The 55,222-nt window shown below is 41.2% G+C and overlaps 2 protein-coding genes across 4 annotated transcripts; both read right to left on the bottom strand.

Annotated features, from left to right (window-relative positions):
- Positions 1-6,819: 6,819 nt before the first annotated feature.
- On the bottom strand, positions 6,820-32,330 carry ccdc71 (coiled-coil domain containing 71). 2 transcript variants are annotated; one of them, XM_041954380.1, is made up of 2 exons: positions 32,243-32,330; positions 6,820-10,448 (listed from the first exon to the last, which is right to left on the bottom strand). In XM_041954380.1, the coding sequence occupies exon 2, from the start codon at positions 10,436-10,438 to the stop codon at positions 9,362-9,364; it is 1,077 nt and encodes a 358-aa protein (XP_041810314.1). In that variant the 5' UTR covers positions 10,439-10,448; positions 32,243-32,330; the 3' UTR covers positions 6,820-9,361. The 2 variants fall into 2 exon arrangements, with proteins under 2 accessions (XP_041810314.1, XP_041810322.1); XM_041954388.1 differs by lacking the exon at positions 32,243-32,330 and adding an exon at positions 21,174-21,186.
- A 4,722-nt stretch (positions 32,331-37,052) lies between these two features.
- kctd6a (potassium channel tetramerization domain containing 6a) lies at positions 37,053-52,331 on the bottom strand. 2 transcript variants are annotated; one of them, XM_041956339.1, is made up of 6 exons: positions 52,206-52,331; positions 50,434-50,538; positions 48,721-48,890; positions 42,944-43,196; positions 38,749-38,907; positions 37,053-37,868 (listed from the first exon to the last, which is right to left on the bottom strand). In XM_041956339.1, the coding sequence occupies exons 2-6, from the start codon at positions 50,458-50,460 to the stop codon at positions 37,758-37,760; spliced, it is 720 nt and encodes a 239-aa protein (XP_041812273.1). In that variant the 5' UTR covers positions 50,461-50,538; positions 52,206-52,331; the 3' UTR covers positions 37,053-37,757. The 2 variants fall into 2 exon arrangements, with proteins under 2 accessions (XP_041812273.1, XP_041812281.1); XM_041956347.1 differs by lacking the exons at positions 48,721-48,890; positions 50,434-50,538; positions 52,206-52,331 and adding an exon at positions 43,663-43,789.
- Between the last annotated feature and the right edge of the window lie 2,891 nt (positions 52,332-55,222).

Genomic DNA, 55,222 nt, shown 5'->3' with positions numbered 1-55,222 from the left:
TACCCAACATTTTGGCTGTGAAGGCCTGATGTTGTAATGGACAGTCGCTCAGTTTCTCCAGTAGCAGGCAGAAGTCTTTTTCAAGACGTAATCGCTAGCTTTCCTTCGCAGAATGGCAAAATATCCAACATGAATAATAATTACCTGTACAGAAGCTGCCACGTTGTCTTCATCCTCATCCCAGTTTTCCAGACAATGGCCCTTTCCATTCTTCCTACCCTCCTAGTTCCACTTCCTCGCAATGACCAAACCCATCTTTGAACTCTGCCTTCACTTTGACCTCAACTACACACTACAGCGTGACAATATGGCTTTGACAAAATCTGCTCTCAAACACCTGGCAAGCTGCCCCTCAATTAAATATACAAACATAACCAGAGCACAGACAAGACAGTGGTGGAAGAAGTATTAAGATCCTGCATTTATGTGAAAGCATGAAAACTACACTGTAAATATATTCCATTATAAATTAATCTCCTGCTTATTCCCTTGAGTAAACAATTCAATTCATTGTGTGGATCGTAAAATTTCATTTTAGTAAATGAAAATTATTTGAACAATTGCAGGGAAAGGTTGAAAATCCTCACATTTGAGAAGCTGGAACCATGAAATGCTTTTGCATTTTAAATGAAACACATTAAAACATTACCAAAATAGTTGCAGTAATTCAGTAACCAACCATGAGTTTCAGCTGTACTTGTATATATTCTTAGGTACAGTAGTAGTTACTTAGTTTTGAATGGAAAAATCCCAATTTGTGAAGTAATGAGTAACTAAAGCTGTTAGACAAATGTAGTGGAGTAAAAAGCAAATTTGCCACTGAAAAGTTGTGGAGTTTATGTAGAAACTAACAATTTGTAAATAAAATTTGTAATTAAGTAGAGTATTACTCCACTAAATATACTTAGTTACATTCCAGCAAAGACATAAAGCATAACTTACATCATAAAGATGATCCTTCTCTTCCTTCATGCAGGTGAAGTGGTCCACTTCTGTCGAACGAGAACCGAACCTGCGTTGCTGCTAGCTTAACTGATTTACAAAGGCACCATTACTGGAAAAACTAGCTAACTTTTAGCTCTCGGTCGTTTGATTTCAATTGCTTTAACTTCGTGTAACTTGTAGTTGTGTTAATGGCGTGACTGTCGTTTACGCCAAAGATTTGCAGTGGCATGACGGCGACCACGTAACTAATTTTAGTCACCTTCACCTGACTTCAGTATTAACATGTCGGAAGACGCAGACCAGAGCCGTTGAATAAAACTGTTGCACACACAGCTTGATGGCGCCATGACGCAGTCACGTGGTGCACGCAGCCTCAATAATTCCTAACCAATGAGCGCTGTCAACCTGTCTGAACGGTTTCAAACGGGACAATCAGCAGCGACTGTATCTGCAGTAATTCTCGGCAAATATTAAAGCATGATATTAGTTTAGTTTTTCTGTGTTTAAGTTTGGGGGGGGCGCTCCCATAAAGTACAACACCATCACAACTGGGCCGGAGGGTAACTGTCTACATTTACTCAAGTGCTGTTCTTAAGTACAATTTCAAAGTACTTGTACTTTACTCGAGTAATTCCACTTTCTGCCACTTTCTACTTCTACACTACTACATTTCAGGGGCATATATTTCACTTTATATTCCCCTACATTTATTTGATAACTTGGCTTGCACATTCTGATTAATAATCAACAAATAAACTATACTGCAACATTATTTATAGGATGATGAAAAGGGTGAAATTTACAAGCTACTCAGCAGTATACATTGTTTAAAAAAGGCTCCACTTTACTAGCTTCAACATTGAAGTAATCTATTTATCAATGTATTAATAATTGTAATTCAATAAAATAATATTATTTTTTTTGACATGGGTAATTTTACTTTTCGTAGTGTAAATATATTTTTATGCTCATACTTTTGTATTTTTACTTTAAAATTTAAAATGCAGGCCTTTGTACTTTGTACTTGACTTGTTGCAGAGTATTTCTACACTGGAGTATTGTTACGCTTACTTAAGTAAAAGATCTAACAACCTCTTCCACTATTAGTTTACAGTATCTATGCATTCATATCTTTCTCATGCTTCTGCAATCACAATTACTTACATCTTAATGTTTTTTCATGTCAAGAAATACACACATGAACGACAAGTGAACATCAATGAATGCCAGCAACTGCTCAGTTCCAGCCAAGAAAGAAAATAAATGAGGAGACAACTTTTTTCATTGAGAGATGGTCTTCAAAGAAACTCATTCAACTTCTTACAGAGAGAGAAAGAATGGAGAAAGCAGTCCAGGAAATACAAGTGTTCAAAATAACAACTGCATTCTTCTTCTATTCTTCAACAGTAGGAAGGAAAAGAGAACACCTGAATAATCTCCACTGGATGATCACTGCTCCAAACATCTCCAGACACACACAGAAGAATCACGGAGCCAAACGCTTATCAAGAAAACATTAAAATTTCACACCACAAGGAATGCTACAGTTATTTGGATGTTTTGGCGAGAGCATTCCACTGTCAGATGCAAACATTGTCATAGCTCCTGAGTCAAGTCGAGTCTGTCGCTGCTGGAGAGGACTGGGACAGATAAAGAAAGATGAAGCAGTGTTAAGGTTCATATGCTGAAGGACATAAATACACATCAACAGCTTGTGCCTCCCAAACATTTTCATGAGGTTGAGATTACAGAAGTGAGAGTACACGCCTACAGTCCATGCATATTTAGACATTTGCATGATTTCTATCATTTTGGTTCTGTACTCCAGTACAGAATCTGAAATTAAAGAATGACTATGGACCTTAAGTTCATCTTGAATTTGTGGGTATTTTCCAGATGTTACAAGTGAACCATGAAGTAATTACAGCCATTTGACAGACTGCCAATTTCAGAGGACCACAAGTAATTGGACAGGTTCCTATAAACCTAAATAAAATGGTCAGATTTAGTTCTTGGTTACAGATTCTTTTGAATTTGATGATCAAATGATAAATACCCTCATACTAAAGCTGAATATAATGACCTGCACTTTAAACTCCTAATCATTGTTTCATTTCAAATGTAGTGTGCTGAAGGACAGATGCAGTATAATAAAACTCATCTGTATAAATCCCAAACCAACCTTAACTTCTACTTCCTGTAATACAAGGGTTTGGACATTGTGGACATGTGGTGTGTTCCTCACCATCGGGAATCAGAGGTTAATCCCTGGCAACATTTCAGCATTTCCCTCTATGCTTCATCACCTATAGGCAACACCAGGTCTGATGACCAGTAATCTTCCTAATAACTATGAAAACAACATAGAAACAGTCCATTCTGCATCTTGTGGGTCCATCACTTTTGAGATTTGTTGTAATTTTTGTGGCAGCCCAATGCTTTGACACACACATCCCAGAAGCATACAGGGGAACCATTGATTTGAGTCTACTGGCATGTACACTCAATGACCACTTTATTAGGTACACAGTCTAATCTATTCCAACACACCAGCTCAGCCAAAAATTCTGCCCTAGCGTCGCCTCTAATGTTGGGTGTTTTTTTTTTGTTTTTTTTTTACAATGTCATAGAGGTGTTAATTCAGTGATATGTTTTAGCATTGAGGTTGTAGATGGTGGTGGTGGTGTTGTGATGACCTGCATTATATTCAGAGGTGTTTCTAATAGCCTGGCTCCCTCATGTATGCAAATAGTTCACACATTTACACATTTATACCTGTCAACAAAAATTTAACATTATGAACTTCAGAGAAGTAGAACCTATGACAGAACAGTTGTAGTGAATTGAATTAGATTGCACAGGTGTGCCAAATAAAGTGGCCACTGAGTGCATACAACCTCCTTGAAATGAGGATGTCTCAATCTCCTGGCTCTGTAATGAACTGGCCCAGTGTAACAGAAGTCCAGGAAGAGACAAAAGGGAGAGATGGAGGTGTAAGGACACGGGACTACAGTATTGGAGGTGCAATGAGAGGGGAGGAATGAGATTATTGATTATTTCGAAGGATACAGGGAGCTGCTTCTGACAGTTAAATGCCTTGTTGCTTTTTGGGTCCTTTGTAGATATCTTGCTTGTGAGGTTATGAAAGTCAGTCTCCCATGTACACTCCCCTGAGATGTGTGGTTTAGAGTGTCACATGTCCGGTCTTCAACAGAAAAAAGAGATAATTAACTATCTAACTATCTCTGATATATTTTTCTCCTAGGCCAACTGTGATCATCCACATTTATGCTGCTGATCTCACTGTTACACTTTCTAACAAACGATGCGTGCAATGACTGAATTAACCAAGCTTGCTAGATACAAGCTAGCCATGTTATCTAGTTGAGCTGGCTACCATTAATTGTAACCAGGTGTGCTGATATGGTTGCAACTAAGTGTTGGTAACTTTACAATTAATCTAATAACAAAAGCTCAAGTTTGTATGTCAGCCAAACACACAATAACTGCAATTAAATGTATTGGTAAATGTAGGCCAACTGACAGCTGGTTAGTTATCTTAGATGAAAAAAAACATCATCAATTTACTAGTGAGCCTGTTTGGGAAACACTAAAAGGGAACGCTGGAACTATTTAGTGTTTGGAAGCCTTGGCCGCCAACACACATTTCACTAGAAATCTGAAAACTGTCGCAGTCCTTCTTATCCGTCCTGTGTCTTGCAGGTTAACTGAAGAAATGCTTCAAACCCAAATTTCCACAACTGCATGCAAAGATGATTTTAATGTCCATGTGTTTAATCCCTCAACATTCTCTTTGATTTGCATATTTAGGGCAAACGAAGATGACATTCACAGTCTCCATTTGATTGCAGGCACCGCAGTTTCTGCCTGGATGCTTTCAGGTAACGTGAGAGAGATGAAGTTTGTTATGTCCCAGTCTAACCCTACTCAGACACTCTTCTATTCTACTTTCCCACTCCTTTTGGATCTGAAATACCTTAATCTACATCCCATTACCTCTGCCACTGCATCTTAGTTTTCAGTTTCTGCCTTACTTATTGGTTTTGCCGGATCTACTTGATTTGCTTTTGACCCTTTCTTTGGAAGTCAAAAGCGCAACCTTGAGGGCACTTTATCACATTTTCTCCACCAGGCCACTGGAGGTCATCATGGAGGGCACTTCTACCACAGAGGCTCCAAGAGGATTTTTTTTAATATATATATTTTGCAGGGGTTTGATTTCCTATATCCAGAGAGCAGAGCAGAGCATATACATTTTTTTTAGCAATTTATTTATTTAAAGGAAGTTTGTCTCGTCCCTTCTGTTGTTGGGATATGATTGACGCTTTTTTAAATGACAGTAATTTCATATAACCCTGCCAATGTACCCAAGGCTAATAACAGAACTAACCTTACCTAACATGGCTATTATTAGCCTATCCACCTTAGCCAGTCTGACTCATCCATGACAGTAATTTGGAGCTAACTAACCAAAAAAAATTTGGATTATTTTTTCCAAGTTTTAATTTTGAACATGATTGCAGATCACAACATATAAAACTCCTCATTGCAGAACATAAACCCGACATATGTATGACATTATTTTGTTACTCACCATAAATACTTTGAATGAGTAACTGATTGCCGTCATTGTTGCATAAGCCATTTTCTACCAGCGTACATGTGATAGGCATAGACTGGGTCTTTTCTCACTATGATCTTCTCAGTCTGAAATGACAGTGTGTATGTGTTGTATATAACCTGTATCTTAGGTCAATTCTCCCATCAGCACCCTCGACCAAGGCGCTGGCTTAGAGCTGTAGTTGGTCCAGTTGGTTGTATTAAGTATGATCGTATGAGTCAGTAAAGGAATCTTCTATTGATTACACCTGATATTGTTTTAGTATAAATTCCAACACTGGCGGGAGCCCATTTTCATCTGTCGTTTAAACTCATGTATCTGTACATTTAACGGTGGTTCTGGAAATGCTGTGCCTACAAGTGTGGGGGCTCTGCAAGGTCATGTTTCTCCCAGATGGGGCTACTCGCATTAATGCGACCATTAAAAATTTAAAAAGCACACTCTCAAAAAATGGTCACATATGCAGCCATTCTGGTTTGGAGACCTGCAGACGATTAACACAAACATAAAAGAGTGTGGTAGCATTAAAGGTTTTTTTTTTAACAAGACAAAGCTTTAAGAAGTGATTTAAAAGATATCACTGATACTGCAGCCTCAGATTCTTTCTATCTTTAATCAATATGAGCAAATTTCTTCACTGACTTTCTTCCTCGTAAAAACAGATTTTTCTAGACAATTTAGATCCCCCTTTCAGAGCCCAGTTTTTAACTTCAAAGATGGCTTCCTATTGTAAAACAAATATGAAAAAATCTGGATCCATCCTTTAATTCCAAAAATGTCACAATAGGATCAAATGCCTGTCACAATTTCCTCGAAATTGCTTCTTTTGTCTGTCAAACAGTCCCGAACCCAAAGATATTCAGTTTACTAGAACAAGAGAATAAGAAAGGCAGCAAATCCCTACAACAGAGAAGCGAAGAATCAATTGTTTCACATTTTTGCTAGAAAAAATGACAATGACTCGATTATAAAAATAGTTTGTCTACTGATTAATCCCTTAATGGTTTCAACTCTGTCAACAAAAGCCTTCTCACTCTCTGAAACAAAAGGAATAAGTGCACATCCCACTTTCCAACAGCCCAATGACAAACTTTTGGCTTGGTGAGTCAGGGGTCAAAGAACATAATCTGATAACATGGTAATGAAATTTAACTTGAGAGATTGTACTGTACATGCTGAAGTGAGTTCCACGTTATGAGAAATGTTGTAGCTGAGAAAAAAAATATTTTTCAGATCAGATTTTATTGAACAAAAGAACTTTTCAAAGGTCATGTAGGAAATACAATATTATACAAGTGTTTGCACAAACGAGACTAACAGAAAGAAGATCTAGAAAAGGGAGTTGTCGGTAGTGAACTTGACTATACAGACAGATCGGAGAGGGGCATGAAGAAACTGAGAGACTCTTCCAAAACATAAAATTCACCAGAACAGAGACGTGGAAATCTGCAGGGCCGACCAACAAACACTGATGTGGTCTCAGTTTAAACAGGGGAACAGACTGCTAATTCAAAGTGTGTGGATCTCAAGTCAGAAAGCGCATATTTCCACTGTAAATCTGATTAATTATTCCTTCCAAGTGGCCTGTAACAGATTCCACAGCATTTAAACAAGAAACACATGTTGGAAATTCAGATTTATTTTTTGGTGCAAAATGTCCTTATTTACTGAGCCAGGGGTGGTTTAGTTCTGTTTTACCTAGACCCTAAGATATGCTGATTTAAGTATTAAGTAGTCAATATTTCTGATGCTTGTTATTTTTTCTTCATTGCACATCGGCTTTTTCAGAGCTTTCATCCACAATTGTCTTGAGATCAGTAAAAGCTCTGAAAAACGCAAGTAAGTAGACTATGAGTTAAGACTTTCTGTTAATGCACTGTTTCCAAGTTCAAAAATAAACGTTTGCAGTGCTCAGTAACAATGCAGTTGTCTTTAAGAATGTAATTTTGTCCAGACATTTCAAAAATTTTCAGTGGAATACAAAGGGGTTTCTCAAAGATGATGACATGAAATGGTGTCAGGTGGTTCCTCACAGAAACTCTTTGGAAAGCACACAAGGCGGTTTGGCATGCTCATCCCAACCTGCAGGGGGCAGCAGTGCAATCAGTCCTTCAGAGAGTAAATTAGAGGAAGTCACTGCTCCTAAATGCTCCATTCTTAACTAGAAGAACATTCTTGTGCCAATTGCGTAATTCAGCACCAACGATGTTAGCACCTGTGGCAAAAACAGTGTGATTAAAAGAAAGCCCAATCAAATTTCAGACATTTCAAATATTTTCTATACGTCACAGGAAATAATATTAATGACTTTAATGACAGTTTGATAAAAAAAAAGGGTGAATGTAAAATTTGTTAGGTGACCAACTCAACAGAGCAAAGCACAGATCTGATGGGAGATTAAACTTTTTAAAGCTGCAGTTTCAAATTTAATTTTAACAAGCATTTTAAAATGCCAGCAAATGTCAGTTCTCCAACTAACAGTTGCTTGCCTGTGTAGTACAGAAATTTACTGGACTAAAGTAATTCTTGAGCAGCATTAGACCAGTAGCTAATGGTCATTTCCAAGTCCGAATGTACATCTTGGTATTTTTGTATCTGGTGTAAAACGTCTTTAACTTATGGAAGTGGACCAGGGCCGTGTCATGGTATGGAAAAATTCTGAGTGATTAAGATGTAACTCTAAGAATACATCTGTAAAAAGAAATAGGATTCAAATGTAATTTTCAATAAGGAGAAAATGTGAGAAACTTTAGAATCTAAACTTATTATCCTTATATCTAAGGATTTTACCACAATAAAGATTTTATGGTTAATGTCAGAAGTCAAAATGTTTCCACATGGTTCAAGTCCTCTTCCATATGCTCCCTTTTGTGCAGTTGCTTCAGTTGATTCGTGTTTTGTCACTGCAAGACATCAAATGTTCCCAACAGTCAAAAGTACTCTAGAAGTCTTTTGTCTCCATATGTGGATAAACTAAACCAAAGGAACACTTCGTGAAGAACTGTAGTTCAAACAAATCACCCAGGTCTCAATCTATCTCTGTATGGGCCGCGGGTTTGATTCCCTGCTGTACTCGCTCCCAGAGCCTTCCTGATTTCCAGTGGAAACACAACAAAAATACAAAAAAGGAAGACAAACTAAACACGTTTCTCTTTTTCTCTCCTTCTGTTTAGTTTATTTGTTTTGCTGGAACAAACCAACCATTCTGCTCATTTGAAGACTTTGAAAACTTTCCCCTGCTCATTCACAGGTTCACCCAGGTGTCCCAAGTAAGAATTACTTTTTAACAAATCAGCACTATACTTCAAATGAGTTATACCCTTTGAACAACTAAGAGTCTCACCCAGTGGCCTTGTTGGGCAGAAAATTCACCTTTGACCTAACAGTCACAGTGGATGCTGCATCCCAAAATCATCAGCAACATTGGCTAGCAGCCATTCAACTCAAAGCAGAATGATAGTTGGTAGAAGTATCGAGTATCGCGAACTAAGGTAGACAATGAACATGTACCAAAATTCAGCCAACAGTCATTTCCCAGCCTGCTGGGAAAAGCATCACCTAACTTCAAATGCCTTTCAATCCCAAGTGCCTCTGTCAGGAAGCAGAACTTCCAGAGACAGACTGATTTCTTTACCTCCAACAATCAGCAGAGATGACAAAAGCCCATGGTAAGACATTTGCTATGAACACTGGGGCTCAGCCAGGTAGATGCTAATGGATGTAAAACACTAACATCTGCTAAACAAACAACGTTTGGTAGTTTGGGGAAAATTGTCACTTATTCTGGTGTCTGAAGTCTCTCAAAACATGGTTGAGAGGTTGGATCTGAATCACCGGAGACAGATTGACTTGTAGAATCTTCTGCGCTTTCCTGCGGGCCTCAGCCACAGAGCGAGAGTCATCCACCTTTATCACTTTCCATCTAAAACTGTTCTTGTCCTTCCAGCCATTTCTCTGCCGGGTCGGATTGTTCAGTTCCTTGGGGCTCTGTCCATCCCGGTGGAGGCCGTTGCTCCTCCAGCCATTGCTGGTGAGCTCTGTGTGAGTCTCTGGGAATGGCCGGCCATTAGCGTAAAAGACCGGAGCAGAATCTCCGATGAGGGCAGCATCCAATCGGAGGGGACAGGACAGGCTCTTCTGGCTGAACAAGGCCACAGCATTGGTGGGTGCTCCACCACCGTTCTGAGAAGGCTGCAAAGGTATTCCTGAAAGCGTTGGAGGGTGCTGTTGCTGTGAAAAGGCAACAGATGGTGCCTCCGAGGATGAGTCCCAGGAAGTGTGGATCTGGAGTCTGGCCGTGTGGAAACCAGACAGGCCTTTAATGTTGGTCAGTCTGAGGCACGGCCGCACCTGTAGTGCCTGCGACATCTCTACAGTCCGACTGGGTGTCCTGCTGCAGATGATGACACGATGGTCCACCAGCAGCTCTGGGGGGCGGACCCCTTGAATTCTGGGGCTGCTCTTGTCAGAGGTGTTCCAGGAAGGGTGCACCTCTCTTTTCTTGACCAAGGGCCTCTTTCCCCTCCTTTTGGCGGTGGGTCTGACGTTCCTGTTGGGTGGCTTCAGCATGTCTTCAGTCAGAGGTTGATTTGTGCACGAGCGATAGCCATACACGTCTTTGCTACGCAGCACAGTGGGCTTGTGGCCCTCTTCGCTCAGGTCGTGCAGGAAGGTGACCAGGTCCTCGCTGCTTGAGAGGTCATGGGACATTGGGCTGAGGATCTTCAGAGCATCCAGGAGGACATTGTGCCCCGCTGACGAAATCCGGGACCAGGAGTGAACTGCCCTCCGCTCCTCATTGGCGAATGCCAATGGCCGGCCAACCACGGTACCTCGTGCCGCGTCAGCCATGTTTGTAGTCCTGCCAGGAAAATAAAGAAAGCATTCAGTTCTACAGAATCACAGAGGAAAACTCAAGAACTAATATAAATGAAACAGACAGATCATTTTCACAATTCGATCCTTTTTATTCATTTTTGGTATTTTGCAACCTTATATTATAACTCTTTCAGTCCTCATTTACTATGTTCCTATTTATTTTAGTTTACCAGTTTCATCACTGATGTCACGTTCAGCCATGTTCATGAGCTTTGCAATATCGTCATTACTGTCATAAATGTTTAAGCATATTTAAAATAAGGTGCTTTACTGTGGCTAATAAAATGTTAATAATGATAAAATGAATGATAAAATGCAAGTAGAGGGCTACGCACATACTCACAGAACTTGCTATAACATTGACTCTGGTAACAAAAGATGTGGAAGGCAACATTATGAGAAACGCACATCAGCTTCTCTGTTGTTGGCTGGCAAGAACCAACACAAAAGTCTTCATCTACCCATAGACCCAGTGGATTACCTGTTAGGCTAGTGTTATATGTGTGCATTAATCATTTTGCTTTGGACTGCTTTGGGGGTCAATACAAAGCAGGTTTCGCTTCAGAACTAAAGCTCAAGCATGGATTGATACAGTCTTCAAACTAAGAACCTGTAAGGTTTGCCCATTTTTATGTTGCCTTGCTTTATTTTGCAGGTTAGCCTGTTGAATTTGGTGCTACCACTTTCCATGGCTAATGTGGCTTGGGAAGTATTTAGTATTTAATATTGAGGGGCAGTCAAGAGAAACTGTGTTAACGTTTATAACGCCAATAACCAGACAAGTAGCTTGGATGTGGGTAACTGTTCACATAGCCAGGCCTGATATTATTTCCACACTTAAAACTGCAGGCTCAGCTGGTTGCGTTGTTACATGAAAGTCAATAAACAAGCAGTTTTTTAAATATTTTTCCTTTTAAATATATGTTCGCTTACATTGCTAAGTTGAGTATCCCTTTTATTTCTGCAATATCGTGATATAATAACGTCACAGAAAAAAAAAACAAAATAAAAGTACAGTGATATAAATGTTGACATATGACATATTTCCCACCCCTAGCATACTCATTGTGAAAACTTTTCCCAAAGAATCAGACAACAGGAAAACGTATCTTACAACAAAAGACATCAACTGTTGAAATACATTCTTAAATTAACAGTTTATTTAAATTGAATAAATGCTTCATTTTTCCTTCCTCCTGTGCAGTGCTGGGCAGTTAAGCTTGTCTTTTTGGTGAGGACTTGTGTGTATGGGATCACATTTTTATTCCAGAAACTACATGATTATAATACATTTTAGCTAGTGGGTTTTTGGCTCTCTTGTATGAAGTTTGATGGTAGATCTATATAAATTTTATGTTGTTACAGAATGCATTAGTTTGATATCACGACTGGGGTAGTGAGAATTCCACCAAAAGAGGTGGAATTTACTTTCTGGGAACTCCAAAGTTTATTTACCGTGAACCTCCCACCCTTCGCCTTCCCACTGAAGCTTATCATTGGCAGATGAAAGGGAGCAGCTGATGACACAAACTAAAGTGAAATGAGATGAATAAAGTTGGTCTGACAAGTCTTTCATAAAACGTTAGAAAGCCACATGGGCCATATTGCATCATTTCTCCTAAAAAAACAAAAACAAAAACATTGTTTGGGCATTTTATTCCTGCAATAGACTGTGACAATGGAGGCATGAGAAAATGAAGAGGAGAGATATGCGTAATGACACACAACAGAAATCCTCGGACCACGCCTCAACCCCTAGGCCACCAGGGCATCTCAGGAGCATAGGAGACACTGCTACTGTGAGTTCTAATCATTCCTGCAGTTTATTTACTGCAATTATATATGCTGTCAATTTTAAATTTGACCTTGTTGCAACTCTTACAAGAAGGGAAATTTTGTCAACCGGGCAACAAAAAACAATTACAAAACCAGATGTGGTTTCACATCTGTTCAGATTCCATTATCTGTTCATATCCAAAAAACCTATTTAAATTCTGTTTTATCTAGCCAGCTGGAGAGTGTTTTGGAAAAGTGGAAGCACTGTGCGTATGAAAAAAACACAACAAGAGATACATTTTTAAAAAATTTATCCACATTAGTGCAGACGTGTCCTAGGTTTCACTCTTGTATTTCAACATCTCTGAACTATCGTCATCATTTCTGCTGGCTCTGGGTGCTGTGAGCTTTTCCTGCAGCTGGTCTCACTGCAAGATGTTACAGATAAGAGTCGTCTGAACATAAAATGTTAATATGAACATGCACTGCTGCAGCTGAGAACACACAGGCTGGAGATTTTTAATTGGTAGATTAATGCTCGGGGGAGAAGCCAGTTTACTATCAGCACCAGTGTAATCAGACACCTCACATCGTCAGATCAGCAGACAGTGACACAGTGATTATAAAGAAACAGTGAAGCTCCACATCCGCTGAGAGAACGACCCCAGCTGGCTCGTTACTCAGAGCTGACTAACAGGAACCACTGTGACCTTCCCTCAGTTCAGCATCGGTTCTGTACCATTATACCCTTCATCTAAACAAGCCTCGTTAGCTACCATGGCAAACAGGGCCTTAGGGACAGGAGAAACAACCCTGTGGGAACATCTTTGAACAGAAAAAAAAAACAAAAAACACCTGATAGTTCAAGTTCCTAGGAGGGGAAACTCCCAATTATTACATTTATCAATTTTTTTTTGCAACACCAACAACAAAATAGATTGGAATTAATCAAAAACAAAGCATGAAATAAAATGTAGAGATCAAATTCATCTTTCAGTTATTCATTAATAGTTCTTCTCCTTCAAATAAACATTGTAGTTTTTATTGTCCTTGCGTGCCAAGGGGCCAAACAAGGTTGCAATAAAAAACAAGTGCAATGTCACAGTCCAAGTAGTTTATTGACCTTTCTTTGCCAGAGTTGTTCAATGTCTATGAACATTGTTCAAATTTAAGTCTGCATATCAATGGTGCAGATTTACTGTTGTTAGCTTCCCAATCTAAAGAAGTTCAGAGAAATCAATGCTAGTCAAGGCTAGCAGCAGACTAATGCTGAAAAGAAGAGGCAACTTTGTTATTACTAGATATATTATTAGTGGGGCAAAAATTGAAGGTTTGCCATGGGGTCGGTGCCATAGTAAACAATTAGCCATTATTTGATTAGCTGACCTACAGACAAATAAATAATCATAACCATTTGATTAAGTCATTTATCACACAAAAATGCCAAACATCATTCTCTCTTCACTGCTTTTCCCTGTTTTACATAGATAGATAGATAGATAGATAGATACTTTATACATCATAGTAAACAGAATCCCTTTGGGTTTGGGGCAGACATTTCAAGATATCATGCTGGGTTTTAGGAAACTGTAGCCATTTTTGGACCTCTCAGACTGGTTTTAACTCTTTAAGTTTAGCTCTTACCCGTCAGGTTTGGTCTAAAGGCTGGACTGAAGGAAATCATTACCGGCCCTGTGACGCAAGTGCTACACCTGACACTGCTTGCTACCTGATACTACATGCTTGATATTTCCTGGTTAAATACAGGATAGCTGCAACAGATCCTGTTTCAGTGCAGCAAGTCTGACCAAGCATTCAGCTGCACTTCATCAGGATAATCACAATCACAGGCTAAAGTCATCCATTGATTTGAACATCCATCCAATTGCTTCAGCTGTACTAGTTTAGCCATCCTTTGGGTTAGAATGCTAGTGTCAGAATGTTAACATCCTTGCAGTTTGCATGCAAACATTTAAGGTTGAACTAAGATTTATTTATTTTCTTGATTTATCACTTTGTCAATAAAATGTCAGAATATCATAAAATGAAATGATGTCTTCAGATTGCTTGTTTTTTGTAACCAACAGTGAAAAAGCCAAAGATGCTCAAATAACTGTCAATAAGACAAATACATGTGGCAAATCCTTGCAACTAAAAAGCCAAAAACAGAGAATGGTTAGCATTTTTGATTGAAAACTAGTTTTTTTCAAGCAACAGGGTGACAAATTCATTCATTACCATGAATGCAGGCACTATCGTTGATTTTGACTCAAATCCCACACTTCTGCTGCCTCACATGCCAACTAGAGCACCAAATGTGTACTACTACTAATCTACTGCTGAAAATAGTTCACAAGAAATGCACAATTTCCTCCTGGTTGAGCAATGTTTGAGAAAATTAATCATAATTTTTATAAATGAAAAAATATTTGTGAGCTGTTTTTCCAAATATTTATATCTTCAATAGGAACCAATGGGCTTGGGGCTGAGTGGCACAGACACAAAAGGGAAAATTAGTCTATGCCTATTTGTCAGGGAACTTGTACAACAAACATTAATCTCAAACAAAGAGATATATTGTGCCATATTTAGTTAATAGGTAATTTCAATCTGCAATCCCTGGGCAAGTCAGTTATTTTGTGTGTCATCTTACAAGTTGCAAAAAATACAAATGCATTGTAGGAATTCAAAACTGTGAGGATGAGGCATAGCCTACATTTTCCTCAGATGACATTAGGCCCATTTCTTTGACAACACTGCCCGCACTTGCAATGTGTCTTTGAGATGGCTCTGCTGTAAAGAGCACAATGAAAATAAAGATAATTCATTAATGTGTTCATGCGTTGAGCCAACAAACTTCAGTCTGCCTTGCATGGAAAATGCAGTGCTTTCAGTGGACTATTTCAAGATTACTGCTCAATTGCCAAGTTGCTGTCATCAGTGTTTTCCCAGTGTTTTCTGAAGGAGCCCATCTAAAAGGATGCCCCCTATCTGTGTAATCAATGCAATTCTTCTTGCGTTTCATTATCAATTATTTTTTGCCAACATTTGTCAAACCATGTAGACAACTCTTGCACTCTCGACCTTTTTGAATCAACAAACAAATCAGAGGCGGGCAATGATTTAAAGTACTAGCACAAGGCTGGTGCTAATGAAGAAAATCTGGATTCATCATCTGGAGACCATGAACCTCCGCACCAAATGTTCTGTTCAGGCAGACATCACCATTATCATCTCTCAAATTCAAGGATCTGCCCCCTGGAATCATAACCCAGTCAAACTAGGGTTAAAACTGCTGCTCACATTTTTACAGGGACAATTTGTTGAAGTAAGAATGAGAGAATCTTCGGACATTTACTCCAAAGAATCAACGGGGGGTCAAGGAAACCAATCACTTCTCATGTCATAAAGACTGGAAAGCTATGAACAGTGCTGCAAAACAGTAGAGCAAGACAACAAGGAAAACCTATAATCTGGGTAAAATCTGGTCCCATAAGAACACCCCAGAACCCAGAGATGCTAATTAGATGCTTGGTAAAAACAAAAGTCCACAGCTACATGATTGAAGCATCAGTCTGTTGGCTGTTTTCCATCTCATGATACATATTACAGGCAGTATCATGTCGACCTTTCAAGGAATTAGATGGTACCTCTATCAGGTAAGAACTGCTCTGCGTAAACCCCCCCAAAATAGGAGTAATTAATCTATTCATTTTGCGACAAAATAGCTGGGATGAACCACAGGAAGGCCCAGGGTGCAAACATTTATTTTTTGGTTGCCATCTGTAGAAATGAGTTAGCTACTAATGCTGGCTATCAACGATCTAAATCTTCCTCTGGATGTTCGCTGAGGGAATTTTACTGGTTTAGTGTTATGTGATATTTGAGCTGCTCCTCTCAATCGAAAACAAACCAGTGAACAGTATTTTGGTGAACAGTGAGTTAGGGCTGCCTAACCATGCCTATATACAATGATATATGCATATATGGTGACGATAGAAAAATGTCTGTAGTTTCATTTTATGCTCTATTTTTTATTTTAACACTCTTTAAAACAACATTTTGTTAGTTGGATTGCACTTTGCATTCTTTCGCCCTGCACAGATGCATGCAAGAAATCTATATGAAGGTAACACAAACTAACATGGAGGAGAGCGAACGTGAGGCCAAATGGGATAATTCCGAACAAGAGTAGGACACCAACCAGCCAAGACAAAATGAGGTGCTCATACCTTGAAGAGGGCTAATTCTCTCACATAGGTGACATCTGCATATGAAAAGACTGACACGAACTAGAAAACTGTACTTGTATGCTACATGCCACTTCCCGCAACAGACTGAACCAGTAACCTCTTTGACCACCTATGCAAGGTGGTCAAGGGAAAGGTGGTGAAAATGTGCACAAATGTTCTAATTAAAAGGAGAAAAATAATCAAATATGAGTAATGTAGGATATTCCTCCCGATACTAATGTACCATGTCCAAAAACCACCCCCCTCCAGACACCAAAGAAGGTACTTCCTGTCTTCCAGCTATAAAAGGCCATGTGGCCAGCTCTAACAAGATACCAAAACATTGACTAGTATTTACATTTAAGATCAAAGCTCTCCTGGAGGACACAAGACAGGACTGATTACTTGTTGTGTAACTGTTTGTGGCCCTGTTTGAAGTTAAACATGACTCCCTGACGGCAGGACAACTGGTCTTGGAGCCTAATAACCAAGAGTTTGTTTTTAAACCTTACTTACTAATAAAGAACAATGGACAAATTCTTCGAATAAGATCAAAAGGAAAAATAATCCTACAGCACTGCTGAATTATAACTGTTTATTCACGGACTTCACAGAAAATGTGCTATATAATGGTATGCACCATTATCTGGATATGAAATTACCTATATCCGGATATAGGATTTTGGTCCTATCACACAGATTGACTGAGGTAGACACACTGGATCCATTGGCAGATGTCCAGTAGACATATCAGTTTTCTGTTGAGCACAGGAGACCCAGCCATGTGGGGCATGATGAATACAGCAAGGCGAGTTGAGACCAGTTGTTGTATCTGAATTTGCATAATCAGGTCCTCAACCTTGTGCAAATGAGTGCTTCCAGTGCAACTTGTGGAAAGCAGATCAAACTTTCAAACAAGGAAGTGCTGATCAAATATCAGTCAACATTATGTTACTGCATTGCCTATTTCTTGCCTAAAATGTTATCAGAACGATATTTAAGTTTACTCTTTAGGGGTAAAGTGGAACAGCTGTGACCCAGACACCATGTTGGAAAACAGACTAACCAAAATCAAGCATTGCCTAACTCACACTATGGCACCCTCCTGCTGAATGTTAGGTGAGCAGAACCAACGGTGAACATGCAGCACCGTTCATATCAGTTGTCTTACTGCAAAATAGAGATGGGCTTTTCAGGCAAAAATAGTATTCAACATTCACTGGGAACTATTCAACCATTCTTCAACATGTGATATGCTACAGCTAGCTTTACCCGTCTTACCATAGTTGGGAGTGCACTGGGTTTTTAAAACTAATTTAGCCTGGCTGTAAGAAGTAACTACCCAGAGCAGAGCAGGGAGAAGTTAGTAACTCACGGAGCATAGCGGTCTGATGAGGGATGGGAGCAAGACGTGGTGGTGTTCGTTAACTGGAATTTGTTTTTCCTCTGCAGCAGGGAATACACCGCCCTCTACCACTATTAGGCTACAACCTTACCTACCTGCCTCGACATCAAACAATCATAAGCCTACCCTGTCAACCCTCCTCACTTACCCCCCCATCTGCACACGGGACCTGTGAACAGGATGTGTGCCAGCTCTTCTGGAGACAGAAGATCAAGAAAGCAGCAAGGCCCAGATGGCATGTCCGAAGGTCTGTGCTGAGCAGCTGGTCCCCATCTTTACAAAGATCTTCAACAGATCACTGGACCTGTGTGAAGATTCCTGCAGCTTCAATTGCTCCACAAACATCCCATCACCACACTTAGCAACATATGTCTGCTGTGGAAACCTTTTGGTTTCTGGGATCCACAATCTCCCAGGACCTACAGTGGGCGTCCTACATAAAACATCATCATCAGAAAGGCCAAGCAGAGGATGTATTTCTGGCGCTAGCTAAGGAAGTTTAACCTGCCTCATGAGCTGCTGATCCAGTTCTACACTACAATCATCCACACAATTTGCTGCCTGTTCATCCATCACTGCCTGGTTTGGATCCACCACCAAACAGGACAGGGATAGACTACAACAAGCAGTCAGCACAGCAGATAAAATAACTGGTGTCAACCAGCCCTCCATTCAGGACCTATAAAAAACTAGAATGAGGAAACAAGCAGGAAATATCACTGCAGTGTAGACCCATCATTCCCTGTACATGACCTGTTCCAACTTCTTCCTTCGGTAAGCGCTACAGAAAACTTGATGCTAAAACAACCAGACTCAAGAACAGTCTCTTCCCACAGGCTTAAATTAACCCTTTGACAACAAAACATCTACTTACTTCCACTATAGAGCATATTTTTACGGATTGTTTTCAGTGTGAAATGCAGTTTTTAACATGTACAGCACACATCATCATGAATTGTCAATATAAATATTACATACTTTACAAGTATAAAGATTTGTATACATGGACATACATAATCATCCAGCCACTTTTCACCTTTAGCAGCTCTGTATTTGTTGTCCTTGTCCATTCCTATGCTAGTGCAATGACAGCAATGAAAAACCAGATTCAAATTCCTTTTTTGTGTACACATACTTAGTCAATAAAGTCTTGAGCAACCACATTTTCTGTAGCCTTGCTAACAATGCTGACATTATTCATACAAGAAAAGGCAGTGGAGAAGCTTGGTAGCACCAGCTAGCTTGACTACCCCCATCACAGGCAACTTGAATAGAAAGGAAGAGGTGGAGTTGGGTGAATGTTTTCATCAAGAATGTCACCCAACAAGCGTAAAGGTCATTTGATGGGAAAAAAACACAACTGTCAGTACAGTAAAGTGAAAGATGTAACATATCCGATTTTTTAACTCTTTAGCATCTAACCCTCTTGTTCAGAGGGGGTGTGTGTGTGTGTGTGTGTGTGTGTGTGTGTGTGTGTGTGTGTGTGGGGGGGGGGGGGGGGGGGGGGGGATGGGGGGTGATATGGACAAAATGAGTATTGTGATTCTTATAAATGTCTTATAAAGGTCACATGAATAATTTTCTCAAATTTATGATTTCTTTCCTCTTTATTTTCTCAGATTCATACTTCAGACTTCACATTCAAACTCATGTGACCCTGAACCTCTTGAGGTTGAGAGAAGATGAAGAAAAAAAAGTATATGGAGGACAGAAAGAGAAGATGAGAGAGGAGACAGACATGGAGGAGAACAGAAGGATAGATTAAAAGGATACAAAAGAAAGAAGAGGAGTAATGAAAAACAGAGGTACAATCCAGACAAAGATCCATGGTATGACTGCAAACAAGCAGACTTCCCATGATTCACCATGACTGTATGACGCTCAGAGGGACTCTCTACATTTGCAGTTTCCTCACTTGGCAAGCAGTAATAGAGGGATGAATGAAGGGGGATGGGTTGGAGGATGAAGGCTGGTGTGTGTGGTGGGATTCCTGATTAACAGCATCATGATAAACTTCCTGGATTAATCATCATTGATGTTAAACATTGTCTATGTCTTCAATGCGATTTTATCCATGTTAATCTTTCCAGATATACTTTCCTGTCAAACATCGCCTTGTCACACAATACTGGCCTGGGTGAAGACCTCTGAATCTGAATCACCACCCACATACGATTTTCTATAATTCAAACAAGTTTTAGGTTGTTGACGACTGTTTTCCTGGTGAAAAACAGCTAGGCCAATCAGAGCCTTGTAGGCGGGATTAAGAATGAGAACATCACCTTCCCACATCCATGAAAAAATGGCAAAAGAATAATAGCAACAAGTATTAAGATAGTGTGATTAAAATTACTATGACGTTAAAGGATCTTCTGTATGGTCGGCAGGAATGTTTCTAATGTTAATCCTGTGCTTCTGCATGTGACTACCAGTAACTAACCAGTTAACTTTTAAGAAAAAACTGCCACAATGTTTTTGCCATTGCTACAGACGCAGGCAAATTATAGGCTGCTACCTCCACCGCACTAGTCAGCTTCTTGGTGAGGTTGTTGGCCATGTACCAGATGAAGAGGCTGTAAGTGGGAAGCACATTGCATCTACCAGTTAGCACTGATGAAGTGACAGGTAGCATATTGGTCTCAATCATTTAGCACACCAACTGGGTGATGGCCTCAGACTGAGGCGCATCGCACTTTCCTGTGTGTCTGTATCCAAATTAACCTGTAGACTGATGAGGTAAGCTGAGGTAATTGTATGGAGTAGCAGCTGAAGAGTTGGGAAAGTGGGAAAGGGACTGATCAGTGTGGGGGGTTTAAGTCATAATGTATGAAAGATGTGGAACATTATTAGGTTTGAATGGAGTTCCTGGCTTAAAGTATGAATGAGCAGATAAAAGTTGAAGGAGTATGAGTACTTGGAAAGATGGGAAAGGGATGAAGGATGCAAAATACATAATTTGGGAGATTAATAGCATTGCCTCACTAATGGCTAGGAGCTAAACTGCATAGATAGTGTATGAAAAAGCATCTGAAGGAATATAAGGAGTTGGAAAAGTTGTAATTAGTACAGTACCCATAATTTATGAGAAATGTAGAACATTGTAAGGTTTGAATGGAGTTAGAAAGGAAGGAAATATGAATTGATAACTATGAGTACATAATAGTTGAAAAATGCATGAAAAGGTGAAGAACAGATAGTTGGGAAAGTGGGAATGGGCTGAAAGTGCAGTGTAAGTTAGGAGTTGAATGGTAGTACTTGACAAATGGATGGGAGGTAAACTGCATTGCTAGCTTACCTTTGTATGCTGAAGCATCTGAAGGCGTATGAATAATGGCTGGGAGCTAAACTGCATTGCTGCCTTAACTCTGCATGAAGAAGCAGCTGAAGAAGTATGAAAAGTTGGAAAAGTGGGAAAAGGTGTAATTAGTACGAATGGGACAGAAAAGTTGAATAAATCTCATGTCTGCAAACTGTAGAACATTTTAAGGTGAAACCATTGAAAGCCATATCTAAATTGTACCTATATGTAGGTAAACCCTAGATATGATTTGTGTTTCCACTACAGACAGCACTCCACTGGGGCTTTGGGGGCGAATCCCCTTCACTTTTCCAACAATTGGGAAACAACCAACAAGACTTTTGTTCGTCCTGCCTGAGAAGCTACAGCGTTTATTAACTGACACACTGTAACCTACACTGGACATTTACTACCAGACTGAAAACATACTGCTAACCTCTGCTCCATATCCATTAACTTTCACTGGTAGAGGGAAGAGTGGATTCAGCTCAATACCCAAAAACTGTGGAAGCAAACATCACAAACTCTATAAAATAGATCAAAATAAAAAGAGGAATGCTTCTACAACAGGATAATGTTCCAAAACACACCTCAAAATCCACAATGTACTACGTCAACAGGCACAAGCTGAAGGTTTTGCCATGGCCCTAACAGTCCTCCAACCCAATCATCATCGAAAAGCTGTGGATGGACCTTGTAAGAGCAGTGTATGCAAGATGGCCCAAGAAACTCACAGAACTAGAAGCCTTTTGCGAGGAAACATTCGCATATTTTTAACCTTATTACTGCTGGTCAGTGAGTTTTATTAGTGGCACGAGGCAACGCAAGAGCCACTCGCCTCTATAGCTCGAAGAGCTATAGAAAACGAGTGTCTCGAGCATAGCTCGTTATCCCATGCGTTTTTTCTGATTATTTTTCATATTCCGCCAGAATTTCGGCGCGTAACTAGTCCCACAGCTTTGAGAAAACCCTTGCAAACTATATATCAAAACGTGAGTCTCGATCATGAGAGAGATATGGGGGGGGCGAGGTTGTGGATAGCCTTAAATGTATACAGTAGGATTTTGAAAGTGATTCTGTATTTAACTGGGAGCCAATGGAGCTGCTGAAGGACAGGAGTAATATGGTGAGAGGAGGGGGTCTTGGTGATGATGCGGGCTGCAGAGTTTTGAACCAGTTGAAGTTTATGGAGGAACTTGTGAGGGACCAAAAAGGAGTGAATTACAGTAATCAAGACGGGAAGTGACAAGGCTGTGGACCAGGATAGCAGTGGTGTGAGGGGTGAGAGAGAGACGGAGATGATTGATACAAATACATACATCTGACCACAGTGTAATTGGTTTTTTGATAGCAGCTACCGTTTTGTCACAATCAAGTTGTTCGGAAGAAACCGACAGCAAAAAAGCACCTGTTCAAGGGCAGAATTGTCAACAGGTGCAACTGTCATTTACAAACACATACCGGTATGTGTCAATAACCCACACACACACACATCTCCATGACAACCAGCCTGAGAATGACTAAATCCATTAAGATCAAAGTTGTCCTCTTAAGGAGCACAGTCAAAACAAGGGCATTGTTTGAAAACAATCTCCACCCAACAAGCAGCTAAACTCAGCTTCAGAAAGCACTTTCGCAAAAAGGTTGAGACAGTAGTCACACACATGCACACACAAACAGGGCTAACCAACAGCTAAAAAGTGATTAAAAACAAGCACATCAAAACTGAACAGGAACAGGTAAAAAGTGGGAGAGGTAGAAAGGTAATTATCAGCAGGTGGGGCAGAACTTACACACGCACACACATACACATTCAGACACACATATACCAGACACATCTCCAGGAACTGGTTGGGCTGCTTGTTCAAAATACTTGGGACTATTTGATAAATGTGTAGTTCAAGCACACACACAAACAGACAAAGACACACACATACGCAGTCACACACAACGACAGATACATACAAACAGACACACAAAATGCTCAGAATTTCTCCCCCTAGAGTGGATGACATCATCAGTTAGAGTGAAAGAGCCAGTGAGAAATCACCTGATTTTTTTTTCTAAAATTGCCGTAAAATCCAAACGGTGAATAGGAGACACATAATTTTTGGATCTTCTTGTAGAGAAACCTTTCTTCTCTCGTCAAAGTTCAATTTTAAAGGGTTAGCCCCCGCCAAATTTAAATAAAGAGGGATCTTGCACCGGCTGCCCTGCTCTGTTGCTCCATGTAAGCCAATACTCCATGCTCCATGTAAGGTGTGCTCCAACACACCTGATTCAAATGCTCAGCTCGTTACTGGGCTCTGTTGAGGTCTGATAACAAGGCATTCATTTGAATCAGGTGTGCTGGAGCAGGGATACATCTAAAACATGTAGGGCAGTGGTACTCCAGGACCAGGCTTGAGAAACAGTGGTATAGATAACACCAGCAGCCCCCTCGTGCCACTGTCAAAATTTTGGCGGTGCCAGTATTGTCTACTTTTTTTATTATTATTATTATATTATTATGATGATCATTACTATCAGGTGTTTGATAAATTGATAGTACTGTCAGTCTTTTGTTGCTCTTATAGATATAAGCACTGTTGTAGTTGAGTCCAGTGAAATATATCCTACAGTCTGTTTTATTCCTTCTGCTGTGGGCTATGCTGTGAAGTTACACTGCTGTCCACTGTCTGTATGAGGAGCTCAGCCCTGCTCTTGTGCAAACAGGCAGCGACAAAGAGCAGAGAGGCAAAAGTCACTTTTGTGCCACTCATTATTTTTTCCTACTTTCCAGTGGACATCCATGTTGTCATCCACTTTCTTCACTGGTAGCTCAAGCAATTCTGTGCAGTAAGGAAAGTCCATGTACTTAGCCATGCAAACCAAAACCTGCAGACAGACTGGTTGCTGTAGCATTTATTTCTGCTGTGTGATAAGATGTTAGATCTATGCATATCAAGTAAAAATGTCCAAAGCTTATCATCGCTATTGACGTCAGTTTTATTGTGAACGAGCATTGTCAGCAATGACGCCTTGAAGGATAACCTGACTTTTGACCGTTAAGTTCTCTCCACAATCGTCACTAAAAGTAGGGTCTCTGTGTGCGTGAGAGGCAGAGGGCAGTGAGAGAGCTGGCCCCAAGCATCACACATACAACAGTATCCAGGAGAAATCTCTCTTCTGGATTGGGAATAGTGAAAATGCATCAGAGACAAATGTCTTATTTTCACAGACAGCAGAAACAATAACGTTGGCGCTTATGGATAAGCGCCAACGAGAGCGCCTTGACAACGCCTTGACAACGAGATGTCCGAAAAAACTCCTTGACAACGAGATGTCCGAAAAAACTCTCTGTCGGTTTGCAAAGAAGGTGGAGAATATCAGGTTCCAAATTCAGACTGATCATCGCATTCTTTCCATTCCTCATGTCAATTCTGCCTCGTTTACCCAGTTTCAGCCCATCACAATTTCAGTGTTCGACAGTACAGTCTCCCATATGAACTCATCTTCCTGCATCTTAGATATCATCCTCATTAAGATGCCCAATGAGGTATTCTCCACTGCCTGCCGATTATTACAAACTTGGCCTCTGGTCCTTTTTCACCTGTTTCATTGTCATTGTGCATCCACTGCTAAAAATAATTTGGACTCCCTGTCTTTAAGTAACTACAGACCAGTCTGAAAAATGTCCTATTTATTCTGGAGAAGGTAATCAACACAGTTGATCACAGTATCCTCTTTCATCGTTTGGAGACTCAGGGAGCCATTAGGGGTTCGGTACCTATCTTATTACGCACAGGGTAATGTTTGAGCATCTCAAACATCACTCGGGGTAACTTTTCTTCCTTGACGACTTCAATTGCATTCTCCCTCCAAGCTAAGTTCTCGGCCCCCTTCTGTTTTCTATATACATACACCTGTTGGACAGATTATTCAAAAATTATGATGCGTTTTACCATTTTTATGCAGATAACACAGTTATACATGCTGTTAACAGTTTCTAGCAGCCTAGCTAATCTCAGAAATTTTATTGCTTATTTGAATTTTAAAATTTGCATACACAGACAAACACACAAATGACTCTGCTAGCTAGCAGTCTGTGGTAAACAATAAAATGTGCGAAATGCTAAAGCTAGGTGTGGGAGAATTTCTCTGCCTGCAGCCAAAGATAACACTGCTGCTACTCAGGTGAGAAAAGTGTGATGCGTACCAGTTTGAGGCAATCACGCAGTTGGTGTGCAAATGGTGGAGGGCGAGAGATTCAAAGAGCAAGTTCGTTACGAGTACATTATGGCATTGTGGGACAAAAGAACCTTGCCTCGGACAGATAAGCTCTGATCCTCTTCCACAATGTTCAATAATTCATCAGTAATCACTAGTAGTCAACTGAGTCTCATGTGGGAATATTGCACATATACAGCATAGAATAAACCGAGCTGGTCCCAGGAACAACTAAAGCAAATTTCTGAAAGCACACTCCTTTTATGCTGTATTCATAACTCCTCTTAGTGTGGGGCTTAACCTCAGGCCACTCTCCAGCTTCACATGTGATTTTCTATACACCATTGTTTCTCCAGATTTCCCCTATCTTACATCCTTTCCAAGACTAATGGTGTCCACTTCCTCAGTCACCTGGCACAACATGACATGTGAGCTGGGCTGTACACACACACACTTCTGCCGTCTGGTACAACACACTATTTCAGTCACCAATGTGTTTTGAAGCATGTAAAGCCACAAAAAATAGTTAGCCATAATTACAAAAAATATAATTATAGATATTATAAAATGTCATGAAGTGTTTGTAATTGAGTAAATATTTCCCATTACCATCAAGAGCTACTGTGACTGAACGCACAGAAAAACACTGAGGAGAACAAATGTGAGCTAGAAGTAAAGCTAGCCAGGGCAGACAAGCTAGCTCTGACCACTGACTGCTGAACAACTTTCACAAAAGAAGGATACATAACAACTATCTGTCACTTCATCAGTGGGGGATGCAGTTCAACATGCTCCTGACTCAGAGCCTCTCCGACCAGCACACATAAACCTTACCGAGAAGTTGACTAGTGTGGTGGAGACATGAGGCCTCAATGGCTGTGCATCGGTCATGTTATGCTGGTTAGTCAACAGAGCATTGGACTAAAGGGAAAGGGCCTCTTGTATTGTCCTTTATGTGCTTTTTTTCTTTAAAATTAACCAGTTTGTTACTGATTAATGAGCTAACGAAATCTAATCAGGACGGTCATGTTGTCTTAAAATAAGAATAACTTACTGTGACTGTGTTTGTAACAGCAGAATATTGTAGAATCACTTCACACCAGTGAATGTTATTCCCTGTTGCTTGGTTTTGGCATTTATTTCGTCAGAACATCCAAAAGCAGCACAAAAATCCGACATTTTCTGCTATATGAATGGGTCAGAGGCTGCTGCCATGGAGTCGTCAGAGACGCATGTCACAAGCTGAGCACGTCATCTGCCGTTTGTAGTAGAGTTGAGCTAGACGACATGAGAAAATCATGCAGTATTTTCAAGTTGTCAAGCAAAACCCAAACCCCAAACATGCCCACAAGGAAGAAACTAATTAAATACTGCCAAATAAAAATAAGGGCAAAACGCCAAGTGGAAAAAGGATTCCCCTTGGCCAACTTTCGATGAGTTACAGCAGCTCGTGTTCTGGTACTGGTGAATGGAGGCTCCAGCAAAAATTCAAGGGGCCGACCCTCATATAATGAGTCCTTTTATTACGTGTTGTCTGCCCAGTGGTCACAGACCCAAGTTGTGGCCAGCGACTTCAATCTTCTCCATTCTGTTAAAGAACAAAGACATCTTTCGGATTCTAGTTTTTAGGTATTCCACCACTTACCACGCCTGTTTACGTAAATCACTGATTAGTGGCACGAGGCAATGCACGAGCCACTCACCTCTATATATCAAAAACGTGTGGCTCGGTCAGGAATGGTGTGCTATGTAATTATGACAGGATTCGTTAATAATTCGCAAAGTTATTCACAAAATACTGCGAAAATTTTCCCATAAGAAAGGAATGACAAAATTCCTCAAATTTCAGTCTTTTTCAAGTTTGCCTCGCCATACTTTCTCCTAGAGACTTCATTCAAACTTTAAAACGTAGATAATTTTGTCGGCTCAAAATGAACCTCAGCTCACTTTTTGATATCTCTTTTGGTTTTTGATCCCTGACCATCTGAAGACCATAAAGTTTCTCAAAAAATGCTCAGAATTTCTGCCCCTAGAGTGGGTGATGTCATCAGCTAGAGTGCGAGAAGGCAGTAAGAAATCTGCATTTTTTTTTTTTTAATTGCCATAAACTCCAAACGGTGAATAGGAGGTACATATTTTTGGATCCTTTTGTAGACGAACGTCTCTTCTCGCCTCTGATTCCAAATTTAAATAAAGAGGGATTTTGCACCAGCTGCAATCTCCAGTTTTCTGTCTCACAGCCTGCCTTTTTAAATCGACCATTTACTAATTTTTCTAAAACATATCTCAACACCAAACACACGTACATCTGGCCCAGACTTCTACACTTCTCACAGTCTAATCATTTTTTTGATAGCAGCTACCGTTTTCTCACAATCACAAGTTGTTCGGGAGAAACCAGCAGCGAAAAAGTAGCTGCTCCTCAAGGGGACAATTAACTGTCAACAGGTGTAACTGTCGGTTACACACACACATTCAGCATAATAAGACACACACACACACATCTCCATGACAACCAGCCTGAGCATGATTAAAGCCCTTTAAGTTCAAAGGTGCCCCCTAAACAAGCACATCAAAACAAGAGCATTGTTTGAAAACAACCTCTGTCCAATAAGCAACTGAACTCGATCAACACTTCAATGTTGCAGGTTGGGCTGGGCTCAAAAAACCTGGGACAGTGTGGATAGTTTAAGCACACACACACACACACACAGACACACACACACACACACAGACACACACAGACACACAGACACACAGACACATTCACACTAAACCACATACATATTTTAATATATTCAGGGAGCTCATAGTAAAACTCATTAGGGACACGGGGCAACGCACCGAGTCACTACTGTTATACTGCACGTTTCTTCTTATTATTATTACTATTATTATCATTTTTCATCATCCTCCAAAATTTTGTAAGACGCGAAAAACTGCGAAAAAATTTCCACTGGAATGAATGGGATGGGCGAAAAAAAAAGAGGAAAAAGAAAAATCATTGGAGTTTTGCAAACGTCTATAGCTCAGGCATACATTCACCGAGAGACTTCATTTAAACTTTAAACTATAGACACAAGTCTAGTGTATTGGTGTATTCATCCACATTTTGATTGGTCCTATAGTTTTTGATCTATCACTGTTCAATGACAATGATCATTTTTGGTGAAATTTTGAGATTATAATGGGTGTGTATTGCGCGGAATGTTCGTGCTTCAGTGGGTGACATCACCAGCTAGAGTGGGAGAGAGTCTAAAAATTCTCTGAAAATGTTCTCTTTCTCTCTACGGCCACAAATTACACTCTACGCACATGATTTAATACACTTTTGTAGACAAACTTTTACTCTAATGCAGGGATGTCAAAGTCAAAATACACCGAGGGCCAAAGAGACAGATTTGCTACAAGCCGAGGGCCGGACTGGTTCAATGTTTATTAAAACATATTTTAATGATTGCACATAGCCTCTTAAACTAAGATCTAACACAATGTATATTATTTAATGATTAAATGAACAATCAATATTCTTTTATCGCTCTGTCGGTAATTTCAAGTGTAAACATTTTTCAACAAAGACAAACTTCCTTCAAAGAAAAAAAGTCCTGTGCATTAAATGAAAAAAGCAATATTTTCTTATGGCTCTGTCAGTAATTAAGGGACAACATTCTCAGCAGGCAAGCTGAGTTCAACTGAAAAATAAATCTAAATAAATAAAATAAATTAAAATACAAAAATCTATAGGACACAGACAAAACAATACTTTCCTTTTTGAGGAGTGAGTAACTGAAAGTTAACATCTGTTCTGGCTGCTGATCAATAATGAAGCCGAGGCCCGTTTGCCGCGCTGCAGTGAGTTCGCGGGCTACCGTTGCATTGTGGGGAATGTAGTATTGGTGCGTGTAAAACACCAGCAGGCGGCTGCGGCCAGTTCTAATACTAATCAAATATCATCCGGGGGGCCACATATAAATCATTTGCGGGCCGCATCTGGCCCGCGGGCCTTGACTTTGACATATGTGCTCTAATGCAAAATTCAGAGCTTTTTTTTTTTGGAGAAAAGCAGAAATGCCACCTGTCTTTACATCGCGATAAAAAGAAAAGTTGTCGCCCAAGGAAAAAAATTCTCACACACTGCTACTCAGGAAGGTCTTTTGAGTCCGATGATCTATAGTACACTCTGATAGGAGGTACGGTTCTCTCAGAGAAAGCTGTAGGTCAGGAGGTGCGCTGAACCCAAATCTCACCCCAGACTGCCCAAGTTGTCATGGCAATCTCTGAGCTAAAGACAGAGCCACAGCTGGGACCAATTTATTAATCAGGGACTGACTAACTCTGATATCTGCTGTTTATACTGCTGAGCCCTGTCTGTCATACACATGTCCACACACACACACACACACACACACACTTAGTGTGTGTTATAGATACACACACATACAGTTATAGATACACATACATACACACCAGTGTGCACATTCCTCCCCCCACACACAACAAAGGTAATTTTAAATGATCACACACACACACACACACACACACACACACACACACACACACACACACACGGGTTCAGTATTTTTGCACAGGGACGCATCGACACATCGTCAGGATGCTGAACTCTCTCCCTGGTCTGCCCCCCCGATGCTGAACTCTCTCCCTGCTCTGCCCCCCCTCCACACAAACACTCAACCTGGACTCTACAGTGCACATACACGCACATACACACACACACCTCACCCTCACCCCCACCCCCACCACACAAACACACACACACACACACACACACACACACACACACACACACACACACACACACACACGGGTTCAGTATTTTTGCACAGGGACGCATCGACACATCGTCAGGATGCTGAACTCTCTCCCTGCTCTGCCCCCCCGATGCTGAACTCTCTCCCTGCTCTGCCCCCCCTCCACAAACACTCAACCTGGACTCTACAGTGCACATACACGCACACCTCACCCTCACCCCCACCCCCACCCCCACCACACAAACACACACACACACACACACACACACACACACACACACACACACACACACACACACACACACACACACACGCACGCACACACACACACGCACGCACGCACAACCTGGACTCTACAAACTCTCTCACTGATGTGAACTCCTCCCCTCAGGAAAACAACACAAAGACACTTTAATCACCACCAGTTGATATGCTAACTTCTTTCTTTTTGCACTACCATATCCATTTGCACTACTACACTCTCTAAATGTGTCATTGTTTAGATTGTACAGTTTTTATTTATATGTCTTGTCAAAGAGGTTGAGGGCAACTCTGTTTGTCTTGTACATACTGCAGACAATAAAGCTGACTTTGACTTTGACTGAGGCACTCCTCTACTACACACACATGCACGCACATACAGGTAACTTGATTACAGAGATACACACACACAGAAGACTTAATGTGATCACAGCTCCTCAATCATTGCTCAGTGAAAGATGATCATTTGTATGTTGACAGAGATGGTTCCCCCAGCAGTACCCCCCCATGTCCCTTTCAAAATTTACCAGAGGGAATTTTCTAGTTATCATTCCTATTCAGAACAAGTAAACACATCCATTTTTTAAATATTTTTTCTGTCTACATTAAGATATGTTCCCTTACACTGCCAATAGAGTGAAAAGAGGTAGAATCATGTTTTGATTGGAGAATCCCTTTTAGATTCGTGATGTAATACTGTCCTACCCCCACTATACACCAAACCAGACCAAAAAGTAGCATAAGAAAAAAAGAGAAATGTATCCTTGCGCCTTTGGGAAACAGGCCGCTCGGTACCCTAGGGACTGCAAGGGTGGCTGGTGAACAAGAATAGCTAGCACTGTAGCCAACCAGGAGCATGCTAGCAACAGTCAGTCACATGGCTAGCTTCTGTCAATTTTCTCTCTAGTGTAGCACCGTTTTGATGTCAGGATTGTACACCATGTCATTCAATACAGGGTTGTTAAACAGTAGGGAAACTAGCTAGCAAGTAACAGTTAGCTACCATAGCATTCTTAATTGATTATTCTCTGGCTATTTGACCCCTCAAAAGGTCAGCACTATAGCAGACAAATTGCTATCAGTAAACAGTAGTAAATTGTCCGTCAAAGTTCAACGTAATTGAAACTAATGCAAAAAAAATGTGCTGAATTCCCATGTGGAAATCCAAAATGGCAATAATTTAATAGAAATGTGGCGATTTCACCATTTTACATGCTGCTATGTCTGTGCCTTATTAGTTCCCAAGCACCCATCAACAGCAGTGCGGCGAGATCACAAACAAAACTAGTAACAACGGCGAACTGATATATTAACATGACTGATAATAGCAAGTAAGCCAAAATGGTGTCACTTCCTTTCCAAAAATTATGTTAGAAACGTTAAAAACAGACTAGCCATTAAGGGCTACGCTACAAAGTGCGTGCGCAAACGTACATCGTTGAGTACCTCTCGAGCGCCCCCCTTATGAACGCACTGATAAGAGCCGGTTTAATTTGTAGTGCAATGCTATCAGCCCCCTTAAACTGGACTCACAAATACATCCATCTGCTCGCCACACAGAAGCTTATTCACAACTTTCAGCGGTTTGTTAATAGACGTCGCCATTTTTCACACAGACTTGTGAACTGCCAGCGACTAGCCTTAGCCGCTAAACACTCTGCCAGCAATCTTTCCTCTGTCTGAGCAGCTACTAGTTGTGGAGGCTCCCTCAGCCCCTTCGGCCGGCCTGACCGTCAGTTCGCCAGACATTATCCGACGTATTTACTGAGTCGGAAAGGTGAAGATAAGCGACGCGAGGAAAAGAGCTCAACAAAAAGGCGGCATTACCTTTTAACGGTGCTGTTTCGGCATCCTCCGGTAGCCGTTGCGCCGAGGCTCCACGGTAAAATGGCTGCAACAACAGCGGTGTGGATGACAGACCAGGGAAGAGAGGCGGAGGCTGCCGGGGAGAGAGGAGAGGGGGCGGGCTCTGTTAACCCCGCCGAGGGGTGGCGTTAAGGCACAAGTGACTGAAAAATAATCTTATAAATCTAAAACAAAAAGAAATCCAGAATAAAGGAATCTAAACAAATGCTGTAGGTCATAACACGACAATGAAGTGGAAAGTGTCCTTTCAAACCTGGGAAATAAATTGTGACGCCATTACTGGGCGGGGCTTATGCCTATTGTTGTGTTTGTGGCTGGAGCTCAAAACATGAGCAACTAACCAACCATCCCAGTGACCTGAAGCATTACAGTTGATATATTAATATAGCTACCATGAACTTATTGTAGTTTCAGTACAAGTAGTATAACAAAGCAACTCAGACTTCCCAAGCATCAAAAATAAGTACTTTAAAAATAATATTTTTGATGGGTTTTCATGCGAGAAGAACACAAATTTAAAGAATTTAGGATAATAAACATTGTTTTCGCTAAGCATGTTATGCTACCTTTTAACTGAAATAACCCATCTGCGAAATAAAATTAGCAGGGAGTTAACCATAATTTTTTTTTAGTAATTGCCACAAACCTAATTTTACCACTAGGTGGAGGGTATGTCAGTTTTGATGAAGCAAATATATTTAGAAAGCAATCTGTTGACTAATACATTGAAACTGAAAATATTTAAGAATAATAATTATTTTTTATAGCTATTCGTGAATAATTCCGATTACTATTTTAACTAAAAAATAGCACAGCAAAATTCCCTTCTCATGAAATAGATGGCGCTGGGAGCTTTGTGCTGTGACCCATAAGTGACTATCTGCATGTCTGGCTGACAAGCAAATCGGAAACATGCCAGCTCATGAGGAAAATGTTAGCGCGAGCCAACCACAATAGGCAACCAAGCTAGTAGCAAGCCTGATCACAAGAAAAAACGTCAAAACAAGCAAATACTGCAATGTATTCAAGAGATGTTTTTGTATCATTGAGTCCTGTGTGGCGACTGACTGCATCAATGCTTTGCTCGTGGGCCAGTTTAAACAGCACTGGATTGTGCGACATAGCTAATATGACAGGTCCCTCTATTTTTGACTCTCCGACTTCCCATCTACTCAAAAGTCAGCACTTTCAAGACAGTTTACTGAAAGTCAATGTTTGTCAAATGTGAAGGCGCTCACTTGATGAATACAGAGAATTGTCAATGTACATACACCAACAGCAGTGCAAAAAAACACTTTAATATTCACTGTTTATACTTCCTTTCCTCGGTCTAGTGGAAGCAGATGTTTCCACCCTCTTGCCGGCTACACAGATATGATGCATTATAGATGAGTGTCTCACATAGTTGCATGTGTTGTGATACCATCATTGTCATTTGGGATATTTTGATATTTGGACATTGTGAAACAGTCATTTCTTTTTCAAAGATTATTCTTCAGGATGTTTAGGTATGTTACATGCATTTTACATCACTTTGTGACCACAAACAGCACTCTTACTAAAAATGCAAGGGTCTGCAATGGTGGTGCTTTAGGTAGTGTGGGAAAAACGGACTCAAGTCTATAGGCTAGATGGGTTCAGGTCCATTTTCACATCACATAGAAACACTGTAATAATTACAAGTAGTCATAGGAGTTTTATGTGGTAGGTTTATTGTGTATTTTCAAACTGTGCACAATAAGATGGTCCCAAGAGCACCTGAATCAGACACTGAAATTACATTCACTTATACCTATTTCTAAGTCCTCCTAATGTGGAGCTTCAATCTAAGTTCATTTCCATCAATATTTGCTTTTGGCTGGTCAAGACACCATTGTTTACCTGTCAGTGCTTTCCACCACGCATCACTGCCCTCTGAAATTTATTGGTGTCTGCCCTTTTCATTAACTGATATCTTCACGGTAGTGAATATGAGCACACTCCCATGCCACTGGGTACCAGAATCCATTGTATTCAAAGGCACACTCACAGTTTCAGACTTCTCTCATTCTGTTACCATTCTATTCTGCAGTTCATTTAACGTCACAAAAAAATAAAATGCATAAGAGCAGGATTATACAGAAAATATGTAATTATGGTGACAGTAATGTATAGGATACCACAGTGTCCCACTGTAGGCCTACTGGTGAGACAATTAAATCAATTTCAAGAAGGCTGGTTTCATTGTTATAGTCATAAGTGCGCTTACATGCCTTACTGATTAAAACTGATTTGTGTTGCTCAAAAGTTGATCCCAGAGTCTCTCTGTCAGGATCCCTGCTGTGTCAACACAGTGATCCGATTCAAATACATGATGGGTCTGCATTTTTTCACACGGTAGTGTAGGTGTGAATGTGTGGGTGTCACTGTGGCACCTACATGAGGCAGTCGCTTGATTGGTTTTAAGTTTGTAAGTATAGCCACTCTCTGTTGTGCTTGTATTTCTCGGTCTGGATTAGGCCTGAACCACACTGAAAAGGACCTAGGCACATTCACACAGGTCTAAGTCCATACTGCAAAAATGTTACTTTGTGGGTATGACTAACTGAGTAATGAAATTCAACCAGAGGCCAAATGGAAAAAACAAAACAAAACAGGATCTTGTCTGTTGTACAAGATCCTGCTATTTCATCTTCTGATCTATAGTTGTAGCAACATGGTAACCCCAACCCAGCTCCTTGTGTTGGCTTTATGCTGTTTTGTTTTCCGTCTGAATGCAGTCTAACCCCCTGCTCACACCTGTGGACTGGAGAGTCAGTCTCACAGGTCCTCTTCCTTCTTCAAATCCCTGTAGCTTGTTAATGTTGGGAAGCTGTGACGTCAAAAATCAGCTTTCCTTCCATTTTCTTTGAAGCTGTTTTGCATAAATGAGTGGAACAGGAAAGAAGTATATTTCTGTTACCCAGGGAATCAAAACAAGTTTGTTCTCTCACTTACTCATCAGAGGAGAATTACTTGTAGTTAAATGTCTCTTAACTTCTCCAGGTGACTTCACTAGGAGACTTTGAGTCTTGCGTGGGCTGGTTCTAGGATGTTATTTGAGTTCAATTCAGAATAAATGACAGCATGTCACACATCTGGTATTTGAGTCTGTATGCCGTAACATGACTTAACAAGGTTATGCAACCGAAAGAATGAAAATTTTGAAGAACTTTTCTGGAATTTCATCTCAACTTTATCTGTGTGTGAATGTTTGGCCACAAGGGGCCAGACTGGCGTGAAAACAAGGATACAGATTCAATGAATGTGCCCCAACACCACAAAAACTAGGAGCTGAAAAAAGCTACAAAGCTTAGCAGATTTAGGCTTTTACACTGACAGCCCAAATCCATCTTTTGACATATCTACATTGTATCCAGATTGATTTTAGTCCAGACAGCAAAACACCACATGAAATGCAATTTGTGCAAATGAGATCCAAGCAACATCTGAGGGTTTGAAATGCGATTCTAAACAGATTTCTACAGATGCATCTCATTCCGGATGCTCTAGCTGCAGAAATCAGATTTCAAAGTATCTGTGTCACTTATAATGCAATGTCACGTCCAGGGTGACGGAAAGTGCCTCAGAGTGTTTGAGCAGAATCCATGCTGCTACCAGCAGAGTGGTCTGGAGGACAACTCAGAGTTGTTCTGTTGTCCAGTTCTGCACCGTGACTTTACAGCACGATTGTATGGAGGGCAAGTGATTGAGCTCCATGTCTCATGCTTCTGCATTGGAAATCCATGTCATCAGCGCATGTCCAACCCTGATTCCAAAAAAGCTGACATACTGCAGAGTATGTGAATAAAAACTTTATGGTCATATTTCACAAAGTGGTGAACCTCGCTCCATCCTTACTTGTGAACTACTGAGCCTTTCGAGGATGCTCCTTTCATACCCAATCATCATGCTATCACCTGTTACCAATGAACCTTTTTACCTGTGGAATGTTCCAAACGTGTTTTTGGAGCGTTGCACATCTTTCCCAGTCTTTTGTTGCTCCTGTTTGCTGTTCCCGCTCCTGTTACATTTTTGTTACCTTAAAATGAGCCCCTTATATCTTAAGACAGAGTGGGTCCTCTTCCATGGAGTCCACCATGTCTCTCCAGTAGCCCAGAAGGGACAAATCATAGACAGGGTCTAGGCAGTTATAGGGGAGGGTGAGGCTTGGGGTATTCAGTTGGTTGCAATTTGCAACCTCACCACTAGATGCCAAAAAAACCTTCATACTGGACTTTTAATAAATGGTCCAGCGTGATGAGACAAAATCCATAGTCCTCACTCCCTGTAAAATGTATATTTATCTCAGGCTGAGGCTTCAGCAGTCTGAGTTAAACAAATCAAGCAGGTGTCTTTCAAAATTCTCTTCATTTCATTCAAACACTTTATGGGAAAACAGAGGGAACTTTACAAAAAAGACTGCTGAAGCCTCATATCAGCTCCAAGTAAACTTTTGACAATACTTGTACACCGAACAAGGGCTGTGGTTTTGTCTCCCATCACTTACATTGCAAGCATGTTAGGTTCTTGATGGCCAGTACTCACAGGAGAAATTATTACATCAAGGAATATCGCAGTATTCACCTGGCTGTTGTTTTAAGTCAGACTTGAAAAATTGTGACCATATCCTTTAAACTGGTCTAAAATTTATCTATTGTTGTGAGAATGGTAGACAAAAGGAGAAGCTGAGTGAAAAATTACCACAAATTTCCAGAATGTTTTATTTGTAATTAATATTAATTCCTAGTCACTGATGTACAACAGATTTGTGGCCAAAAGCCTTCGGATGTGATGCATGTTGATCATGTGATTCCAAAATCTTGTTCATTCATGTGCTGCTGCAGCAGCCTCCATTCCTCTGGTTTCAGTCTTTCCACCAGATGTTGAATCTGGCTGCAGGGATTTGCTCCTATTCAGCCACAACAGCATCAGTGAGGTCCAGCACTATTGTTGGGTGAGCAGGTCTGGCTCACAGTCAGCGTTCCAGTTCATCCCAAAGGTGGTGGATGGATTTGAGGTCAGAGCTCTGTGCAGGCCAGTCCAAGTTCTTCCACACCAAGCTCGGAAAACCATTTATTTCTGGCTTTGAGCATGGGGGTATTGTCATGTTGAAACAGGAAAAGGCCAAAGGCAAACTGTTGACACAAAGTTGGAAGCTCACTATTGACTATTATTGTGTGCTGTAGCATTAAGGTTGGAGGGCTGTCCATATACTTTTGGCCACATAGTATATAAAGGTAATGTATGAGAATATATCACTTGTAGCTAATATACTAGCCGTCCATTAACTTCACCTTCTGCTTCAGCTCCGAGGAGACTGAGGGAATGATTCAGAAACAACACATCATACAGAACATTAACACTAAGAACAAAACCACCACCAAGCCTCTGTCTGTCTGCAGACACATTGAACGCATCTTCTGTCTGTCCGTCCGTCCTCCCATCAGTTTGTCTGTCAGTCGTCGATTTTGCGAGTTCGCCGGCAGAACGTCCAGTGATGTTCCACTGTGTTCTCATTGGCCCGTTCGCTCATGTGGTGAACACGCGTGTTGCGTATTGTGAAACCCTGAAAAATAATGGGACAAACAAACTGAGTCATGAATTCAATATGTGATTAATATATCATTTATATGATGATTGTTGACTTGATCAAAACATTGTATATGGGTGGAACATGTCTGTAAGTGTGCTCCTGAGGGCATAATTGAGGACTGTCAGTATCTTGCTGTAAAGCATTGTTTATGCTCGACACAGCGTCCCTTTTGCGAGGGTTTGTGCTGCGAAAGTGATATCATCGAACCTGTTGGTTGCAGCAGGTGATTGTGCCCCTCCCAATTTTTAAGACTAGGAGTAAACTGAGCACACAGGGCCTTTCACCGTACATGTGTCCACGAAGAGACATGAGTTTACAGTTAGTTACAGTTGTTCCTCAGCACTAAGGAGCTGTACAGCAGCATGCAGCCATGTTTGGTCTATGGTGTTCTTCTGGCAACACTTGTTGACTTCTTGTTTCTTCACAGAATGTTTTGTTTGTACACCTCTTGGGTGTTTTGGAATAAAACGCAAAGGATTGTGTTGAGGACAAACGTCTCTGTGTGCACTTGCAGCTCACCTTCCATCTGCGGAAGCCCGTGCCATGGTGTCTCAAGCAAGCATAAACAAAGCTTAAAAGCCTCCTGAGGAAGTTCAGGAATTCAGGACTCTTTGCACCTACTCATTTCAAATTCATTTTGCTGTGGTCCAGAGTGAAGAAGTGCTGCTTTCTGTGGATTTCTTTTTCTCATGCAACACACACATCCATGATGAAACATCTGCCTTCATGTTTTTCAACTGTAATGTTGACCCCTAAGCCAACAATGACGTTCTCTGATTGATCTAAACAGTGATTTTGAGCATGAAGATCATTTTCAACACATAATGTTAAAGATGAGATAAAAATCACACACAGCTTTAGAGATGAAGTCGAGCAGGTGGACGCGCAGGCTGACTTCCTGTTGGTGGTCACATGGTCCAAAGGTGAAGGACACCTGGTAGTCTCTGGTGTCCATCATGTGTTTGTTCCACTTTGTGAAGCTGCTCGAAATGGATTCCAGCATTGCATGGACCTAAAAACAGAGTCATGTGACAAATTACTTAAAATGTATTCATCTTTTCTTTGTTTTTATATACATTACCGTTTTTATACTACGTTCAAATTCTTGGCATCTTGTTTACTATATTTTCTAAATTATGGATTTTTATCTTTTTTAAATGTATTCAGTTCTCCCTTACAAATGAGATCTCAATTACCATGGATTATTAGGATTAGGATTATTCAATAAAGGTTATATATTTATTATAATTTAGCTCTTCATACACTTTGAAGAGCTAAATCAACAGATACCACTGTATAAATGGTATAGAAACATTTCTGACATTGGTAAAATTTATATCTCATTTGTTGTATGTATTGCCATGTCATCCATTCCTAACTTGCGACTCTCAAAAAATAATAGGAATAACAGCAGTTTTATAGTAATAAAACAGTAAAATGTGTTGGCCTCCAAACTTGCAAAGTGATTAAAAAATTACTGAAATTATGTACAAAACTCTACAAAGTTACTGATTCACAATTTGTCAAAACAAAGTTATATGTATACAGTGAAAAATTAACATATAAATGATTTAATCATATGACTGTTGAATCATCTACATATATGCCTGTTATGATGCTATTTATTTATTTATTTTTTGTATATACACACTATATTGCCAAAAGTAATGGCTCACCTGCCTTTACCTGCATATGAACTTAAGTGACATTCCATTCTTAATAAATAGAATTCAATATGTCGGTCCAGCCTTTGCAGCTATAACAGCTTCCACTCTTCTGGGAAGGCTTTCCACAAGGTTTAGGAATGTGTTTATGGGAATGTTTGACCATTCTTCCAGAAGCGCATTTGTGAGGTCACACACTGATGTTGGACGAGAAGGCCTGGCTCTCAGCCTCCACTCTAATTCATCCCAAAGGTGCTCTATTGGGTTGAGGTCAGGACTCTGTGCAGGCCAGTCAACTTCATCCACACCAAACTCTCTCATCCATGTCTTTATGGCTCTTGCTTTGTGCTCTGGTGCACAGTCATGTTGGAACAGGAAGGGGCCAGCCCCAAACTGCTCCCACAAAGTTGGGAGCATGGATTTGTCCAAAATCTTTTGGTATGCTGAAGCATTTGGAGTTCCTTTCACTGGAATTAGGGGCCAAGCCCAGCTCCTGGAAAACAACCTCACATCATAATCCCCCCTCCACCAAACTTTACACTTGGCCAATGCAGTCTGACAAGTGCTGTCCTCCTGGCAACTGCCAAACCCAGACTTGTCCATCAGATCGCCAGATGGTGAAGCGTGATTCATCACTCCAGAAAACCCGTCTCCACTGCTCTAGATTCCAGTGGCAGCATGTTTTACACCACTGCATCCGACGCTTTCCATTGCACTTGATGATGTATGGCTTGGATGCAGTTGCTTGGCCATGGAAACCCATTCTGTGAAGCTCTCTTTGCACTCTTCTTGAGCTAATCTGAAGGCCACATAAAGTGTGGAGATCTGTAGAGATTGATTCTGCAGAAAGTTGGCGACCTCTGCGCACTATGTGGTTCAGCAGCCGCTGAACCCGCTCTGTCATTTTACGCAGCCTACCACTTCGTGGCTGAGTTGCTGTCTTTTCCAATCGCTTCCACTTTGTTATAAAACCACTGACTGTTGACTGTGGAATATTTAAGAATGAGGAAATTTCAGGACTGGTATTGTTGCACAGGTGGCATCCTATCACAGTACCATGCTGGAATTCACTGAGCTCCTGAGAGCGACCCATTCTTTGACAAATGTTTGTAAAAACAGTCTGAATGCTTTGGTGCTTGATTTTAAACACCTATGGCCATGGAAGTGATTGGAACACTTGATTTCAATTATCTGGATGGGTGAGTGAATACTTTTGGCAAAATACACATATATATGTAACTTTTTTTTTAACCGTTGCCTTTGTTTGATAGTTCAGCTGAAGAGAGACAGGAAAGGGAGGAGAGAGAGAGAGGGTGATTTGCAGTCAAGGGCCCCTGGTTGAAACTGAAGAACACAGCCTTACAATGTGGGGCGCACTCTACCAGGTGAACTAACGGCACCTCATGACATTATTTAACTTAAGAGAATCTCTTAAAACAATAAATTACATAACTTTAAGAGCAGATTCTTGTCGGCATTTAAAACTGACGTATAAAATGTATAGATAAAATGCTCCTGTTAAGAGAAGAAACAAATTAATGTACGAATCAAGGGTCTATTTAAATTCTCAGTCATCCAGGTAATGCTTATCCAAGGAGGGTTGAATTTAGATCAACTGGACTTTGCTGTAGGAACTTGAAAACATTTCGCCTCTCATCTAATGGGCTTCATCAGTTCTAACTGGCTGTTGGGGAGCCCCAGGTATTCAACCTCTGTGGGGTCTTTATCAGTGGAAGATGTAGATCCCTGAACCCTTCAGACGAACAACACCAAGCCACTGGTTTAGATATGTAGACAACAAAACCCAGGAAGTGCAAGCCTTCACAAAACACATTAATTCAATGGACAGTGACATCAAGTTCACACAAGAGGACCGTCAGGAACAACAGCTTGGCCTATTTGGACTGTTCCACACACAATGAAGAGGCCAGGTGCCTCCACATTGGAATATACAGGAAACTGAAACACACAGACTAATGTTGGGACCTCAACACGTGGATGAACAAAGACCTGCATGTGAAGACAAAAAGCCTGAACCTGAAAGGCCTACATGCAGAATCCAAAGCCCAACAAAGAACAAAGAAATACCCGCAAAATCCCATCAGGCCTTGCAAATCACATGTAAGTGTCAGATCTGGCTTGAATCCAAATCCGGTTTCCCATTGGACGAGGCCCACCTGAAGTCAGGGGAATGCCCATGACACGGCCATGTCATCACAATATAACAATAACAATATAAATTTTGTGACGTAGCTACTCGTGTAGCCATGTCCACCATCTTGGTCCCCCCCCCCTCTGTCTCTCTCTCACACACACACACACACACACACACACACACACACACCAGATGTGCAACACGCTTGCTTGCTGCCCCTTTATACTTGCTGGTGTAGTTGCTTGTATTATAGCTACTTGTGTTGTAGTTGAACAATAGATGTTTATTGATTGAAAGATTATTGATCAGTATTGCTCAAGTAACAAACACACAAAGGCTTGAGGGATACACATACAGCTTGTGGATACCCTAACTGGACCTTTGTGAAAACGATTCAGGAAGAACACCAACACTGCGGGTGGTGAAAAAAAGAAGAACAAACACAACAACATCGTCATTCCATACATGCCTGGTGTATCTGAGAAAAGAGGATTTACAACAAACACTGCATTCCTGTGTAACTGTCATACCCAAAGCACTGCACACCCAAACGCAATAAAAACAACTGTGTGTGCAGTCCAACGCACTGAGGACTGCACAGACTTGTGTATCAGGGAAACTAAAAAAACACTGAACAAATGCATGGCTCAACACAGGAGGACCATCTCCTCAGGCCAAGACTCAGTAGTTTACCTACACCTAAAAGATAAGGAACGCTCATTCAAGGACAACAATGCACATATTTTGGACAGGGAGGACAGATGGTTTGAAAGAGGAGTGAGGGAGGGTATATCTCCCCCCTTGGATGAGAGGTGGAATGTTTATAAGTCTTGACAATCAAGTCCAGTTGCCCTTGATTCAACCCTCCTTATGTATGAACTCTGAAACACAGTAGCAGATCTCAATTTCCAAAGCAAATGTGAGGAACGCTGTTGTTAAGTTGCGTTTTATGACACAATGTGATATTTCGAGGCAGCATAAATACAAACACAGTCAACAGAAAGATGCCAACAGTGAGAAACAGGTGTAGATTTCCACTAAGCAGCACATATTAAAAAAATAAAATGTTTAGAACTTAGTGAAAGGTTTTTCAGAATTGTTTGACTCCATGAATGAACTGGGGAAATACAAAGGCAGGAGCAGACAGGAGGGTCAGCAGATAAATAAGATAAGAGTGCGTATATTTATGTTCAATCAATACAACCATAACCAGGCCAGTTCCTAATTACCTTAGTGGTGATCGTGAGCTGGGTGATGATGACTGCAACAGGGTTGGAGTATTTGGACAGCTTCCTAGTGCTGGACAGCTCCACCACCTCCTCATAGGTGTCTGTGGAGTAGGGCAGCAGGGGTTTGGGGTCTCCCAGGCACTGGATCAGGGGCTCGATCTGATAAAAGTCAGCCTCCTTCCTGAGCAGCTCAGTCTCCTTGAAGTCGTACGGCAGTGTCAGCTCTGACGTTCGCAGGAAGTTGAGGATGTAGCTGAAGCAGCAGAAACAGAGACAAGATCACTACATACTGCTGAGCTGATGATTCTGTAAAACTCTGAGCTGTCAGTTAAAGTCAGGACAGGAAGGGAGAGAGCTGCTGGACAACTCCAGAGTGAGAATCGTTTGTTTTAGTCTTTCTGACATTTGAGTTTCATATTTATTCTCAGAAAAAGTAATGTAATATTGCACAGTTTATAGCATGTATGAGTTAGAAGGATGTTTTACAGTAGTGCAAAGAAATAACAGTATGTATGTGAACACAGTGTTACATTATACAATGCTTGAGTTGAATAACCTGACAGCTGCTGGAATGAAGGTAGGTAGCATTCCTTTTTACAGAGTGGATGCAGCAGTCTGTTGCTGAAGGAGCTGCTGAGGGTCCCCTCTGTGTCATGCAGGGGGTGAGAGTGGTTGTCAACGATAGATGTCAGCTTGGTTAACATCCTCCTCTCACCTACGTTGTCAATGGTGTCCAGCTGCAGTCCAAGACAGAGCCAGCTCTCCTGACCAGTCTGTTCAGTCTCTTTTTGGCCATCTCAGAGCTTCCACAGCCCCAGCAGGCCAGTGTCCTACATACTCCAAAGGACCTCAGTCTTCTCAGCAGATGGAGACGACTTTGGCCCTTCCCGTACAGGGCATCTGTATTGGTGGTCCAGTCCAGTTTGCTGTTGAGGTGCACACCCAGGTATTTGATCTCAATGTCCAAACCCTGGATGCTCACTGGTGTGATCTGTGACCCCTTCCTGCGCAAGTCCATCACCATCTCCTTGGTCTTGCTGCCGTTGATGTGCAGGTGATTCAATCCACACCAGTCGACAAAGTTGGTGATGTCTTCCCTGTATTCCAGCTCATTCCCCTGTAATGGACGTCCAATGATGGCTGTATCATCTGAGAACTTCTGGATGTAGCAGCTGTCTGTGTTGTGTCTGAAGTCAGATGTGTAGAGGGTTAAGAGACAAGGAGAGAGCACAGTACCTTGTGGAGCCCCAGCGCTACCTATCACATCTGACAGACAGTCCTGAAGCCGCACATACTGAGGTCTGTCTGTGAGGTAGTTGAACAGTGCAATGATGAAAGCTCCAAATATGACAAGAACGCACCAAAATCGGTACTGGGAGATCTTCAGGTATGCCACTTGCATTTTGCAGCAGATGACTACAATAGGAAGATGCCGTGCACACTATAAGCGATATTGGCCACGGCGAATGAGAGGCCTGGGACAAGCAAGGCCAAACAGCGGTAAGCTATTTTTAATCTAACATTAGTTAGATTGATTGCATAGCTAAAATTCTATATTGTGTCTGCTCTATTTAGTACTGAGATCGTTTACAAGTACAATCTCTGTAGGACTGCTATCAAGGTCACCGATACCACCTGGTTCGTTAGTGTTCCTGGCTGTTGTAATGGTTGTAAACGACACTCATTGGAGTTGTCACATAAGGCCAAATGTGAATGGTTGCTAACAGTGTTGGGGGTTAGACATTACTAAAATAATGTGAAATTGGTAATAAAGACTTCATTAATATTATTACAATTACTATGTCATATAACACATTACTGCCAGAAAGTAAGGAGCTCTCGTGTTGACAACCCTTTTGTGATATTCAAAAGAGAGAACAAGAATTCCAAAACGTTGTTGTGAAATACAGCTTGGGTCAAGAAACCTGACAGCCACCTCACTAATGGTTAAAATTATAAACCAGCACAAAAATGACAAAACACTATTGTACAAACACTAATGTGAGCACCACAAAAGCAGTGTAATAAGTTATGCATTACTTTACACAGACAGTAATATTGTTAAGTAACTAGCAGTATTAGTAATGTGTTTTGGAAGTAACTTGCCCAAAACTGGTCATTAAAGCTCTTGGGAAGGGATTAAAAGACAACACTGTAGGTGGAGGGTAAGTGGTGCCGTAAACCTCCTCCTCTGTTGAGGGACAGGAAGAGATGGGGTGAGAAACCTCCCTCAACAGATGAGAAGGTCTATGACACACCTGTCCACCACCTACAATGTTGTGCTATCATGTCCTCCCAGGACATTTAACAACTATTCACATTTGGCTTTATGAGATAACTCCAATGACTGCTATTCACACTTGGCCTCAGGTGACTCCAGCGACTCTAACCACTGCCATTATAACAGCCAATTTTACTAACAAACAAAGTGGTAACAAAGACCTTGATAACGACTCCCCACAGGTACCTGGAACTCCCCAACAGTCAGTCTGAAGCCCCTTTAATGAGAAGCAGTATGTTATGAAGTATCTACAACCAAATCCAGTTTGCTTAAGATTCCATGGCCTCAACCATGACCTTGATGACAGAGAATCTTGACATGTTAGAAACTACCACTATTTGAAACTTGATTTAAGTGTGATGTATTATAACAGTTGGAAGCTCCTTGAATGCAACATAATACTTATTATTTTATTGTATTAATACTGTTTTTATTAGTGCTGCAGTTTTCCCCTCCTTTTCCTATTGTGCCATTGTGTTACCCTCTCCCTCTGTCTCCTGTCTGTTTCTCCCCTGTCTGTTGTGTATGTGTATGTGTCAGGGCGTGGCTGACAGGTTTGGTCCAGCCCCTCTTCTGAGCCAGGTGAGCCACCTGCTCACAATCAGACAAGCTGGAGAGACTCTCCTGCACCTAGTTTTCGTTGAATTGTCAGTTCATCTTTGTGGTAGCTACTGACACCCTCGACAAATCACTTAAGTATTTTTTGCTTCCTTTTTTTCCCTGTCTACTTACCTGCATTCCTGAGTCTTGTTTGTTGTGCTCTGATGCGTATCGTGGCCTGCTTCTGCCCATGCCCTGTCTGTCTGTGCCTCGTGAGTTTACTGGATTTGGATACTCTTACGGCCTGCTCACCTCTCATCTCTTCAGTCTTTGTGTGGTTCATCTGGATTCTTCTGTCGCACATTCTTCAAAACACTCATTAAAATCCACTGACTTTTAACTCAACTCCTGCCTCCCTTGTCTGAGTTCAACATTTGGATCCGTTTGTACTAAAAATGAAACACAGTCGCTTTGTCAGAGCGACAATGTGGTGGAATCCTCATTTCTGAAAACAATGCATTTTTGTAAGATAACACAGGTCTGATGGATGTTTCCCTCTCTGCAATGTTAAGTACATGCCCAAAAGGTAGCACTTCTCCTACATGGGCATGAGGGAAAAATGGACATTTGCTATTTTGGAGCACAATGAAAATATTGTGCAGAGGAAGCCTGCCACTAACGGTGAATGTATAAAACGCATACATATTAAGTAGGAATTGTTATTCATTTTATTGCTTTAGTATGTTTAACCAAAAATAACATATAATGTTTTTAGTATGCTGAAAGAGTGAACAGAACATAGTGCCTTCTTTGTTACAAAGAGACCCTGGCTTGTCACAGGCTGTTGCTCAAGCTTGAATTTACAACTGTTCTGCACTTGGTCCAAAACTCCCTTTTCCCTCTCATCTTATTGCATGACTTCATAGAAGACCTGTCAGCTTGCATGAATTATAATATCCATATAGGTAAAACCTACGACTATACATTTTCCGGATTCTTTTGTTTCACTGAGAATCTTATCTCCAACATTTGGCATGTATCGCTTCTCATGTTCCTTGTAATATTAAAAAGACAAAAAAATATCTTGACTGTTCTCCTTTATTAAACAATTCCACCACAGCATGTTGTTACTATGTTCTTTCAAGTCTTCATCTGTTCTGTTTCCTTCAATATCTTTTTTGTCATTTCAGGTGAGGTGCAGTTAATTTAAACACAAGATACTTGTGCTCAAAAAGAGGACAAGTATCTTCAGTTTACACTGCTGATATGAAACATCATCAACTGAATCGGTGAGACTCAGACACAGCTCGGGGATGTGACAACTGATACTGGAGTGGGACTGGTCGACTCGGTCACATGCACGTTCCCCCTCTGTGGCATCAAAAAGTACGTCGTTCAAAACAGTCTGTTTACAAAAAAAGAGTCTCTGCTTGTCTAAGGCGGCGTCCCAGAGTCACCCCCCCAGTGCCAGTCACCCCCCCAGTGCCAGTTCACATTGCTCCTACACAATCCAAACAGCACTGCCACGTTCAACTGACCCAGAGATGCTCCAGGTAGTGGCCAGCACCGATGCTACCATTTAACTATTGCTAATGCTAATGCTAACCACTAAGAAGAACAGAAGAAGACAATACAGTTCCGATGCTACCATTTAGCTAGTGTTAAGTGCTAACCGCTACCTGCTAAGAGGAACAGAAGAAGACAATAAAGCTAGATTCACCTATACTGTTAATGTTAACTGCTAGCTACCAATACTAACTGCTACAATACTATCATACTACCACCGCTTTAGCTATTGTTAGCTGCTACAATGCTACCACAGGCCTAGATGCCACATGTAAGTGCCGATTGCCACACTACCATAATCTACCCCTGCCTCTCACCAACTGCACCAATTAAAGCGGGGAAGGAAACTTGTTTACAGCTGGAGGACCAACAATGGGTTGTGAAGACGTTTTACAAATCTCACATGCACAACTTTAGTGCGTGCCTCATTTAACCTCCTCTTTGTCCAAACATTGCAGCAGTCCCAAAACCATCCACAGAGGAAGCAACCGTGAAGAACCAGTTCCCATTTCCAAACTGGCATAATAAGAAGTTTTGCTATCTCAGAATTGTCATTGGTGACAGCATCCAACAAAAACTTCCCACGCATCTGTTGGCATCGGAGGGCAATTTGAGCAAAGGCATGACCAGTCTTTGTTGGAAACGTAGCTAGTTTGCAATACAAGCAAAGAGAATAGGGAAATTTTGTTTCTGAGCAGCACCTATCCAGAGGTGGAGAATAGAAATCCAAACTGAAATAGCCTGGCCCCGACTACTTCTCCATACATGTCAAATGATGGCGGCGGTGTTAGAAGAACAGATTTTGCAGCCGCACGCCCAGGGACACAGAGAACATCACCAACAACTACAGACGTCTTTCAAACAATATCTCTATCTTGGACAGATAGAGATAAGGTTGAAAATCAACAAAATGGTCCTTCAAAAGGCCGATGTTCATGTACATAATTATTAGATGTTAACATGCATTTTGCATGTCAGCATGTTAAACGTGCTAGTTTGTCTCAAGCTGTCTATCCAAAGATATTGCAAACAGAATATATATATACAGTTAGATACTGAGATTGCTGCAGGATGAATGTGACACATCTGATCATCTAACGGCAGATATATATTTCTGCTGCATGGACACACTCACATACACCCTCACATTACTGTACAATTAGGCACACATGGGATCTATTGCATGTCTGTCTGTCCTCTCCTCCATTGGTCTTCCTGGGCTTCCATTTCCTCCCCATTAAAAGGTTATTTTGGGAAAGTTCTTATCTGAATCAAGGGTCTAAGGATAATGGGGGTTGCATGCGGTGCAGATTGTGAATTCCCTTGAGGCAAATTTGTTATTTTTTATATTAAGCTACATGAAAAAAATCTGACTTGACTTGACACTCACCGAAACAGTGGGCCGTCGCGGTCGATGAAGTAGTTTCCTTGTGCATCCCTGACAGTGGGGAGGTCTCCACTGAACATAGCTCCCAGCATGGAGTCTGGGTAGCGCTGCAGCGTGGACAGAGACGTGCTGTACACACAGCCGCCCACATTCAGAGTCACTGGCTCCCCCATCTGGACAGAGCAGAAACACTAGTCAGAGGCAGCACTGAAGACCTTTCCAAATACAGACAAAACCAAGAATGAATTTGTGTTCAAACTTTTTGAACGCTGAAGTCTAATCTCCTGAGAACAGAAGGACGCAGTACGGTCAGTTTGTTACTGGGATGACAATGTTCCTGCTGACATCAGCAGCTCAACCATGCTCAGTTGACTACATCGGTAATCATGAAGTGCTTTGAGTAGATTCTTCTCAGGTACATCAGAGGGAATCGATCCACAGAGGATGCTGTCTCCATCACCCTGCACATAGCCCTGACCCACCTGCAGCAGCCCAACACCTACGTCAAGATGCTATTTGTAGACTTTAGCTCAGCTTTCAACACCGTCATCCCAGACAAGCTGGCACTGAAGCTAAACACAGTGGGTCTGCCTGCAGCACTGTGCCACTGGATCAGAGACTTTCTCACCAACAGGCCTCAGGTGGTGAGAAAAGGGAACGCAACATCATCCCCTCTGGTCCTCAGCATGGGCACACCACAGGGTTGTGTGCTGTGCTCAGCCCAGCCCTCTTTACCCTGTTTACTCACAACTGTGCTGCCATCCACCCCACCAACACAGTCGTGAAGTTTGCGGACGACACTACAGTAGTGGGTCTCATTTCAAATAACAACAAGACCCACTACAGAGAGGAGATACGCCAGCTCACCCAGTGTTGTTCAGCCAACAACCTGGTGCTGAACACAGGGAAGACCAAGGAGGTCATTGTGGATTTCAGGAGGTCCAGGAAGACGGATCACGCCCCCCTCCTCATGGACGGAGAAGTGGTGGAGCGTGTGGACAACATCATGTTCCTGGGCCTCCACATCACATCTGATCTTTCCTGGTCCATGAACACCTCCCGCCTGGCGAAGAAGGCACAACAAAGGCTCTTCTTCCTCAGGAAACTGAAACGGGCTGGACTCTCCTCTCGGTTGCATGTCAACTTCTACACGGCCACAATTTAAAGTATCCTCTGCCTTAGTATATTTTTATTGTCTTAGTATATTTTCATTTTTGGTATATTTTTATTGCATTTACGCATATTTTTTACTGCATGTTAGTTTATCTTACTCTAGTATATTTTATTTTATTATCTTTCTTATTATCTTGTTTCTAACACGGGGGTTCCAATGCAAATTTCACTGACATGTTATGCTCAATGACAATAAAGGCAATCTTGAATCTTAAATAAACATGCAGTACCATGCTCACTGTAATGTAGAAACAAAATTAAACTAAATCTGACATGATACACAACACTGTCTCTGTTTATTTTTACCGACTTACATTTACTTCTCCAAAAGTATTGCAGATTTTCAAGTGGGTGCTATTTTGATAAACTGACCAAATATTTGAAATATAAACTGTCTAAACTAGGACTTTCATTAATGTAATGCATAACTCCTAACCCTAGTCTATTAAAGTTTTGGACCCAATGGCTAAATCTACCATATCAAGCAGATTGGGTATTGCTCAGGGTAAAACTGTCTCTTTGTTAATGGACACACACACACACCATGTGACCCAGGTCTCCATTCTCCATCTGCAGCCCTGGGCTGTCTGTGTTGTTTCCTGTCAGGTCAGACTGTTGAGGAGATCATTTCTGTGTTTCCACCAATACCTGCAACAAGAGGTAATAAGAGATATTGGTTGCCATGGAAATAAGCAGCCAGCTGCTTATTAATCTGGCTGATTAGTTTTGTACCTCTGATGTGTCCACACACTGCCAGTCAGTGAGAAACAGAAGGAGGAGTGGACCTCATTTCTAAATTCTCAGAAACAAACTCATGAATGAACCTCCCTGGGACTGATTAATGAAACTCACTCAGCATTTCAACAAGCTGTATTTAAATTGTATGTCACAAATTAAAAAGCTGGGAGTCTCTAGGTACCTCTCAATTTCAATTTTAATGTCACTTTGAATTCAGCCTGCTGCAACTTGAATACAAAACCAATCTTAAGTACCTGAACTATACAGGCTAAAGTAGTAAATTCAGCACAAGTGTTGTTTGCAGAACATTATCTCCATCATGTGTTAGAGCTGAAATAATTACTTCACCACCAGTGGCAACCTCTGGGGCTAAAAAGTGAAGCCAATATAAAACCAAGGACTGCAGCTCCTCCAAACGCCACTTGAGGCTGGCTCCAAAATCAGTCCCCATAGAGCCCCATATTAAAATAGCCAACTTTACAGGAGAAATAATCATGTTTACAACTTGATACAAAAAACAGTTTTGGTCTCAAAAGCTAATTTTCCCCATTCACGAAAACTGTACCACTCCCACAACTTTTTGAGACAGTCCCCTGTGGCAGGAGGCTGCCATCCATCAAGCACATTTCAACTATTCTTATACTGCATACAGAAAACTTTTGCATGTTCTCTGGTGAATACTTTGCACATTCCTGTACAAAACTGTTCAGTGGTTTCATTTAAATAACACATTGAACACATTTTAATTAATACTTGTTCATATATTGTTAATCTGTTTTCTATTTATGCTTCTGGACATGCAGTACTTGCCTTTTTATCTTTCTTTATATTTGTATGCTTACAATGTTTATTGTTATGCACCAAAACACCAATGCAAATCCTCATATGTGAAAACCTACTTGGCAATGATAAACCAGATTCTGATTGATTAATTGCCTAACAGGAAATTAACAACCTGCATCAATTTCTAAAATTGTTAAAGACATTTATTTAGCAAAAATGCTAAACATTCTCAGTTTCCTTCTTCTTTCCTAGGAGGATTTGTGGTTTTTCTCTGTTTCATGTCAAGACAAATTGAATATATTTGGATTTTGGACTATTGGTTGGACATTTGAAGATATCACTTTAGTCTCTGTGTTGGTCATTTTTTTGCAAAAGATTTATAAGCTAAATCGTTAAATTAAAAAGACAGCATTTTTTCATTTACAGCCCAAATCAGTAATAGAGTGAAAACAGTTTATCTATCCAAAGCAGCACAGTACGAACCTTCAGCATATCATGTCAGTTGTTATTGACACTGTCATCTGTTAACTGTGGTCACTTTACAGGCTGAAGTCTGGTGTTGCTGACCTGCACTGCGTCATACTGCAAAACCTTCCTAAATGATTTTGACACACGAAGGTGTTGATACCTGCTGTGTGTAATGATTAGCTAAACACTGACGTCTCTCTCCCTCTCAATAAAGCTAATCGGAGTCTCGCTGCGGTTAACGGTTAGCTAGCATGATGTATATACAACGCAGATGTCACACCGTCATTTAAAACTAAATTAATAAAATTTCAAAAAGTCCGTTTTACCTACAGTCGCCCCATCACTGTCGACTGCTGCTTTCACAGGACACACACCTGGAGGTAAAAGCTAGCTACGCTGTCCATGTACATCCATCCGTTATTCCACTGTCAGGTCAGACAGCGACTGTGAGGAAACTTCCGGTAAGACCTATCAAAATAAGACCTGGTGAAATATGCGTTGTTTCTGTGAGACGGAGAAAAATGCAATTATTGTACAGACTCACAGCTGTAGAAATAATTTTAGAAAAACTGAGAGCATGAGTATCGCCGACTTCACACACACATCCTAAACAAAAAACAAAAAAACAAAACAGAATCATGTGCTTATTTAATTCATCCAGTCTAAAATTACTGGAATTGGTCTATAAAATAACCACCATTGTGTAACAGTTTCTACCACGTAAACTAGTTCAGAAAAAAGACACAAAAAGTTTGAGTAGCAATCAATGTATTTTTGGAATAATAGTAAAATTAGTGGGCCTTTCTATGAAGCTATTTATGGTTATTATGAGTTTTAGTGTTTTTAATTTCTCAATTTACAATTCTATTACTTAGTGTTATAGTATTATGTTAAGATAACTGAATTGTTGTAAAGTTATTGTTGGTTATTTCAGACTTAATTTAAGATTGAAGTATTACCAGAATATTTTTTCTGTATAATTACATACCCCCATATACTTAGCTGTGCATACCAATGAAGAGATTCATAGTAAGGGGATTTTCTGAAATAATGAATGCAACTCTATTGAAGCACCTAACCAACTAACGATTATTTTCATTATTGATTATTCTATAAATTGTTTTCTTCTTTAATGATTTAAGCATTAATAGAGTGCCAAAAATCTATGAAAGATCTCTATTGCAGAGTCTAAGGTTATCACCTTCTACATCTCCTTTTATATCCCTGCTACTGTTGCTGTTGTCTGTAACATAAAATATCTTATCTTATGTTATGTTTATTGTTTACAGACATGTAGTATCTACCTCCCACCACCTGGGGTCGCCAGCATAGCCTGCCGGCTACAGAAACACGGAAACTATTTTGTTTATCAGTGGTTACATCCTGTTGGTCACAGCTCCTCTGTCTTTTCCAACTGCACTGGAACTAATCGTTCTAAAAACCGTCTTCATTTAGTCTCCGCGCATTTGTAATATTCAACAAACTTTGCTGCACACGTCGCTTAAAGCGTTCGGGAGAGTTTTACTTGGAGACATCTGTCTGGAAGTCCCGGAATTTATTCTGGCGGGCTTCAGTGTTAGCTTGTTCTGTTAGCCTGCTGGTCCGTGAACCGCGATGACCACGGACAGAGTTTTTCTTTCTGCGTATTTCGATTGTTGACTAAAACCGGAGCTCCTCCGTTTATTATGGCGAGTGAAAACACCGAAACCAACGCGGGGAACGATGAGGAAACTGGTCCTCCGTCAGAGCCGAACGAGCACGACTATGCCCACACTGCGGCCAGTAACTTTATTTCCACGGATGCATCCTCTGATACACCGGTGGCTGACGGTGTAGTCAACGCGCAGCAAAGCTTTAATGCACCGTCTGAACCCGAGCAGAGTGTGCCGGGGCAGCCCACCCTATCGGTAGATCTTCCCGAACCGGCTGTGGGTGCGGAGGTGGACTGCCCCGGTGGAAATGATGTGGAAGCTTCCTCTCCGCTGCCGCCGCAGACCGAAGAAGATCCCCACAAGACAGAAGCCTCTGAACTTGCCGTTTCCGCCCCCTCAAGCACGTCGCGTTGTGGCCGGCGGCGTGCCAAGCGACCGGAGGACAAAAACTGCTCCTGCTGCAAGTCTGAGTTCGAGCGGCAGGGCCGCAGCTTCAACCGGCGGGCGGTGTACACCTTCACCACCCCGGAGACCGTGCAATGGGTCTTCCCAGACTCCACAGTGCATGAGAAGTCCTTCCTGTGCGAGACCTGCGCGCAGGTTGTCAGGAGCAAATGCAAGCGCAAACAGAGCGGAAAGCGGTCCCTGTGGCTGAAACCGCCTGCGTTAAAACAGGTGAGTTTGTGGCTGATACAATCGCGACATGCTGATAACAGTGGCATCACAATCACAAAGAAATTAGCACAGAAAATGTACACTTTCAGCAACAATCAATGTGAAAACAGTGTCAAATTCTGCACAGTGGATTCGAAATGAGAATTAGAAAATGTTTATCATGCTTTTGTTTAAAAACTGAATGTGAGCTGATATGTCATAATCACATTTTAGCCACCAGTATGATCTTGTTTCATACATGTGGGATGCATAAAGATGTGTTCTGTTTGTTTGATGTTGCTGAGTGCAGTCAGAGGTTAAAGACAAAAAGAAGAAGGGCCGCAGGATGGGGAAGAAGAGCAAAGCGGCTCTGCTGGTGAGCAAGTCCTGCTATAAGGCCGCTTTCAAAATGCTCTGGTCCGCCAAAGGTGCTCGGAAGCCTATGATGGAGTTCTGGAGCAAACAGCTAAAAGAGGAGGTGAGTACAGAAGCTCCTTCTGGTTGATGCACCTGTTGGTCAGAACAAACATATTCTTGTCGTTACTACCACTTGTTTGTTTGTGTTTTGTGGTGGTGGTATAGATGAAGGTGCTAACGCGGCAAACGGATAATCCCTTCCATCAGAAGGTATCGAGCAGGAAGCCGCTGTCGTCCTTCCCCTGGCGACGTTGTCTGAACTGGGCGCAGGACAAAGCTCCACTTGTCACCACCTGCCTTACCTCATTGTTTCCCGACATCAACGCCCTCTCCAAGAGCAGCCAGTAAGTCTAGGTTCAGAATAAGCCAGCGTTCAGTTCACACAGTCCACAGAGCTTTAACGCAGGTCCTCGGCCAAAAAAGAAGAGGAATCCTGCTCATGCAGATGGTTAATTTCAGTTTTTAAAATTATCTACTGAGACCTCTTCATGGGTCTGTGGGTCTAAATCTGACCAGATGTTGGTTGGTGATCTGATGAATCTCTGTTCTGTTTGTTTGTGTGGCAGCCTGCTGTCAGAGGAGCAGGCCCAGACACTGCTGGAGCGCCGGGCCGTGGTGGC

This window comes from Chelmon rostratus, chromosome 2 (assembly GCF_017976325.1).
Source record: "Chelmon rostratus isolate fCheRos1 chromosome 2, fCheRos1.pri, whole genome shotgun sequence".
NCBI lineage: Eukaryota > Metazoa > Chordata > Actinopteri > Chaetodontiformes > Chaetodontidae > Chelmon > Chelmon rostratus.
Note: the sequence above shows the minus strand (reverse complement) of the source record. Positions and strands in the feature narration are given on the sequence as shown.

Excerpts from the sequence above, each read along its gene's own strand:
- ccdc71 (XM_041954380.1), bottom strand. The coding sequence starts at position 10,438 with ATGGCTGACGCGGCACGAGGTACCGTGGTTGGCCGGCCATTGGCATTC.
- kctd6a (XM_041956339.1), bottom strand. The coding sequence starts at position 50,460 with ATGGAGAATGGAGACCTGGGTCACATG. Across the intron at positions 43,197-48,720 it reads CGCGACGGCCCACTGTTTCG|CTACATCCTCAACTTCCTGC; the intron begins GTGAGTGTCAAG and ends CTGCTGCTTCAG. Across the intron at positions 37,869-38,748 it reads TCGACTTCATCTCTAAAGCT|GGTTTCACAATACGCAACAC; the intron begins GTGTGTGATTTT and ends ATTATTTTTCAG.